Consider the following 72,089-nt stretch of genomic DNA (forward strand, 5'->3'; position numbering starts at 1 on the left):
GTCCCATTCTTCCATAGTGGTTACATTTGACAATGGATTTGTTAAAGAATGCACTTCCCCTACTACTGCTTGTTTAGCTTTGTTGTGTACCTTTTAGTTTCTTATCTTTTTCAAACAAAGAGGATTGAACACTATCAAGAGTAAGATTAGTAAGAGTTGTTACCACCGAAGAAAACTCTTGAGGCATGTTTTTGACTAAGACCACAATTGCATCTTTCTCATCCACCATGGGTGCCTTGATACCTACAAGTTATCATAATGATCTTCATCTTACCTTCATTCTCCACAAATGAGTCTTTGAACTCCATATCAAGTCCATAAAACTTTATTTTCAAATTATTATTATTATTTTACCCTAGCTCATCCCAGGCTTCCTTGGAATGCTCTTTGTTGTTGCTGATGTGGTGAATGATATTATCCCCAAGACTTAACCCAATGATGGCCATGGATTTTCTATCCTTTTTCACCCATGATTTGACTTCAACATGACTCCCTTCCTCAATCTTATCTCCATTTCCTACCTCCCAAAGATCCTTATGCAATGACATTTCTTAGCCATGTATGAAATCCTTCACCACTTAATTTATCTAGTGAGGTTTAAGTGGCCACATCTCAATGAGGAAGTTCTAACCGAGATTTCAACTATATCTCAGTACTGTCTAATCCTATGATTCGAACAAATTCAAATTACGTCTAAGTGCTAATCAAGATTGAGATCACTAATCACTCACTAATCCCAAAGAAAAAATATAGATAACTTTGAGTGATCAATTGAGATAGTTGTACTCACATTTAAGCTAAATGGTTTGAGAGAGTGGAATAGTAATGAGAATAAAGATAAATTTAAGCTATTGAGACTTGGGATTAATAACCTTTTAATCACAGATTAGCGAGCTTAACAAAGCCTTAATGAGAGAAGAGAGGTGCAAGCCTGGATCTCCATTTTTTACTTCACCATTCGCATATCCAATGCCATTAGCATGTTCAACATGATTGAAAACCCCCCGGGCTCAGTGGATTCTGTCCAATTTCATGTGGGCTAGTCGACAAGATGATTTTTTCCCAAAAAATGAAGCCTATGAAAACTATGGATGCTGCCTCAATAATGGAGATGCCATGAAGACCAATGAAGATGGAGCCTATAATGATGATGAAGACCCAATGGTGTACTCCAACATGATGAGGTCTATGCTTTTACTATGCCTATGGATGTTATGCCTCAATTTTATGCTATGTGCAATGGATGCTTTCCAATGAATCCATGGATGAAGAAGCTATTCAATGCTCATATAGTTCAATGATGATGATGATGAAGCAATGTATCTAATGCTCCAATGTATGTTTCCATGAAAGCCTATGTTAAGATGTAGGCCATATCTATGCCTATGTAGATGATGTTATGATGGTGGTACCATGATATGGTAGTATCACAAATGGATGTTGATGTTATGATGATACTATGATGGATGTCAATAATATTTATATCAATTTATGATCAACCATGGCCTTAGGCAACCCTGGCAAAGATGTAGTCTATATATATGTCACAACATGTAGATATGTGAGGTCTAACATGGATGTGTGAGACCCATGTTATGTTTTTCATGATGATGAAATGCCACCTCTAGCCACCAATGAGGTAGGCTAAGTGATGTATGTGTGTGTCTCCATTAAGTGAGGGAAATGACTTGTATATGTCTGTCACATTACCTCCTTGAGATGAGGCCCATTTGGGCACCGATGCCCATCATGTCATGTATGGTGCACATGTATGTGGGAGTAGGGAAGATGAAGCCTAGGATGTTAGCTTAAAATGAATAGGTGCAAGTTAAGGTTATTTGGGCATGTAAATGGATGAATGAAAAAGGGAAAAGGTAGAGTCTAAAGATTCCAATGAGGTCGTGGGTGATGTCAAAGTGTTGACTATTCACATGGAGGAGATGAAGTTCAATGTGTTCATGTTATGTGGTGACACTTGGATGACTAGGAGAAGAAGCTCCATTGATCTATATGTTGATGTATCCACGATCTTGATTATGCATGGAGATTATGTGTTTTCCTGAATTTTATTGCCTTGATTAGAAGTGTATTTAATTAAGTGTTAATTGTCATTCTTGATCGTGAGCCTTATCATGTGCTTTGAGCCTCCATAGTCATGCTTATGGATACATATTTACCATCCAGCCCTTGATCATTATCAGACATCTGAAATCAGACCAAAAGTGAAGATATATTAGTATAAAAAGACATGAGCTATCCAGAACTACCAAGTGGAAAGTTTCCCAAGGTTTCGTTGTGTTTATAACAATGAAATTTTACTACTCAATAGAAAAATAACACTACCCTTGAGCAAAATATCGCTACTCAATAATGAAATTAGCAGTGAAATGCTAAGCAACAAACTTGCAAAGTAGTACTCCCGCCTAAATCTCCACCACCAGGATTCCTTTCTACCTACCCCCTTTGTTGCACATGGCTAGGATGATGGATGCAGTAGCTCTCCATCCCACCCAAATCCTTTGACCTCTCCCTCCATCAAAGCTCTCTCCCTCTCCAAGGTATGTGCTTCTCTCCATCTCCTAATCTTCATTCCTTTCTTCTTTTTTCTCAAGACTTCACGGAAAGCTTCATTCCTCTCCTGTTTTCTGAGATTTCATAGAAAGCTTCAACCATTCTCTCCATGTGATCTTTTTTTTTCCCTTCCTTTCTCTTTCTCCTCTCTTTTTGCATTGCCTTAACCCTAGATTTTACATAGAAGTGCTAATAGAGAGATTTGATGGAGATCTCTCCATCAAATCTCCATATTATGCTTTTTATATAGAAGGTAGGGTTGGGGAAACATAAAACACAAGCTTTCAATCATTTATGCATTAGGGTTAGGTTAAAGAAACTAACCTTGTTTTTCTCCACTTCTCCTTTTCCTCTTTCACTTCTCCTCTTACTTTCTCATATGTTAAAATGAAGTATACTATCTAGCTTTTTGTTTTATTTTCTTGCTATTTTGTAGGCTTATTCAAGTTAATAACCCACAACTCTAGCGAGGTAAGATCTCCCTCCTTTCTATCATGTTTTTAGGGTTTTGTTATTTTTTTGGGTCTCTATGCATGTTGAGAGCTCTCAATGCATGCATGCTTGGGCACACTATAACACATAAGTGAGGGTGGACAAGGATCTTTTAGGTGTTGCTTTCCCATCATGTGTGTACATCCTTTACTGATTTGCATTGCTTCTGCATGGCTTTGGGTTATTGTAGATGGCCCATGGCCACTTGTGTGACCAATGCACACTTCCATAAAAAGGATGCAAGCTTGTTGGAGTCTTGTTATAGTAGATGAAGGTACATGCAATATTGATGCATGTCGATGGATCATGTCATATTGAAATGGGTGCCACCAACCCATGTGCTCACCTTCTTCACTCACACCAGAAGGCCTGAGACTGCTATGATAAGGTGTTCCTTATCATCCTTACTAACCAGATTTCTGACAAATCGTCAACAAATTGGGCTAAAGCCTTCACTACTCTCGGTGAGCTCTAGATATCTTGCTGGCATACAAGGTACATTATGTACATATACTCACAAAGATCCTTTTACATGCCATTGACAAAGAGCTTCACCTTGTTTGCCTTTCCTAACCCATTTTTTGCTCACATTATCATGTCCCACTCACACCCTTCAAGCCCCAACCCCTTCCAAAGAAACAAAAATGGGAGCCATCTTGTATGAATTCATTTATTTCTTCCCCAAGGTCCAGAATAAAGTAACCTTCATCTACTCTGTCAACCCCTATCACAACCTCTTATTACCATCCACATTCTGTAGTCCACTCAAGGGCAAGCTCCTCTTCGCTCTGCTAGTGATATGCTTGATCCTAAAGACTTCTTCGCACTGAACCAAAATCCCAGAGAGAGGTTCATGCAGGGCCAAGCTAAAGATACCGATCCAAGAAGAGGGCCATTCCTAGCAATACAAATACTACAGGATGCCCATGAGAAGAGTGCAAAGCTTGAATCCAAGCTCAAGATAGCTACCTGTGAAATACTTCAGCTTTAGAATGAGCTTGTGGGTACTCAAAGCCACCTAGAAGAAGGAGCTAGACCACGCTCACAAGCAAGATATGGATGCCTCTTCCTTTAATACTCAAAGCCACCTAGAAGAAGGAGCTAGACCATGCTCACAAGCAAGATATGGATGCCTCTTTGTTTAATACTAAGGTCCTCAAAACTGTCAAGGTTCTGATAGCCCAGGCACATTGAAGCCCAAAGAGACTAACTCGTAGTTGAGTTAATACAAGCTAAACTGGAAGAGGCCAAAGTGGTCCATGCAGCTAACCAGTTTGCAAAGGAGTGAAAGACGCCCTCCGCAACACATGAGGTCACCACAATGAGTTCAAACAGGAATAAAATCACAAAGTGAGCAAAATCGACTACCACAGGGAAGCCACCTATGAGGACCTTCTCCTCCATAAAGAAACCCTTATCAATGAGGCATAAGCCAAAATTCATAAAGTGTCTTGGGGGAGAAGGGATAACATGACATGTCCTTTCTTTATTGCCATGGATGGAGGAATGTTGTAATTCACCACTACCACTGGCCATATACTATATGAGGTGCTCTTGATTTCAAAAGGATTAACACCATCCATACCCAATCCAAGTCTCAAATGTCTAGGCTCTTCCTTGAAGCTTGGCAACATTTCCTTGATGTGCTTCCATGCAGGAGTGTTTGCGGGGAATTCTCATCTTTCCATCATTGGATCGATGAAAGGAATTCCATGACATGAGCTCTGCAAATAGATTTGCACTTGAACATGTGTTAGATATGAGGAATGATGGGAAAATGTCGCAACACCTTACGCAGCACATGTAGACCTTTAAGGTCCTCTTGATATCTTGGCTCGCCACCACAAATAGGACACTCTTGAGCCGTCGCATGTAAGTTGAGCAACTCAAGAGTAGCGCGTAGAATGGAATATGTGCATCCCTCAAAAAGTGGGGTCAAAGCCACATTATAAAGGTGATCATTTTTCATGGCTTTTTTATTTTTACGCTCATTGGCAAATAGAGCATGTACCATATCTTCTAAAACCTCTTCCTCCACCATCTCATGTGGAAATGGTGGTGGACTTGTATCTCCATCATTCCAATCCTCCACCACTTCTACGTTTTGTGAAGCCTCTGCCATGTCTCTACAACACTTGGCCTCTTGATGCCACCTATGAGTTTACATAGAAAGGTGCGACACATTATCCTACACACGAGTATTTCAATGTGAGTCTCCATTGAATACTAATTCTTAATTAAATTTTTATAATATAAGAAAAGTATACTTACCATTGACCCCATTCGGTTTCCATTTTCCAGACATTGATTTGTGATTCATTGTAATGCTACGTTGTTGATGCATACATCCTCGACAACAATCACACATACATTTTATTTTTTGTTTTGCAACCAACGATCTCGATTTTGAACACAAAGGGATTCATCATCACTAGAAGAACTGACTGATGAAGACATCTTGCATATTCAAAAAATGAATAAATAATTTTCATCTTTCTATGTGTGTTTAAAAACTGTTTTGTTTCGCATTTATTTGCGCGTCTATAAACGCATCTATACACGCGTCTAAAAGTGCGTCTAAAAGTGCATCTATAAATGCATCTACTCTGTAGAATAGACACACTTTTAGACGCGTGTACAAACGCACAAATAGACGCACACTGGGTGAAAACGACCAAAAATTTAACCCGAGAGTGTTTTGCCAGTCTTTTGGCAAAACACAATTCTTTCAAAAATCATCGAGCCCTATTTCTAATCCTCTCTCACCCTCTCAAGCTTCTAACCCTCTCTCGCACTCTCAAGCTTCATCACCAAGCTACAAATCTGCTTTACAAAGGACTGTGGAGTAAGAGTTTACCTTGGTACATACCTTAAGGTTGTGGTGAGTCTCTTTCTCTTCTTCTTCTTCTTGCTCCTTTTCTTCTTGTTCTTTTTGTTCTTCTTCTTTCTCTTGCTCTTGCTCTTGCTCTTGCTCTTGCTCTTACTCTTGAACTCTATTTTTCTTTTGTAAAAGACAATCAAGTGTTTATGTAGCTCACTTTTTTTTTGCTATTTTACATATTTTTACTTCAAAAATCACAAATAACCAAGGTAGGCCTTCTTCTTGAATCCTATTTTTCTTTTAGATGCATCTGTACACGTGTCTAAAAGCATGTCTATAAGCAAGTCTACTCTACAGAATAGACACATTTATAGACGCGCTTTTAGACGCATGTACAAACGCGCATTATGGCAAAAAAGACTGAAAATTAAACCCGAGAGTGTTTTGCCAATATTTTGGCAAAACACGGTTCTTCCAAAAAGCATCCCGCCCTATTTCTAATTTACCTTGGTACATACCTTAAGGTTGTGGTGAGTCTCTTTCTCTTCTTCTTCTTCTTGCTCCTTTTCTTCTTCTTCTTCTTCTTGCTTGTGATCTTGATCTTTCTCTTACTCTTGCTCTTGCTCTTCTTCTTGAACCCTATTTTTCTTTTGTAAAAGACAATCAAGTGTTTATATAGCTCACTTCTTCTTCTTTTTTGGCTATTTTACAGATTTTTACCTTAAAAATCACAAATAACCAAGATAGGCCTCTTGGTTTGTTTATTATATTTTCTTAATATTTGATTACTAATCTTTTGTATGTATGCATTACTAATCTTCTTAATATTTTCTTGGTTTGTATGTATGCATTACTAATATTTTGCTCACTCTTTTGTCGGTTTTGTAGGTCCTCTAATCCTCTCTTTCAACATCACGAAAAAGAGGTAAGTGTTTTCATATCTTTCCTCTATTATTATTGCACCCTTGGGTGCTGGGGATTTGTTTTGTAGGTTTACGCATAAGCTTTATGCATAATGCTCATGCATACTGAAGGTCTTATGCATAGTGCTTTATGCATAAGGCCTCATGCATAAAACTATGCATAAGGCCTTATGCATAGTACTTTATGCATAAGGCCTCATGCATAAAATTATGCATAAGGCCTCATTCATAGTTTTATACTTAAAGCCTCATGCTTAAGGCCTCATGCATAGCTTTATGCATAAACTTTATGCATAATCCCTCATGCATAGTTTTATGCTTAAGGCCTTATGCATAGTGCTTTATGCATAACCCTCATGCATAAAGCCTCATGCATAGTTTTATGCATCAGCCTCATGCTTAAGGCCTCAGGCCTCATGCGTAGCTTTATGCATAAGGCCTCATGCATAGCTTTAAGGCCTCATGCGTAGCCTTATGCATAAAGTCTCATGCATAGGTTTATGCGTAAGGCCTAATGCATAGTGCTTTATGCATAAGGCCTAATGCTTAAGGTCTTAGCCATAAGCTTTGTGCATAAGGCCTAATGCATAATGCTTTATGTAAGGCTTGCGTAACGGCTTGCATAAGGCTTGCATAACGCATAGTGCTGGGAATGAGATGATTCCTAGCTTGCATAACGGTTTACATGCTTTCTTAATATTTGTTTATTTTTTGTGTTTTGAAGAATGAGATGATTCCCGGGGTCAATTGACTTAAAGAGCCGGGAAGTATTCATTTCATAATATTTTTTTAATATTTTCTTTATTTGCATAGATGTGGCCTGGGTCCTCGTCCTCTTGTTCCATAGACCCACAGGTTGAGGCTCTCATCGAGTCCCGAGGACGGTTTGCTAGGGAGGTAGAGGGCATCGTTGGCTATACTCTCACCCCTGAGCTGTTGGCAGCCTATGCAGTAGGCACCCTTTACCATCAGGTCAACAGAGTCCCTTGCCAGGCACTTTACCCTTGCTAGGCACTTCACCTGCCTTTACATTCACCCCTCATCCATCAATCCCAGTTAGTTCTTATGCATCTCCTACACTTGCACCTTTAGGAGATGTGACACCTCACAGTCATCATGGATCTCATGAGAGTGGCAACCGTTGTCGTAGGGATGGTAGTCGTGTGGCAATCATACCTCATGCCGCACTAGCACTGAGAGTGTAGGTAGAGGAGATAGAGGATGCCTAGGGCAATGCTTTGGGGGTAGGGACAGTTTATCAGAGTCACCACCACATCATGGTGATATATCATATTATGATATCACAGATGTGGGCGGAATAGTTGATGACTCTCGTGAGAAGGAGGTGGTAAACTACTTGCGCCAAGTAGGTTTTGCACACTATAAAGACTGCTTTATACATTTTAAGTAGCAAAGGGAGACCCTAGTGGATGATTGCATTAAAGCTGTCCACAAGAAGTATCCTAATCCTCACAACCAAAGGTTTAACAATAGATGGACGCAACACAAAATCAAAGACATACTTAACAATAGGAGGTCTCTAGTAAGGATACATGCGCAAAGGAAGAGAAAGCCCTAATAGATGCTGGTCAAAATGAACACGGCAAGCCATCTACTGCTCATAAGGGCGAGTGGAATAAATCCAAGAACGAAGTCCTAGAAGGAGTAGTGAACCAGCAACAAAGAGAATCACGCGCGAATACAAATGGAGTGATATGGATCCTCGCACATCGGATCTAGAGGTTGTGCATCATGGGAGGTCGAGTTTGTATGTATAGTGCAACTTCATGTCTTTTCTTTGTATTCTCTCTATTTTAGTTGTGTTATAATGTTTGTCTTATGATGTAGCGTGACATTGTGGGTAGAGATCCTACCCCAGCAGAGACTGGCTACCATCATTGCCAACAATACAATCGAGCAAGGAGAACACCAATGTAGGTAATACTTTTTATTTTTATTTACAAAATATGTTTCAACCTTTATAATACTTTCTATTTTTATTTATATATATCTTCACTTTGTGTAGGCACAAGGTCGACAAGAAGGAGGACAAGTTGACTCGGAGAGTGATGACTCCTCCGAGTAGTTTTCCTTGTAGTTTTTCTTCATGTATAGTTTTGGTTTATGCATCTATGCTTCTTTTTCAAGCCTCATGTGGCTACCATCATGTATGGATAATTTCTTGGATATAAGATAAAATTTTTCATCTTCTTCATGTATCTATATTTTTATTCAAGCCTTCTGTGGCTACGATTATGTATGGAGAAATTTTTGGATATAAAATGTAATTTCTCATCTTCTTTAATCAATATTCGAAGTGTATTCACAAATCTTTTGTGAATATCTATCTTTAATTTAAGCTTTTATGTTGATATCTTTGCTGATCTTGATTCGTTTATGTACGTACGAGTATGCAAAATCTTAAACCAGAGAGCTGCCTGTGCAGAAAATGCAGCTGCATGTGTAGAAAATGGAGCTGTACATCTGCACAGGCAGCTCTCTAGAATTTTTTTAAAATTCTAGAGCACGTCTATAAGCGCATCTATAATAGAGTCTTTAAAGGCGTCTATTTACGCGTCTATATGCATGTCTATAAGCGTGTTTATATCAGTATAGACACGCTTATAGATATGCATATAGACGTGTAAATAGACACGTAAACAGACGCACATATAGATGCATGTCTGTAGACGCGATTATAAACGTGTCGATAACAAATTAATGCACGTTGTCAAAACGCGTCTATAAACATGTCTATGGTCGATTTTCTTGTAGTGTGATCTACCAATTTTATCCACAAAGTTAGCATTACCTGCATAGTACATTATTGGCTACAAGATTTGGTGGGCTTATTGTCAACGTCAAGGTGTGTTAATAGAAGTGTGTTTGAAGAGAGTATAAGTGCATAACTAAAGAAAATGAGAGCTATGGTGGAGGAAGATATACTTAGAGAATAGTATTGACACTAATGAAGATAATCAAGATATGAATTAGGTGTAATCACATACTCACATTTTTTCATTAAGAGAATGAGTTTGTTACATCCATTTGTAGCTCTCATAGAGCTCTCATTCACATGTTCCATGCACCCATGTGCTATCCTCACATGCCTTGTGCCCCCTTGCAGTTTCCATGTGCCTACGTTTTGACCATTGACCACCTTTTACATTCATCCATTCACATCCCCTAATAACCATAGCTTTCATCATCCATTCCAATTTCATATCAACCTAGGCTCCATCTACCTTAATCCCACATATATGTGCCCCATACATGACATGACGGGCACCCCTCCATGGTGCCCAAATAGGTCTCATCAAAACAAGGTAATGTCATAAACATAGAAATGACAATCACCCCACCTTAACGGAGACACACGCATACATTACTGGTGTGGATAGAGGTGATTACATCAACAAGACATGAGATCATGGACATGAAAATAGATAGCATCACATTCACACTCATATGGGAACAGCTTGATCAAGTGTTGCCCAATCCCCAAGTTGACATCACACACACCATCATACCTAGAAAATGTGTTCTTGTCGAGAATCCTCATGAGCTGCTTCCACCATCAAGTTGCTTTGATGCTTATCCTTTGATCAGCAATTCTTCTCAAGGTGGCCTACCTTGCCACATGGATCACATATAAGCTTGGGCTTGTTTTGATGACAACATTGGGCCATTACATGTCCCATTCTTCCAGAATGGTTACCTTTGACAATGGATTTGTTAAAGAATGCAATTTCCCTACTACTTGTTGAGCTTTGCTGTGTACCTTTTAGTTTCTTATCTTCTTCAAACAAAGAGAATTCAACACTGTCAAGAGTAATATTAGTAAGAGTTGTTACCACCGAAGAAAACTCTTGAGGCATGCTTTTGACTAAGACCACAATTGCATCTTTCTCATCCACCATGGGTGCCTTGATACCTACAAGTTGCATCATAATGATCTTCATCTTACCTTCATTCTCCACAAATGAGTCTTTGAAATCCATATCAAGCCCATAAAACTTTATTTTCATATTAAATTATTATTTTTTAACCGTAGTTCCAAGTACTTTCTCTAGCTCATCCTAGGCTTCCTTTTCGCGCTCGTTGTTGTTGCTGATGTGGTGAATGATATTATCCCCAAGACTTAACCCAATGATGGCCATGGATTTTCTATCCTTTTTCACCCATGCTTTGACTTCAACATGTTCCTCAATCTTATCTCTATTTACTACCTCCCAAAGCTCCTTTTGCATGAGTAGGTACATGACTTTTCTTTGCCATGTATGAAATCCTGCACCACTGAATTCATCTAGTGAGGTTTGAGTGGTCATAGCTCAATGAGGAAGTTCTAATCGAGATTTCAACTGTATCTTAGTAGTGTCTAATCCTCAATGATTTGAACAAATTCATCTTAGATCTGAGTGCTAATCAAGATTGAGGTCACTAATCACTCACTAATCCCAAAGAAAAAATATAGATAACTTTGAGTGATCGATTGAGATAGTTGTACTCACATTTAAGCTAAATGGTTTGAGAGAGTGGAATCGTAATGAGAATAAAGAGGAATTTAAGCTATTGAGACTTGGGATTAATGACCTTTTAATCATAGATTAGTGAGCTTAACAAAGCCTTAATGAGAAGAGAGGTGCAAGCTTGGATCTCCATTTTTACTTCACCATTCACAAATCCAATACAATTAGGGTGTTCAACATGATTGGAAACCCCTAGGGCTCAGTGGATTCTTTCCAATTTCATGTGGGCTTGTCGACAAGATAATTTTTCTCAAAACAATGAAGCCTATAAAAACTATGGATGCTGCATCAATAATGGAGATGCCATGAAGACCAATGAAGATGGAGGCTATAATGATGATGAAGACCCAATGTTGTACTCCAACATGATGAGTTCTATGCTTATGGTATGCCTATGGATGTTATGCCTCAATTTTATGCTATGTTCAATGGATGCTTTCCAATGAATCCATGGATGAAGAAGCTATGCAATGCTCATATAGTTCAATGATGATGAATGATAAAGCAATGTATCTAATGCTCCAATGTATGTTTCCATGAAAGCCTATGTTAAGATGTACGCCATATCTACGCCTATGTAGACGATGTTATGATGGTGGTACCATGATATGGTAGTATCACAAATAGATGTTGATGTCATGATGATACTATGATGAATGTCAATAATATTTATATCAATGTATGATCAACCATGGCCTCAGGCAACCCTGGCAAAGATGTAGTCTATATGTATGTCACCACATGATGGATGTCAATAATATTTATATCAATGTATGATCAATGTATGATCAACCATGGCCTCAGGCAACCCTGGCAAAGATGTAGTCTATATGTATGTCACCACATGTAAATATGTGAGGTCTACCATGGATGTGCGAGACCCATGTCATGTTTTTCATGATGATGAAATGCCACCTCTAGCCACCAATGACGTAGGCTAAGTGATGTATGTGTGTGTCTCCATTAAGCGAGGGAAATGCCATGTCTATGTATGTCACATTACCTCCTTGAAATGAGGCCCGTCATGTCATGTATGTGGGAGTAAGGAAGATGAAGCCTAGGATGTTAGATTAAAATGAATAGGTGCAAGCTAAGGTTATTTGGGCATGTAAATGGATGAATGAAAAAGGGAAAATGTAGAGTCTAAAGATTCCAATGAGGTCATGGGTGATGTCAAAGTGTTGACTATTCACATGGAGGAGATGAAGTTCAATGTGTTCATGTTATGTGGTGACACTTGGATGACTAGGAGAAGAAGCTCCATTGGTATATATGTTGATGTATCCAGGAGCTTGATTATGCAAGGAGATTATGTGTTTTCCTTTTGCCTTGATTAGTAGTGTATTTAATTAAGTCTTAATTGTCATTCTTGATCGTAAGCCTTATCATATGCTTTGAGCCTCCATAGCCATGCTTAGATCCATACATGTTTACAATCCTCTCTTACAATTAAGCATGTCACAAAAATCGATCCCAATTTAGGAAAGGAATTATATGCGGCAATGGTGGCCAAAACCATGAAAGCTCTAAACAATACAAGTATGATATTCAGTTTGATTTGATGCATGTGATATCATATCATGATGCATTACACAAGATTAAATGAAAACAAAAAGAAGTGTAAATGGTTGAGCATACACCACTAGCACCTATTGAACAACAAGAACAATAAGAAGAACAAGAAGAAGACATACTAGTTGAGGAAGTAGGTGAGGCTCACACAGGATTAGGATCAGATGAAGGTGTACTCATTGAGCAAATACATCCTGAACGAGAAACAGACACTAGAGATAATCCAAAAGAAGAAGAGATTCAAGCTGAGTATGATCATGATACATCAACAGCTCTCATGCTAGAGCTAGAAGAGGATGACGACATGGATGAATTACCTTCTACTACTACAAGACAACCGGTTCCACAATTGACAACAATGATGGAGTTTGCTATCATTGACTAAAGATATATTGTGCTTCATGACATAACATGTAATCGCGAGCAAAGAAAGAACGAAAGTTTGAATGAAAATACGTAAATTATTTTGATAGTCCATCATCTGGTTCACTGATTTTCGAAATGTCACTTCAATTGATTCTTCAAGGCTCTAGATAAATTTTTTTTGAAAGCCCCTTTTGGGATGCAATGCAAGCATTCCACCATTCACACACACCACAGATGTTGCAATTTAAACCCGGCTCCATTTGTTTCGGTAGGGTAGAATGGCTCCTTTTGGGATGCAATGCAAGCAATCCACCATTCACACACACCACAGATGTTGCAGTTTAAACCCGGCTCCGTTTGTTTCGGTAGGGTAGAATGGCCCGAGCTAGACCACTTAGGCTAGCCCCACTAACGACTCTAGATATTTTTGACAATTAATGTGAATTTAAAATTTAAAAAAGCAGGGGTTTTTTTGTTGAAGTGCAAAATCTAAAAAACCTAGAAACGCGACAAATGTTTCTTGTAACTATCTATGAACACAAATGTACAAATGTTGTTTTCTCAGCAAAGACTTCAAGAAGAAAAGTTTGCAACTACTTTCAACGGAATGAAATACTTTGTTGGCACTACTTATATGTTATGGAATGTAGATGCTAGTTGAATATAGAATGTGCTCAAAACAAAATAATTGGATTAAGATGTGAGCTATAGAAGCTCACATCTGGATGATGAGAGCTACAGAAGCTAAAATGAACAACATAATTAGAGATTCAGACGTGAGCTATAGAAGCTCACTAAAACAAGCTGGATCTCAGTACAAAAGAGCTTATCCGAGACCAGCTGGAGCACAGGGCAGCTAGGTAGCGCTAGTGACGAGGTCTAGCATGGCTTGTTGATGACAGCTCCGCAGAGGCCTGGGTTTCCTGCATAGCTGCAACATCAAGGCTGGGAGTTAGGCAGAGTGCTGACGTCGTCATTGGTGTGTGTGTGTGTGAGAGTGAGTGTTTGTGTGTGTGTGTGTGTGTGAGAGAGAGAGAGAGAGAGAGACAGACAGACAGACAGACAGAGAGACAGAGAGAGCGAGCTACCTGTCACTGGAGAATTTGGAGAAGGCTCCCCCAGTTGGGATGGGCCCAGAAAGCTGGTTGTTGGACAGATTTCTGCAGCGACACAAGGCGATCACAAGCCAGAGGAATGATCACAATAACCGACTCAATGTAGTGACGTATATACATCTCTTTGCAATGTGGCATATATTTATACATCTCTTTGCAATGCAGTATATATATAAATATGTATACATATATGCGGCATATTGAAGGCACAAGGCATTATACAGCTACTTCTACTCACAGGAGCTGCAGGTTGGAGAGCTGTCCGAGCTCGGAGGGGATGGGGCCCGTGAGGGAGTTGTTGAAGAGATGCAAGGCCACCATCGGGGCTATCCCGCCAAGCTCTTTTGGGATGCCACCGGAAAGACTGTTGCGGTACAGCTCCCTGCATGAACGATTCGATGGACAGGCGGCCAGCTACTAGGGTTAGCAGAGGATAATCTTCATTTTGTGCAGAGTGTACGAGTACTTAACATAACATGGGCTACGTCTGGGGCTACTCACAAGTACTGCAAGGACGAGAGATCCGCGAGCCGTGAAGAGATGGTGCCAGTTACGCCGGTGTCACCGAGGTCCCTGCGTTTGTTACAAGCTCAAAGTAATGTATTCATCGACGAGTATTAGAATTAATTATGTGGTGATATGAGCGTGTTGCGGCCAATACATAATAAAACCATAAACAAGCAGTTTATAATAGGGCGCCATACACGCGGATGACTTTGTTGTTGCCGTCGCAGGTGATGCGAAGCCAGGTGCAAGGATCCACGGAGTTGGGGTCCCACGAGTCCATGGCTTGCTGAGGATCCTGCAGACCATTCTTGAAGGCAATCAGAGCGTCCACTGCACATCATCACAATATTGACGCGCGTATTATTGACCTTCTAATCCAATTAAACACATGACTGACGCACAAGGCTGCCTTTATTAACGCAACGTCGCCGACGTACCCTCCGGACTGAACTGCCCAGCGGCGGCTGCGATCAAGCCCAGTACACAAAGGATCAACACCACTTGATCGGTTACCCTTGCCATCGTTTGCACGGGTATATACTGAAGTATGCCTGCCGGGATCCGGATTCCGTCGTTGCTCTTGGTATGCTATGCTAAGGGTAATAAGGGGGGAGCGGAAGACTGAGTATTTATAGACGAGACGATTAGCCGTCCGACAACACCACCAGATGTTGCGTCCCTTCCCGACGTATATACTACATGCGCGCCTCGTGGCGAGCGCCATCGTTTGGAGGGAACCATTATAAGCTCGGCTGGCGTATGCTAGTGTAGGTCGGTTGCCATTTTCAACTCACTTCTTTTTTTTTTACTTGCGACGTGAGTGGGTATATTCGACCTTTCGGGAGAGGCAAGGGCGTTACCGTTGCTTTCAACTACTTTTCCTCTCACCAAAATACTTTTAACACCTAACTTACTACGTGGAGGCCTGATAAGAGCCATGCTCCTATATGCAAGTTCCTTTACAGTCAATGTGACATTACCCTCTCACACATATTCCACGTGATCACTTTTGTAAAAGTTTGAGTTCTAATGTTGACTTGAGGGCAAGAGAGCGACAAGCATGATGGTATAATCATACAACCTTTTGTCCTTCCCAAATCAGCACACGAACAAGCTGACGCTCTTGCACGTCTCTAGATCCATAGTGCTATCACTCTTTGACGTCATCATGAGAAGTACCGACGACAACAATCTTTGTCAATATTAGAGAAACTCCATTCATGACATCATGACCGTCAATCTCGCCACATCTAGAAACGCCATGCCTGAATGGCAAGCGGCTATTTGCTCTTTTGAAAGCTCTTGTCTCATCCTTTCGTCTATTGATTGCATCCTTGTATCTCTCAATCCACTTCTCCATGATGGGACTATTTAGAATGCAGAATGTATTCACCTTTTGGCAGTAATGCTTCATCCAGTCTTCGTTGCCTTCCTTTTGCTTGTGGCACATTAGTGATTAGTCGGTCATCTTCCTCATTTCTCCATAATTGTGGCATGGAAGGATCAATGAGTGAGAGATGTTTTTGTTAAGAAATGTGGTACCAAAGAGCACAAGGAAAGCATGGAGTGAGTGTGAGTAGGCACATCACTAAGTGAGAATTATCCCACATGCAAGAGAAATGCTAAAGTTGTACTCTCCTGGGGTCCCACGAGTCCATGGCTTGCTGAGGATCCTGCAGACCATTCTTGAAGGCAATCAGAGCGTCCACTGCACATCATCACAATATTGACGCGCGTATTATTGACCTTCTAATCCAATTAAACACATGACTGACGCACAAGGCTGCCTTTATTAACGCAACGTCGCCGACGTACCCTCCGGACTGAACTGCCCAGCGGCGGCTGCGATCAAGCCCAGTACACAAAGGATCAACACCACTTGATCGGTTACCCTTGCCATCGTTTGCACGGGTATATACTGAAGTATGCCTGCCGGGATCCGGATTCCGTCGTTGCTCTTGGTATGCTATGCTAAGGGTAATAAGGGGGGAGCGGAAGACTGAGTATTTATAGACGAGACGATTAGCCGTCCGACAACACCACCAGATGTTGCGTCCCTTCCCGACGTATATACTACATGCGCGCCTCGTGGCGAGCGCCATCGTTTGGAGGGAACCATTATAAGCTCGGCTGGCGTATGCTAGTGTAGGTCGGTTGCCATTTTCAACTCACTTCTTTTTTTTTTACTTGCGACGTGAGTGGGTATATTCGACCTTTCGGGAGAGGCAAGGGCGTTACCGTTGCTTTCAACTACTTTTCCTCTCACCAAAATACTTTTAACACCTAACTTACTACGTGGAGGCCTGATAAGAGCCATGCTCCTATATGCAAGTTCCTTTACAGTCAATGTGACATTACCCTCTCACACATATTCCACGTGATCACTTTTGTAAAAGTTTGAGTTCTAATGTTGACTTGAGGGCAAGAGAGCGACAAGCATGATGGTATAATCATACAACCTTTTGTCCTTCCCAAATCAGCACACGAACAAGCTGACGCTCTTGCACGTCTCTAGATCCATAGTGCTATCACTCTTTGACGTCATCATGAGAAGTACCGACGACAACAATCTTTGTCAATATTAGAGAAACTCCATTCATGACATCATGACCGTCAATCTCGCCACATCTAGAAACGCCATGCCTGAATGGCAAGCGGCTATTTGCTCTTTTGAAAGCTCTTGTCTCATCCTTTCGTCTATTGATTGCATCCTTGTATCTCTCAATCCACTTCTCCATGATGGGACTATTTAGAATGCAGAATGTATTCACCTTTTGGCAGTAATGCTTCATCCAGTCTTCGTTGCCTTCCTTTTGCTTGTGGCACATTAGTGATTAGTCGGTCATCTTCCTCATTTCTCCATAATTGTGGCATGGAAGGATCAATGAGTGAGAGATGTTTTTGTTAAGAAATGTGGTACCAAAGAGCACAAGGAAAGCATGGAGTGAGTGTGAGTAGGCACATCACTAAGTGAGAATTATCCCACATGCAAGAGAAATGCTAAAGTTGTACTCTCCTCATATAAAAGGAGGGCATTTCAAGCAATGGAATACAAGCACAACATCTCAAGTCTTTTTATGAGTGCAAGTTTCCATCTTGTAACCTAATTGAACTTGAGTCTAAACTTAATTAGCACACACTCATCACAATGAGTCTCTTTCATTCTTATCCACCTTAGGTTAGCAATGTCAGTAGAGTAGATTAGTGTTATGATTAGTTTATTATTAAATAGATGTTTTTATGTCTTTAGGAGAACTTCATCCATGATTATCAACATGTTATCAGAGCTTGGTTTCGCTCTCCTAACTAAGTTTAGCATTTTTGCACATTATTAGCACTAATCTTTATTATTAAGATTTATTAGTTTGATTAGGGTTTTCCAAATTAGGGTATTTTTTTTCATCATAGCTTTTCCTTTCTTTCTGCCTTTGAGATTAGAAAAAGAGAGAGATAAGGAGACAGTAGATAAGTGCACCTTAAGCAACAGTATAAGCACATTACAAAGCCTTGTGCAACAAAAAGCATTATCATATGCACGCTGTTGTTGTTGGCGGTAAAGTAGCAAATAGTACGAGAAAGATGCATGTCAAGCTGATGATGGGTGAGAATCCACATGGCCCATGCAAAAATTCCTTTCCTCTCACCATATTGCGTTATATCGTTTGTACGAAGATTCAGCAAAAGCATGATATTTAGTATAGTGCATTAAACAAGGTATATAGTAATTGAAGCATGAGAGATAGAGATGAAGAATATACTTACTTGAGGGTCACATTCTCCTACATACTCATGCTCTTCTCTGGTGATCATCTCTCAGGTTTTTGATGCCATCGATATTGCCTTACAAAGCCATTCTATATTGATCACATTTGGTAGAGGTTCTAAGCCAGGCGTGAATGGCAAGCGTCTATTTGCTCTTCTAAAAGCTCTTGTCTCATCCTTTCATCTATTGATTGGATCCTTGTATCTCTGAATCCACTTCTCTATGATGGGACTATTTAGAATGCAGAATGTATTCACCTTTTTGCGTAATGCTTCATTCAGCCTTTATTGCCTTCCTTTTCCTTGTGGCACATTAGTGATTAGTCGGTCATCTTCCTCATTTCTCCACAATTGTGGCATGAAAGGATCTATGACTGAGAGATGTTTTGAGATATATACAAGAGACTCTTGCATCAACCATCCCTATGCCATGCTTTTTCTCCAGCCTTGCTCTTTGTCTTACAAAGTCCTTTAAGATTTTCATGATTCTTTCAAGAAAAAACATCCACCATCGAACATGAACAACCTCACAAAGTGCCACTTCATCAAATAAATGCACCACAAGATGATGAAATCGGCTAATGAGAATTGTTCTAGGAAAGTTTTCATCTATCATACACACTACCTCAACAGCATTGAAACAAGACATCTCAATGGATGTAGGATCTACGTCCTTTAAGGATATGTACATACATATATAGCAATCATGTGTACTATTTATTATACATAACTTGTGATTCCATGAGAATACTAAAATCTAAATATAACTTAGCTAGTGAATTGAATAGAAGATTCATACCTCACCAAGCTTCGCATTTTTTAAATAGCCTCTCTCACCTTCTTGTCTCCACAACCAATTGTAGCTATTGGAAGCATACACTATGCATAGAAAAAAATGGAAGTTAATATATGAGCCTACAAATTATGTACCATAAAGAGAAAATGAATAAGCAAATATTTGAATACATGTACTATCTTGTGCCAATCATGTATCTTGAGGCCATATGATTGTACCTCTTCTTTCTTTTTGGTCTTTGTGAAGGCACCCTTCAATGAATGCATTACTCCCGTTGGTGTACGAAAAGAGACAATCACACTTTTCACCTTATTGTGCTCCTTCTAGATAAATACCCATGGTGACTTTGGTAGGACCATGTTACCACTCCCACCTACAATTGGCCATGCACTTTGAAGGCGTCCAATGTTTTTTAAGTCATCCCTTACACCCTTGCTATCTATTTTACCAATTAAATGATTCCAAATATTTGTTGCCACATTCTTGAAGATACGTATACGATCTAATACATGATTTATCTTCAACTCATACCAATATGAAAGTCGAAAAAAGTTTGAGTGTCTTGACATCCCATCGGGTGGTGGATTTGGGGTGCTTCTCCATACCTCAAACCAATCTCTACCTTAGCCGAGCGTGGACAAGGATCTTTTAGGTGTTGCTTGCCTATCGTGTGTGTTCATCCTTTAGTGATTTACATTGCTTCTGCATGCTTCTGGGTTATTGTAGATGGCCCATGTCCACTTGTGTGACTAATTCACACTTCCATAAAAAGAATGCAAGCTTGTTGGAGGCTTGTTGTAGTAGATGAAGGTGCATGCATTATTGATGCATGTTGATGGATCATATCAATATACTGGAATGGTTGCCACCGGCCCATGGGCTTACCTTTTTCACTCACACCAAAAGGCCTACGACTACTATGATAAGGTATTCGTCATTATCATCCTTACGAAGTAGATTTCTAGACAAATTGGGCTAAAGCCTTCACTGTCGTCTCACTAAGCTCTAGATATCTTGCCGGCATATAAGGTACATTACGTACATATACTCACAAAAAGAGCCTTTTACATGCCATTGACCAAGAGCTTTCACCCCCTTTGCCTTTCCTAACCCATTTTTTGCTTATGTCATCACGTCCCACTCACACCCTCCAAGCCCCAACCCCTTCCAAAGAAACAAAAATGGGAGCCATCTTGTATTAATTCATTTGTTTCTTCCCCAAGGTCCATAATAAAGTAACCTTGATCTACTCTGCCAACCCGTATCTCAACCTCTTACTTCCATCCACATTTTGCAGTCCACTCAAGGACAAGCTCCTCTTCGCTCTGCTAGTGGCATGCTTGATCCTAAGACTTCTTCACACTGAACCCAAATCCCGGCGGAGAAAGGTGCATGGAGGTCCAAGATAAAGATATTGATCCAAGAAGAGGTCCATTCCTAACAACAACTACTTCACGATGCCCATGAGAAGTGTGCCAACAAAGCTTGAGTCCAAGCTTAAGATTGCTACCTGTGAAATACTTCGGCTTCAGAATGAGCTTGTGGGCACTTAAAGAAACCTAGAAGAAGGAGCTAGACCACATTCACAAGAAAGACATGGATGCCCTCCTCCTTTATTCCTAAGGTCCTTAAAATTGTCAAGGTCCCGGTAGCCCAGGCACATTCAAGCCCAAAGAGACTAACTCATAGTTGAGTTCATACAATCTAAACTACAAGAGGTTAAAGTGGTCCATGCGGCTAACCAATTTGGAAAGGAGTGAGAGATGCCCTCCACAACACATGAGGTCACCACAATGAGTTCAAAGAGGAGTAAAATCACACATTGAGCAAGATCGACTACTAGGGAAGCCACCTAGGAGAGCCTCCTCCTCCATAAAGAAACCCTTCATCAATGAGGCATAAGCCAAAATTCATAAAATGGCTCGGGGGGTTCACTACATATAAACCCTCTATATCATGTGCATTCAAGGCCTATTTTTAAAACCCCTTATATGTGAAGTTTTCATGAATAAATCACACCCTTTGTCTATTCAATCTATGAATACACCCTTTAAATGGTACCCTTTTGTATGTAGAAATTGTGTTAAAAATAGAGTTTGAAAACCCCTTATGTTGAACTCATGTGTTGTGCTTACATATTTATGAGAGTGCACCCCCCCTGCAAGCCCCCCTCCCTGCCTGGGAGTAAAATGGAGACCATTGCCTTGGATGATACCCCATTAGAAGGGCGGATGATACCCCATTGAAAGGGCATGACCAAGAAAGCTAGACATGGTTCTCTCATGGGCTACCAACCTTGACACTTTGCCAACCATGAGTCGACATCCTATGGATACCCCTACCCTCATTGCCCAACCATTGGCTGGGCATGGCCAAGAAAACATGCTTCTCTCATGGGCTACTGACCTTGACACTTTTCCAATCATGAGTCGACATCATGTGGATACCCTTACCCTCATTGACCAAACCACAGATCTTTATTTGGTTCAATTACATATCTTTTTATCACACCCTATTTCTACCCCCATATTCCACACCATCTTAGAACACAATTATGATAGAACTATCTGACACATTCAACCAAGCATTGGGTCCAATCATTTACATATGGCTCAATTTACATGAGTAGGTAGGGTGTGAAGTGAATATTGTTGCACTAAGAACTCTGAATTTTTAGCAAGTATAAAATTCAAGTTTCTATGAACATCTATATCTCATCTTTAGGATCCTATATGGTTTTTGAGTATCATAAGAAAACAAAAGACCATCAATGCAGAAATCAAGTTCTAGATTGGCTAAACTCATTGGAATAGATAAAGCACATAGATTCATAGATAATAAAATTACAATTATATGTATATATATATATCAAAGCAATGCCACCCAAATGTATAATTATATGTATATATATCAAAGCAACGCCACCCAAATGTACAATAAGCAATTTTTACATAAAAAATATAGAAAGCAAGACAATGTAGCACCTTCTTTTACCTGGGTAGTAGCAGTAATTGGGAGGGTAAATTCTAGATCTTGCACAGTTTTCTTGTTTTGGTTACTGTGTGACAAGTAGCCACCAAATTAGTGACATTTGTGATCATCAAGTGGTAGTTAGGTAGCCACCAGGTTGGGTGATGGACTTTGTAAAGCTTTTAAGATAATAGAAATTAATTTTTAGACAATGTATTCACTTTTCTTTAATTTTTTGAAGGCATTTCTTAATCAAAATTGTGCTGAGAAAATAATTAAGGAACACTAATTTTATTTGTAAAATAGTGTGATAGTAATTAGAAAACAAAGACGGGTCCATGCGGGGTGGCAAGTATGAGATTAGTTGCATGGATGGCACCTTTCTATGGATGGGTGCACCCAATTAATAGAGTAACTTTCTAACAATTGTGGAAAGAAGGTAGGATTTGTAAGAATAGGAAATGACTCCTTTCCATTCTAAGGATGCTACCATCGGCTTTGACTTGTGAAAAATCAAGGAAAAAAGCATTAGTGCTTGAACTAAAGGATGGCCTTCCCTTTGCGATCTCGTAGTAGCTACTCATTGAGTGTGGTTGAATGCTACGGGAATAGATGGCTTTTAGGAAGACCATGCTAGCATGCAAGATAGAGCTAAATCGAGCTTATACAACTTGTATCCCAGCACTTTGGTGCAAAGTTGGGGTGTTGTTTATCAGAATTCGTAGTAAGGCTTAGTGGACTATGAAATGCATCTCCTCCCTCAAGTCTAGGGAGGGGACCTCACAGCTGGTATCAGAGTAAAAGATTAGTTATGATTTTCTTGGAGAAATCTTCTGTTTCTTTTTTATGGTTGCCTTGGGGTAGGTAGCTACCAAGGTAGTGACCCTTGTATTTTCAATGCGTGGTGATTAGCCACTAGTTGGCGATAGATGATTAGATGTACTGTTGGTATGGGACAATAGTGAACTCAAAAGCTTAGTTAATTTTTGTTAATGCTTTTCAGTTGGCGTGTGCTTGCTTCATTTTTGTGCAAGCCAGTGGCTATTTTGCAATCTCTGGGATTTTGCCAACCTCTAAGCTTATGTATGATATTCCATGCCCTTAAATCCTCTGAGCCATGCTACAAGAACCAAAGTAGAGCCTTTGAGCCTTGTTGGGCCACTGAATGTGTTTCATGTGGTGTGTAACCAATAGATGTGCTATGTTCCTAGATGAACATGGGCCATTGAAAGCGATTTGCAGTGTATATAGCCTCTAAGACATGCTTGGAAAAGGACCTCTGAGTTTTTTGAAAAGATGCAGGGGAGAAGAGAGCTTGAGCTCTTGCAAGAATACACACACTCACAAAACCCTAAAAGAGAACACACAAGGTGAGAGGATGAAAATCTTCTTCTTCTTCACACTACACTCAACACACCATATACAAAGATAAGAGTACACACAATATGAAGAGGTACTCAACCAAATACATACCAGGGTTCTCTATAGTGTGAACCCAGCTAAATGAGCTTGCGCTATAACTATGCCAGTCTCTCGAATGGCTGTCACACAGCCTGTCATCCCACTGGCCGCATATCACCCATGATCTCACCAACCATGCCAGTGGTGTAAGTGTGAGGCCTATCCCCTAGGCGGGTCATCAGTGTCCATCGCCTCACTAGATGAGCTCGATATCTCAACACTCCCCCCCCTCGAGCTCAACTCCATCTCATGTACACCAAGCGAAGCCCTCAATCTGCGGAGCTTCTATGTACCCAATGCTTTGGTGAAGATGTCAGCAACCTGATCCTGTGTGCTGACATAAACAAGGTCAATGTCTCCTTCCAAAACCTTCTCTCTGACAAAATGGTAGTGGACCTCTATATGCTTCGTGCGAGCATGAAAAACTAGGTTCCTGGCCAACTATATACTGCTAATGTTATCAGAGTAAAAATGACAACTTGTCTATCCACTGATAGACCCAAATCTGCAAGTAGCTTTCTCAACCAAGCTACCTTACATGCTGACATAGCAGCACCTGTGTACTCGGCCCTCTGTACTGGATAGTGCAACCGTAGGCTACTACTTGCTGCTCCAAGTCACAACAGCACTCCCCAAAGAAAACATGAAGCCACTAGTAGATCTTCTATCTGAGATACTACCAGCCCAATCAGCATCTATGTACCCATGTACACATATCTCTGTCGTCCCAGTTTTATAAAATAGTCCACAATGCAAAGAAGACCTCACATACCTCAGTATGCATCTCAATGCATCCAAATGCGGCTTCCAAGGAACCTGCATAAATTGACTCACCAATCCAACACCATAGCTCAAATCTGGCCTGGTGATCGTCATGTAGATTAGGCTTCCTACTATGCGCCTATACATAGTAGGATCCTCCAAAATCTCTCCTGAATCTGCACTCAACTTGCCATTCTGATCCAATGGCACTGAGATAGGCTTACAGCCTGTCATACCATACTTAGACAACATGTCCAAGCCATACTGTCTCTGTGGTAATCCAATACCATGTGGTGACCTAATCACCTCAATGCCCAAGAAATATCTGAGCTCCCCCAAATCCTTCATCTCAAACTTCTGTCTAAGCAAGATCTTTACATCAAAGATCTCTGCATCATGGTCCCCTGTAATGATCAGGTCATCTACATAGATGACAACAAGCACAACACCTCTATCACTGTGTCTCACATACAGCGAGAAATCTGCATTAGCTACATGAAAGCCAATAGTGACAAGATATTCAGAAATCTTGTCAGACCATGCTCTTGGTGCTTGTTTTAAGCCATACAAGGCTTTCTTCAACCTGCAAACATGCTCGGGGTGACTCACATCCTCATAACTAGGTGGCTACACTACAAGAGTAGAAGCCTGTAGCGATCCTTACGGGGGTCGCTACAGAAGTCGTTCCAAAGGTCGCTTTTGAACATCGTTTAAACGACCTCTATAGCGACGTTTTTGTGATGCATAAACGACGCTATTTGGGTGGCATAAACCACGTTTTTAGGGTGGCATATGCATCGCATTTGGGTGGCATAAACGACGTTTCGAGGGTGGCATAAACCACGTTGTTTGGTGGCATAAACGACCCTTTTTTGAGTGGCATAAACACCTAAGTTTGGGTGGCATAAGCGACCTTTTTTGAGTGGCATAAACGACCCTTTGAAGGTGGCATAAACGACCCTATTTTGGGTGGCATAAACGACCCTGTTTGGGTGGCATAAACGACCCTACAAAGGTGGCATAAACGACCCTATTTTGGGTGGCATAAACGACCCTGTTTGGGTGGCATAAACGACGTTACGAAGGTGGCATAAGCGACCCTATTTGTATTATTTTTTTAGCCGTTGGGGTCGCTTAAAAGACCTTTGTTCTGAACGTTTTTTTTTAGCCGATGCGCATTCTCTCTCGCTCTCTCTCTCATACACATTATCTCCACTTGTGTCTCTTGCACACACATTCTCTCTCTCTTTCTCCCTCTCTCTCTCTCTCTCACACACACACACACTTCACATAAACATTAGTCTCTCTCTCTCTCTCTCTTTCTCCGTCTCTCTCTCTCTCACACACACACACACTTCACATAAACATTGGTCTCTCTCTCTCTCTCTCTCTCTCTCTCTCTCTCTCTCATACACACTTGCCTCTTTATCACACACACATCGTACGTATACAAACATCATAAAAAATCTCTCTTTCTCTCTCTCTCTCTCTCTCACACACACACATACGCACGCGCATTCGTGTACGACAAAAGACCCAAGAATCGACATACATCGACTTTTGAAAAAGCAATGGCCGACATCGATTACGGTAAGTATAAATTAATTTCTGCAATCAATTAACATTTAACTCTGTAGATTTGGAAGGTAGACACTTCAAGAAACTCTTGATAGATATAACACATGTGCATCATGGCCAAAAACACACATACATAAAGAAAATGTTAATGAAAGAGTGCCATCATTCTGAATGAGTGACTATATGTATCAAAAAATTATGTCTACAAACTCAGCACTAAATGGCTCTATCATTAATCTGAGTCATCGGAGGAAGAGTCCTCCTCTTGTACATTCTTGGGTGGTTGCGATGATAACCCTGCTGCTACCTGTCGAGCAACCTCGTCCATGTCGTTCTCACCATGTTGCTCCTGCAATTAAAAATGTCTATTGGCTATTTGAGTATAAAAAAAACCATATAACATATAACACATGCAGATCTTGATTGGCATAAAATAATATTTGATAGAATTACTTACAAAAGCATCTGGTGTCGGCATCTCCTTCTGTAGCGCTCTGTAGCCGTAAATTGTGGCTCTCCGTATCTCGTCTGCAGATGGTGCTCGACCATAATCCTTTCTCTGTCATTTAAACATTGCATATATATAAGTAAGAAGTGAATTGAATGCATATGAGATCATAGATACATGGATACATATATATATATATGTATGTATATACAAATACCTATAGATAGTCGAACAAAAAATTTATGCACTTACAAAGAGTGCTCGAAAGCCATTAGAGCCCATCCGGCCAAGCCGAGAGGTGTGCCCTGACTGGACACGAGCCTGTGCTGCCTCCTGCAAATTAAATGCGCTTTTATATGAATATATAATTAATGCTATTCGAGAAGTACCTATCATATGCATTGAGTGAATTAACTTTGTGTACCTTCTGTTGAGGCCATGTCACTCTCAAGCGAATCTCTTTCCTGAAGTGCCGCCAAGAATCTTTGCACATCGCAGGTGGGCGTGTATGCTCAGGGACGACCGCAAATTTCCTAAGCATTTAACAACAGTGTGTTATTACAAGGTTTCACAATTTACGATCAATAAACATATAGATGGATATATAAACACATATACATAAGTAGGTGGATAGATAAATAGATAAATGTAGCGGTCAGTATGCGCTATGGATGCTCAATTGGGTGCATTTGGAGAGCGTACTAGCTCTCCGAATGGACCAATTGCACATCCATAGTGCATACGAACCGGCTGACGGTCCGTATATGCTATGCTAACGCATTTGGGTGCATGTCAATTACACCTTGAAGAACTATTTTGTGCAAGGTTACTGTAAGCCTCTAATATGGACATAAGTACAGTAAGAAGGTATGATTACTCTAAGCCTCTAATATAGACATAAGTACAGTAAGAAGGTATGATTACAAATTAACTAGTTTTTGCTGAGGGAAGAACATTATGCCTAACCTGGGGATAAGCAAATATGCATTGTGCGCTACCATAGCATTTACAAACACTTCTAGGATGATTTTGTATGTGTATTATTTTTGTTCAAGTTTTCTTTGATTTTTAATGATATTAATATGACATTAATATTTTATGAATGCAGATTCCGGATCATCCTCTGGGACACCGCCTCCTCCCACTCTTCCTGTGCGTCCATCTGTAGTTGCGAGAGGAGATGGTTCCTCTTCTTCCACATCATCTACGACACTAGGCGACTCACAAACATATTACGTTGAAAGAATCCCATGTTGGTGTGCAGCATGCCATGGCACTCATCGACGAATGCGACGCATATGTTTTGCCCATATGGAGCAGTATGGTCCATGTCCTGATATGCCACCACAAGAGGAACGGGAGCATCCCATGGTAAGTGATGTCATTTTAGAACTATGTATAAATTCATATCCAAGTTTACTCCGCACTATTAATCGTGTTCCATGTGTGTCTCACCCTTCATATAATCAACAATGATGCATTATTCAGCACCTACCAATTCTACATCCTCGATTTCATGAGGATTGTGAAGACCATGGAATTGATCCTTCATTCCTTCCACGCACACGATATGGTCAAGCCGTTTTTCAGTTGCAAATGGAGGCATCATCAACTTCTTTGCCCCTCGGTGCCCAATCAGAGACATTGGGTGATCATCCATTGCCTGATCGTCTTTTTTCTCTCATTCAAACGTACGATCGTAGACGCTATGGAGGATGGTTGGGAGCAGCCCTTCCAGCAGACGGAGAGGTTTTCAGCTTTTGGGGTGCTCGATATGTGATTGCACCATCTACCATTCCCAATGGTGGACGAGGTCTCTTTATTGCACAAGATTTACGCGTGCCCGCAAACTCAGAGGTGACTCTTATGTCATTTTGTGGGCCCATTTATGGTTGGGGCGCATGGCATGCACTTGTTTGCTTTATCAGAAGTATGACAACATATGGGCTTTGTGCTAATGCGGCCTCACTCACCGAAATAAACATTAGATATAATTGTGGATCGCGGCTTTATATTGATGGAAGACCCTATGCTCAAGGAAATATAGCAGGGCTAATCAATAGTAGTAGAGGGAGAAATGAGAGAACAAATTGTAACTTTATGGAGTGTGAGAATAGTCACGAGCCATGTTATATGATTAGAGATGTACCCATATATATAGTAGTGTGTGCTACAAGATCATTACAAGCTGGCGAGGAATTATTTGTAAATTATGGATGGCATCGGCCATCACCAGCCCCTCTTTGAGAATGAAATTTGAGATAAAGCGTCGGCCTCTTAAATTATGTATGTTTCAAATAATGTATCCAGCTTTGTAGCCCAATCAGCATTTAATTTTGACAAATATTTGATGATATATTTCATTGTCTCGTCAGTAATACAACTAAGGGTATTTTAGTGTCTTGTCTAAGGTTATCTTGAGTATAGATTTTTGCTGCTAATATGCTTGAATTGTGTTGTAAAAAGGGTTTTAATGTTATGATTATATCACTTAATAATTCGATTGTTGTTACTTTAAATCATTTCTTCATGTAGACTATGTTTATACATGCAGTGTCCAGATGTTGAGGGTGTATCTAGCTCTCACCGAAGTCACCATATCTTGCCAGAGGAGTACATGAGGCTTTTACGTACACAAGATCCAAGTACATATCAACGACTTAGAGATGAGTACAATGCAAAATGCACAGACACAAAATTCATCCATATGGTATACGTTGGAGTATTGGAAAGATCTAAAAATAACTCATTTGCTTGATCCCATGCACATATTTAAAAATTTTGCACACTCGCTTTGGAATCATCTTATGGGCTTCAAGGATACAGAGGCTGCAAGGGCAGACCTAAAGATTTGCAACTGCGAACGATCACTATGGCCTATAATCAATGAGGAGACAGGAAATATTACTTATTCACAGGCACCATGGGTACTCACAAAGCAAGAGATAAGCGTCATCAATGAGCGGATACGATGCATACGTACTCCTACGGGCTATGGTGCTTCATTGCAAAACATGTTTACCATGGATGATAACTCTCTTTCGGGTCTAAAGACACACGACTGGCATAACTTCATTAAGGTATGGTGCCTCTCTAACATGTATCGTCAATTTCTAATGAAGGTGCCATTACATTATCATTTGTTAACACTAGAGCTAATCTGTATGCAGCACGTCTTGCCACTTGTTATCGACGGTTGTTTGACTAAGGGTATTAGGGATGTTATATATCGATTGGGATCATTGACAAGGTATTGACAGTGGAACATCATATTGTTCTTACTTCTTTGTCACAAAAATCTTATGCTAATCACATTGTTTCTCTTTATAGATGGATTACATCCAAAGAGATCGACTCACGTGATATCCCGCAACGAAAGCTAGAGTGTATTGAGCTCCTTTGTCTGATGGAGAAGGAGTTACCTACCTACTTTTTTGACATTCACGTCCATGTTATGATCCATCTCGTTGAAGAGATAGAGATTGCTGGGACCGTGAGTACACGATGGATGTTCTGGGTTGAAAGGTACATGGGGGTATTGAAAGGATTTGTGCGCCAGCGAGAGAGACCCGAGGGATCCATGGCAGAGGGATGGTTGCTTCACGAGTGCATATATTATCTATCTGAGTACTTGCAACATGTGGATAACGAAGCTCCTCCTGGTTGGAGAGAAGAACAATCAGACAACGAAACCACAGAGATGTTATGTGGGCAAGGGGTCCCACTAAAGATAAGTGCTGAGGAGAGGGAAGCGCTTAGTACTTTTGTGGTGTATAACTCAGATTGTATGCAAAAATGGATTGACAAGCATGACAAAGAATGCAAAGAGAGAAACAGGAGAAGTAGGACATCCAAAAAGGGTCGGAGTGCACCTCCAACGATGAGCCTAGAATGGTTGAATACACATATCAGAGAGATGCGAGGGCAGGGGTTTGAAATCTCACGAGAAGAGTTTGAGCTTAGCCTAGGATGCGACACCATGGTAAGCCACTCCAATGTTATATTTTAATTTGAATAATACTACATGTTTTTCTGGATTCTAACCATACATGTTCATGTGGTTCCCATGTGGTTTTAGGTCCGAGCTCACAGTAACATGTGGGTGTGTGGTCAGCATCTCCGCGTCAAGAGGATTGATGATCTTCGTGTTACTCAGGACTCTTGCATCGTTGCGTCCTTTCATCAACTCTCTCGTGCAAGTGCTTGTGACACAAATTTGATTGAGGATGAGCTCGGCTACGTAGGGGATCTGGAGGGCATATATGAAATTAACTATCGTGTTATGAAACAGGTACGCATGATTCATTTCAAAATATTATGCAAACCAAATGATTGAAATATTCAGCATCTTTGAGTAACAAGTTTATATACATTATAATATTGCAGGTAATTTTGAAGGTGCGTTGGTTTCGAGCGGAGTACAAAGGAAAAAGGGCCACCTTGAGGCACGAACAAAGCGGCTTCTGGTCCGTTGACTCATCGAAGCTCCTACGAGCAACCAAAGAGCCCTATCTCTTCCCGATGCATGTGCAACAAGCTTTCTTTTACAAAAATCCAAATGGCAATCCATGGTGGCAAATTGTTCATGTGAACCCTAGAAGCCGAAGATTGTTTGATACCACCTTTTCTACTGAGCGTGAAAATACACCACACACAGCAATGACCTCTACAGAGCCCGACAATACACCAGACACAACAATGACCTCTATATCACATGGGCAAGGAGATACAATTCTTCGCATTAGAGAAGCAAATTTGATTTCACAAACAAATGTCACACCACCCTCAACGGATGATGAAGGGGATGATCTGGGTAAAGATTTATCGGATGATCTAGGAGAAGATCTACTAGAGGCTGACATTGAGCAAATCTCAGAATCCACCTCGAACAATGCTCCACTCCCTGATGGACTCGGCATATGCCTAACAGAGATGGAACTTCAAGAGGCTATGGCTGACAACGACGAGGTGTTCTTAGAGATTGATATCTTTGGCAAGGCATAGTTTCCAATTGTTCATAAACAGCTTGGCTCATCAATTCAAAAGAAAATGGTAATGTGTTTCTACCTCGATATCCTTTTTTCTCATCGCTTGTTTTGATTGTACATGATACTAACTATAGGGTGGGGTGGTAGGGGGAGCCTCTTGGACTTAGAGTGGCCTTATGCTGCTACTTAGGGGTTCGATTCCCCTTAGGCTCGTGTTCTACATGAAAGAATTGGACTTACCGCCAGTGGATGTGTATCTTGGGCATGTATGTGTGCACGAGCTCTCTCAAGCGGTGACGGAAAAGTGCCCCACCGTCTACATACTGCACTCGCCCACTCTGATCCACCTGAATGCTAATGGGCATCGTGCCCGATAGCATGCGAAGCTCCGAGGTGGCAGGTGGAGGTGCAGAAGGAGGCACACATGGTGAAGAGACTGGTGATGGTGATGGCTGACTACTACTACTGCACAAAAAACACATAATTTTTAAGATTCATTTTGGATGGTTTCATGAAAATTACACCTAGACATGGAGTAGATTAATGCATACCTCAAACAGCGGCGCCTCTGTGCCAAGGGAGTGCCCTCGGCCTGTGTCAAAACACTGGGGCCCGGCGTCTGCTGCACCTGCGTCTGCACCAAAAGCGTATGCACGGGTTGGGGTGTGCCGCTACCTCCGGGAATAGGATCCCTCGAAGAGCCCTCCCCAAAGGCTACTGGCCGTACTAGTGTCGAGAGGTGAGTGATGATTAACTCAAGCTGGGGTACAGTCATGGCAGCGTACTCAATCATATCCTCCTGGATGGACTCTCTGTCTACCGCCATTTGTCTCAAGATCCTCTTGATGACCATCAAGAGGGGAGCCTTTTCTTGCTCAGCCATAGCTATTTCAAGGAAAAAAAATTGTAGTCAACTCATGAGAAAGAGAGAGCCAATAGAGATCATGCGTAAAGGACAACACAGTTATGTGCTTGGGCAAGAACTAAGGAAGTGCTAAAAAAGCAAGCAAGTACACCACACATTTTTCTCGGAGGAAAAGTCGTGAAACCAAGGTGCACATAGGCCAGCCAAAAGCTACTCTGCCCCCAGGTTATGCTCAAGTGATGCGTGGACTGCCCCTTTTATGTTCCCCTGCTACTCTCGCTTTTGTTTACAATATGCTCTAAAAATAACAAGCATGTATTCTTAAAAAAACGCAACTCTTTAGATCCCCAGCTGCCATGGTTGAGCCTGATGCTCATCATGTACATGATGTACATAGACTTCATGTTTACCATGTCCAAGAAGTACATGGTCTTCTTCCTCGCGCTCCAGCACTATAGTTGCTCTAGGTTCCAATTGTGCAAGATGCACCATGTGTACATGCTCTCTCTCAGTTCCATGTGTGCTGGCCCTTCATCCTGTATAAAAGATGTCACCAACCTGTATCAATCAAATTTAATACATACATTAAGGACAATTACCAGAAGAACCATGGATGGACACCAGAAGCTCCTAATGTGACATGTAAAGGTCTTCGACCGTAGTAATCACAACCTTAGTCTAACTAAATTATACTTAATGATGTTTAAGAGATAGACAAATATGTGTCAATGCAATGCAGCTATATTATATGATGAATGCGGTTACAATGAGATCCAAATGGATCTATACTGTCGAATATGCTGCCTATATGCTGAATATTCTGATATGATGAATGAACTGTTGTCCACTATCTTTCCCTTGTCTCCTGGGAAGGAAATGCTGAAGGGATGCTTTGGAACAGATGCTATGCTGACCTGATGATGAAACGCAGATGTGCTCCTGTTACCTGGGAAGGAAACGCTGAGGAGAATAGATGCATTTGCTGAAGATGAAGTATTGAATGCTGATGATGATGCGTTGCTGAATGTGCTGATGCGTTGGTTGGATATGCTGCTCCCAAAGCTTCCTGGAGGAGATGCGTTGGAGAACACCCTGCTGAATGCTGCTATCTGAGATGCGTTGAGATGCGCTGATGACAGATGATGATGATGTGCTGAACTGAATGCTGAGGTCTCTATATATATGGGTGAGGGGGGCTGGTCGGCCAGCCTGGCTGCAATCGGCCAGATGCAAAAGCCCACGACTGAATATATTATGCCAAAAATAGCATAAATGCTGGTCGACTGAAGTAGCATCCTGTCGGCTGATGTAAACAAGCTGTCGGCTGCCTCCACAAGCCCTAAATGCTGGTCTATATGGCTAATGTGATGCTACCATGCTGAATCTAGCTCATACCATGTGGTACATGCTGAAAACATTCATTTAAATGCCTGAATAATGCCTGATAAATCCTGATGATACTTATGATGCTAAAATGATGCCATGTCACTGTACACCTGAATGGTGTGCACGTGACATTCCCCGCTGCTAAACTGTTGCTGGGTGATATACCTAGCAACCTTCGACTCCTCTGTGATCCTTCTCCTCCGAACCACTGCCCCCTTCTGTCTTCTGCTACCCGGACTGAGGTCGTCTGCAGGAGTGAAATCCTTCGAGCCAAGACTCTATGTGCTGCGGGAACTGAATGGCAAATGCTGCTAAACTACCTGGAAATACCTGAGTCACCGCTGACCTGTCTCTGGAAACCTTTCATCTACCATCTCTGTCGTTCCTGAAGCTCTGAACCTCCTAAGGCAATGTTGGAGCAAACTTCCGTCTTCTATGGAAGAGAAACCCCCTGCATCAAGTTGAAGCCCAAAACTTATGTCCTCCTTTGATGATGGATGTCATTCTTTCCCAGAGAGTTCATGGGCAACATGTATGCCTTGCAAATGCAAGATGGACTGCTAAGATGACTGCTAAGATATCTGATATCTGATAAATCCTGATGATACTTATGATGCTAAAATGATGCCATGTCACTGTACACCTGAATGGTGTCCACGTGACACCTAAGCTATTTAGTGAGAGGTAGTCCTAAAGATATTGTAAGGCTCTGATATGAGCACAAGTGCAGCGAGATGGTATGGCTACAAGTAGCTAGTGAAGGATAGATAAGTTTAATACCAGCCAGCTGTGGATTGCTGTGGATTAACTCCTCGCAGCTTTCTGTGGATTAACTCTTCTACAATTTCCTAAGTATGGAAACCTAAAGGCCACTAGGGCAGCCCATGTCCCTAAGGCATATGATAGAGATAGAGAGAGAGAGAGAGCATAAGGGCTGGGGGTGCGTGTTAGAGCTAGATCTAGCCTACAAAGGAAATCGCACACCAAAACTGGCTAAGGTCATTTATATCAGCAGAAAGGCATATGCCAAAAGTGAATCGCAGCTCTAAAAGTGAGGAGAAAGGCTCCTTTTGCTCAGCGCAAAAGGAAGGAGGCCAGCCAAGCTGAGAATCACCTTTAGACACCCCCCCCGGCCGGCCCCCCAGAGCCGTGCCCAAACACCCTCCCCGGCCGTTCCCCCGGAGCCGTGCCCGAACACCCCCCGGCCGGCCCCCCGGAGCCGTGCCCTCATGCCCCTCGGCCCCCGCGGTGCCGTGACCGAACACCCTCCCTCGGCCCCCGCGGTGCCGTGCCGTGAACACCCTCCCCCGGCCCCCACGGGGAGCCGTGCCGTGCCGTCACCCCGGTGAGCCCGAACACCCTCCCCGGCCCCCGCGGTGCCGTGCCCGACCACCCTCCCCGGCCCCCGCGGTGCCGTGCCCGCCCGAACACCCCCCGGAGCCGTGCCCTCACGCCCCCCCTCGGCCGGCCCCCCTGGAGCCGTGCCCTCGCACCCCGGTGCTGTGCCCTCACGCCCCCCCGACCGGCCCCCCCCGAGCCGTGCCCTCACGCCCCCGGCCCCCGCGGTGCCGTGCCTGAACACCCTCCCCGGCCCTCGCCGGAGCCATGCCCTCATGCCTCCGGCCCCGCGGTGCCGTGCCTGAACACCCTCTCCGGCCACCGCGGTGCCATGCTTTAAAGGCTGGTCGGCTGACTTGAATGCTGTCTGCTGCCTCCACAATCTATGGTACAAAAAGGTACATGTCTGCAGCCCTTGGCTGCCTTCTTGAAAAGGTGATAACACCCCAAAATTCAGTCCCAAACTAGGACTCCTACTGACTCAAACCCCTAGTGGGCTGAATGATTAAAAACAAGGAGCACTTGGGCTATTTATAGCCCCTTTAAATGCATGGGGAACTGGCCGACTGCTGGTCGGCCCGTTCATAAATTTTTTAATGCTCTTTTAAACACAGTCGACTGGATCACTCCTGCGCATGCTGCTGCCCGACTGCTTTCCAGTCCACACACACCCTAGCACCTGCTGTGCTGCCTCTATGTACTGGTTCAGCCGACCATGGCTATGGGCAGCCGACACCTTCTGCAACCAGCCTACTCATCTCTTGTCCTGCTGATGTCAACCGACAGTCCTTTCTGGAACCAGCCGACTGCTTCTTGCTCCAAGTCCTGCTCCATGTCCACCTGAAGCTCCTACACTCTGGTTCTACCTATCTTCTAGATGTTACACCTGAAGCTCCTACACTCTGGTTCTACCTATCTTCTACTGGTTCATACTCTTTATCTGGTTGCCTTTTCTAGATCTAGCCCTAAGAATGTCCATGGCATCTATGATGCACATGACAAGTGGTAGTAGCAGGGGGTGCAAACAGTTTCTGAGAATAAGAAAAGCATTCATGTTGGAGCTCTGAGAAAGACGGAGTCCATTCACCATCCAGTTTACGGACTCTGAGGCAAGAGGTCTTCCTCCTGTAAGCATGTAACCCTTGAAAGAAAGATTTTGAAGAGCAGCCTTTATCCATGAATTGAGTCATCCTTGCCCGAACCTGCCACTTGGCCAATTTCCGTCGGTCAATAGCTTGCAAGAGAGCTGTTGACTGAGAGAGAGTGTCCATTTGTTGAGAGGAGAGGGGCTGCAATTGGGAATGTGCAGTCAAGGACTGAACTACTACTTTGGCATGCTGAACTTTAGCTCTCCAGTCAGGCATGAAATTACTCCCATATTCCTGAATAGCATGCTGAAGCCTGTCCACAAGGCGTTGCCATGCAAAATTACAGTCATAATGGACATGGGCTGCAAGAGGAATTATGGCATATCAGATCAATTGTTGAAATTGTGCATGCTGCAGGTATCCTTTATTGATATGTTTCACCCTATATGCTGTGCAAGAATGCAGATGGATGGGTTACTAATGCATCCCTAAGGGAAAATCCCTAAGGGTGGCCTGCAAGATTTTGAGAACTAGGTTTAACTGTGCGGAAGCAATTAACATGATGTCTGACTGAATGACTGATGGAATGAACATGATCTAAGGCTGGTTACCCTGTAACGCTCTGATACCAATGTGGCATGTGAGGCTTCGACCGTAGTAATCACAACCTTAGTCTAACTAAACTACACTTAATGATGTTTAAGAGATAGACAAATATGTGTCAATGCAATGCAGCTATATTAGATGATGAATGCGGTTACAATGAGATCCAAAGGGATGTATGCTGTCCTAGATGATGTCTACCCCTGGAAGAGAGGTAAACATGCTAAATAATGATGAAGGATGGCTGAAAGATGGCTGCCCTGACTCCAATGCTGAGTTCCACCACTTGTATGCTGGTATCCCTCTATGTAGGAGTTGGGAAGATGGCTGAATATGCTGATGCGTGGATGCACTGTTGTTCCCAGCCCTCTTGGTGTAGAAACGCTGAAGGAACACACTAATGGATGCTGAATTGTATCCCCCTTTGCTCCTAGGAAGGAAAACGCTGAAGAGATCCAGATGTCTATGCTGAAATGATGCGTTTCTTTATATATGGGGAATTGGTGCTGGTCGTCCAGCTTGGCTGCAGTCGGCCAGCTCTGAATATGCTCACGACTGCCATTTAAATGCCATAAATGCTTTAAAGGCTGGTCGGCTAACTTGAATGCCGTCGGCTGCCTCCACAAGCCCCAATGCTTTTGTCTAGATGGTTAATATGATGCTACAATGCTGAATCCAACCCATACCATGTGGTACATGCTGAAAACATTCATTTAAATGTCCATAAAATGCCTGATAAATCCTGATTAAATGCCTGATGATGCCATGCCATAAAATAATGCCATGTCACTGTACACCTGAATGGTGTGCACGTGACAGCAATGGCATGCCACATGGAAGCTCTGGAAGTAGAAGTTTGCGAGGCATAAACAGAGGCAAACTCCCAAATATCACCATTGACATCACATTGAATCACCATCCATCTGCCATCATAATCATTGAAGGCAAGCTGGGGCCGGAGGCATGAGGGCATGACTCCGGCGAGGGCCGGGGAGGGTGTTCGGGCACGGCACCGCGGGGGCCGGGGGTGTGAGGGCACGGCTCGGGGGGGGGCGGTCGGGGGGGCGTGAGGACACGGCACCGGGGTGCGAGGGCACGGCTCCGGGGGGGCCGGCCGAGGGGGGGCGTGAGGGCACGGCTCCGGGGGGTGTTCGGGCGGGCACGGCACCGCGGGGGCCGGGGAGGGTGGTCGGGCACAGCACCGCGGGGGCCGGGGAGGGTGTTCGGGCACAGCACCGCGGGGGCCGGGGAGGGTGTTCGGGCTCACCGGGGTGACGGCACGGCACGGCTCCGTGGGGGCCGGGGGAGGGTGTTCAGGGCACGGCACCGCGGGGGCCGAGGGAGGGTGTTCGGTCACGGCACCGCGGGGGCCGGGGGCGTGAGGGCACGGCTCCGGGGGGCTGGTCGGGGGGTGTTCAGGCACGGCTCCGGGGGAACGGCCGCCGGGGGGGTCTTTGGGCACGGCTCCGGGGGGCTGGCTGGGGGGTGTTCGGGCACGTTATCTTCAGCTTTTTCATCCTCTGAACCCACATTCTCATCAAGGCTTTCCTGACTGGTTGAATTTCCTGTATTGATCATCCTGCTCATAAGAAGCCTATTTTCAAGGGTTGTTAAAACTCCATCTCCATTCTCTTTGCCAGCTAATGCAACTTGCACAAGTGTTGGTTTGGCATCCCCCTAGTTGAAATTCTCACAGCTTTTACTTTCATAAGATACAGTTTGATGATTGTTCTCAGAGCAGTCCACAACTGTGTTTCTAGATTCCCCATGCGTGTCGAGAATATCTGCAAAAGATAGCATTGCATCGTAGTATTGCCCATCTTGCATGGTTAAGCCAACATCATCCTCGTTCAAACCTTCTAGTGATAATGGGGTTGAACCCCCATTGACATTAACCTTCCCTGTTGTCTTAGAGGCTGGTGCCTTACGCTCAGGGTAGTCCATATCTCTTATCTTTGATATGCCAAGTTTTGAACACCCTGGCTGCACTCTCCAGACTCCCACATTTCGTATACATATTGATAAGGGCAATCCCAACCACTGCATCTAACTCAAAGCCACTAGCCATCAAGCGAGCATGGACTAGCTTGCCTTGGGAAAGGGCAGCTATACTTGAACATGCATTCAAGGCACTGATAAGAGTAACATTATTGGGCATTTGCCTCTCCTATTGCATTTTGTTCAAAAAGTCCTGCTTGTCCATGTCCATGTTGAGAATATCCTGCAATCATAGTAGTCCATGGCACCACACCTTCTTGTCCTAAACTGTCAAACACTCTCTGAGCTTCCTCAAGAGACCCAAGTTTTGCAAGCATATCAATTAGCATACTACTGACGCATGCATCCAAATCATAACCACTTTCGACAACATATCCATGAATGAAATTACCCCTATGATCAGCTGATGTACTGGCGCAAGCTTTCAAAGCACTAACAAAAATGGTATCCTTTGGCTCCATCCCTTCCCGCAACATTTGCTCAAAAAGATGGAGAGCCTCCTCACCCCGCCCATGCTGAACATACCCTGTAACCATTGCACTCCATGTCACCCGGTCATGTTTTGGTAGCTTTTCAAACACACTCTGTACATCTGCAGGCCTTCCACATCTGGCATACATGCCAATAAGGATACTCCCTACAAATACATCAGTTTTAAACCCACTCTCAGCTACATAGGCATGAGTAAGCTTGCCCTGCCCTAAACTTGCCATATAGGAACATGCTTTCAAAACACACACGAACGTAATTGCGTTGGCTTCATGCCATGTTGTTGCATTTCCTGAAAGAGAAGGAGAGCCTGGTGACCATGCCCATGCTGAGCGTAACCTCCAATTATTGCATTCCATGTCACCGCACTTGAAATGGGCAATCTCTTAAACACTTTATATGCATCATACAGGCTACGACATATGGCATACATGCTAATAAGGGTATTGAAAACAGTAATGTTTGAGTCATGACCACTCTCAAGTAAGTGTCCATGGACCAGCTTACCCTCATGAAGAGTTTCCATACTTGAACATGCTTTTAAAACAGCAACATACATGTAATTCCCTGGAATTACACTTGTCTGTTGCAATTTGCTGAACAAATGAATCACATTTCCACCATATCCAAGCTTTGCATGTGCTAGAATCACAGCAGTTCATGCTAAGACATTCGGATTCGAAAGCTTAGAGAACACATCATTTGCTTCCGGTAAACTACCACACAACGCATACATTCTAATGAGATTCTAATCAAGTGGCTTCCCAAGAAAGTGTTGAGCTCATATCTTCTTCTCCTTATAAGAGAATGCACTGTTCTGCCAGTACCCAGGTCCCTTTTGTCAATGCACCCTTGTAAGAGATAGTAAAACATAGTGGTAGAAACATGAGAGCTGTGCCCGTCCACTGTCAGGTTGTCCACAGTCCGTATGGCTTCATGAAGGCTACCCTGATTACAAAGCTTTTTCAATCCTTCAACAAATTGCTGTGGGTTATCATGCTTTGCCATCCTGCATCACATATGAAGCCTAGCCTGCCTTCCCCTTCCACCGATGCCCTGTACTGCTTCAAATCACCATGAGCTTCTTTTCAAAGACTCTAACTGGTTGCAGCCATTAACTGGCACATAGTTTATTCATGTATTACAAATGAGCATTCCATGTGTACATATAATGCCATCATATATGGCTTTCCTGAACAACGAGTAGAGCTTTAATCTCCATGTTCATACACTCAATTCTACAGCATTCTGCATTAGCATTCCTTTTATCCTTCTGATGTTTTGGGCTTTCTCTATGTCGAACCATTCATTCAGATTATCATTGCATACATTTAGCCCTGTTTTTCAAGAGTTTCTTTCAGATATTCCGATAATTAGAGTACAAAGAAGTGTCCACCTTTCCGGCATTCATAAGTTCTTGAGCATTCTAACTGTTTTGCAACTTGTAGGGAAGACCTCAAGTCAATACAAGCTCCTCACCTTCCTCAGCTATCAAAAAGGTCGAGTGTCGTAAGCCCTTGAGACAAAGGTTTAGCTTCAAGTCACTACAAGCTCCTCTCTATCCTTGGTTATTGGAATAGATGAGTGTCATAGGCCCTTGAAGTGGCAGGAATGGATCAAGTCATTGCAAGCTCCTCTCCTTCCTCAGCTGTCGAGAAGGATGAGTGTCACAAGCCCTTGTTGCCCATTCTACAGTCCTAAGAGAGAACTACAAGTCTATACAAGCTCCTTGTTACCCCCTTCTCTTGAGGTGAACAAGTGTCATAAGCCCTTGTAATCCTTCTTCTTCCCTAATCCACCTGGGTCAAATGGTACCAACAAATCATACAGGCTCTGCTGCCTGTACCCTTAAGGAATACCCTCTAGATCATAGGCCATCAAGGTTTTCTACCTCATACATATGCTGAAATCATCACATACATAGTTCACGGGGATTTCACCACACTCTCACCCCAGCAATTTCACGTCGGGTTCACCAAAGAATGTCGTGATGTGGCGGTGTCGCTGGGACTTCTGGCTGTGAGAGTAGCTTCCAAAATCCCAGGAAGGAAACAGAATAGATAGCTCCTCAAGGAGCATAAGACATTAACATTTTTGTTGACATGTACAAATGCCAATTCACTTCAATTCTCGAAGGTTTGAGATTAGTATCATTCTCCCTTTCTCTTCCTTGGTTACAAGTTCATCATCACACATGCACTCCCAAAATCACACATACAATTACCATCATAATCATAGCACACATACTAGCAGAGAATATCCGAGCTCCGGATCAAGAGGTAGAAATCAGCTCAACAACAAATGCACAGCCTATTGGAGCATACCCCAAAGAAGAGGCTAATCAAAGAGTAGTAGAAAATCTATGAATTGGTTTCACTGCTGAGAAAGATCTTAGATGCTGCATACGATACTGAAGCAGTGCTATGATGATTTAGTTTAAGAAAAAAAAGAAAAGAGGATGGCAACAACTCGAACAGATATCTTGGAAATAACCACTTGACCTGCATGTTCCTTTCATCAGATCACAAGCCTCTAGAAGCATTTTGCCAAACCTTAAGTCCTCATCTGTGAGATTGATACCATTGGCTTAGAGAGCTTGGAGTGTAACCCAGCAGCAGTTAAGTGCACAATGCTAATTTCTCAAGTGGTGGCATGATCGTCAAGCTTGTAGCCAAGACAGCAGACGACAAAGCTGATTGGGTTTTCTTAGAACATGTCTGAAGACAGCAAAAACTTTGGGGATACTATCTTCTCATGAGTGATGCAGTGTCCAAGAAAAGCAGATTCATACCCACAAAAATCGATTCGTTGTCTATGTTGACGGTTGACTCCTCTGGCCTTCGCTTCCACGCTTATTTTCCTTCGCTGTCAGCCCGACCTGCCTCAGCTGCAGTTCACCACACGTCAAAAGGCACCCCTTCGTCTTCCGCTCCCGAGGCCCCTTCCCCGAGGCCCCCCCCCATCCACACACAACTACTCTCTGTACATTCTACAGAGAGCCCCCGGTTCCCTCCGAGAAAAGCTCCCTGCTTATTCTTCCATACCCTTTCGAAGCGCCCCCCCAACTCTGGTTATTTCTAGATCCTGCCGGCAAATCGGGCCTCTCCACACCTTTTTCAGCTGAAAACACGTTTATTCCGTTTTGAAATTCCACACTGCCCTCATTTTTCTCCCATTTTTCTTGGATTGATAAGCATCACATTCTTTATGGCTCCTTTACACCATATCTTTGCTTAGGGGCTGTTCCCATGCATAACATCAAAAAGACTCATTTGGCCTCATTTAACATTTGCTATCCCCGCATTATTTTCACTGCCATCAATACTCATTTAGTCAGGACCATGGCCATGACCTTGACTAATCATACTGCCTTCATGCCCATGCATCTGAGTTCATATGGGATGGTCTGTGAGCTTCTTTCACTACATGGATGTGCCACAGCACGACAGCGGTAAGATGATCCAAGTATCTGAGAAGTGGGTGAGTGGCAATGGCATATAAGAGGGCACTGATGAGTGGACACCCTTGTCTGACCGAACAACCCAAGGACCAAGATTGAGAAAGATGATTACCAAGGATGCATTGGGCTGTAGAGTCAGCATACAAGCAGTAGATGACATTAGCCATTTTTGGCCCGAATCCCATCTGAGCCATTGTCTGTGAGATAAAATCCCAGTTGACCGTGTCAAAAGCTTTAGCAAAGTCCACTTGCATAATAAAAGCATCTTGGTCAGAATATTTTGCATATTCAATAGCCATGAGAGCATTGCATATTCAATAGCCATGAGAGCATAATAAAAGCATCTTGGTCAGAATATTTTGCATATTCAATAGCCATGAGAGCATTGCCAATATTATCATGGATCTGCCGCCTAGGAACAAAGCCATATTGCAAGGGATGCAGACCCTCATAAAGCACTTGCAAAACAGGCATCAATGTGATGGGCCTCCAATCCATGAGATGCTCACACAAATTCCGCTTGGGGATGAGTTTACCTATGCCATGCTTCCATGATTGGGGGAGTACTCCTATATGCCAAGCCTCATTAATCATTTGCAGGATAACACCTTTAAGGTCTTCCCCAAAGTGTAAGAAAAATTCCACCGTGAGGCCATCATATCCTGGTGCCTTACCAGTGCTGAGATGGGACAAGGCATCATCAAGCTCCACATCAGTGAAAGGCATATCAAGTTTGAGAGCTTCCTGTGGGTTGAGAATGGGAAGAACATGCTGTAAAAGAGTATCCCGAGCTTGTAATTCGTGCAAAGAAGTGGTAGCAGGGGGTGCAAACAGTTTCTGAAAATAAGAAAAGCATTCATGTTGGAGCTCTGAGAAAGACCGAGTCCATTCACCATCCAGTTTACGGACTCTAAGGCAAGAGGTCTTCCTCCTGGAAGCATGTAACCCTTGAAAGAAAGATTTTGAAGAGCAGCCTTTATCCAAGAATCGAGTCATCCTTGCCCGATCCTGCCACTTGACCAATTTCCATCGGTCATTAGCTTGCAAGAGAGCTGTTGTGACTGAGAGAGAGTGTCCATTTGTTGAGAGGAGAGGGGCTGCAATTGGGAATGTGCAGTCAAGGACTGAACTACTGCTTTGGCATGCTGAACTTTAGCTCTCCAGTCAGGCATGAAATTACTCCCATATTCATGAATAGCATGCTGAAGCCTGTCCACAAGGCGTTGCCATGCAAAATTACAGTCATAATGGACATGGGCTGTAAGAGGAATTATGGCATATCGGATCAATTGTTGAAATTGTGCATGCTGCAGGTATTCTTTATTGTTATGTTTCATTCGAATGGAATGTAAAGGCATGTCATCCCAGGGCTGCCAAACTGAATATTCAGCCATAAAGGAGCATGGTCAGAGAGACCAAGAGAGTGATCAACCTCAATATGAAGATTGAAATGTGTATATTGTTGAGCATACAGTAAATACCATCTATCCAAGCGAGCCCAGTAGTTAGTAAAGGCATTATGATGATAGGTGTAGCCCACTATTCCAGTGTGCATGGTTGTCCATAAATCTTGTGCATGTGTCGTGGTAAGTAACTCCTCCCATGATCGCTTTTCAGAAGGGATCATATGAGATCTATGAGTAGTGTTGTCTGATGGCATGGGAGAGTTATTAAAGTCTCCGCCAAGAAGAGCACAAGATCGCCATGGGTAAGAAGCAATGGCATGCCACATGGAAGCTCTGGAAGCAGAAGTTTGCAAGGCATAAATAGAGGCAAATTCCCAAATATCACCATTGACATCACATTGAATCACCATCCATCTGCCATCACAATCATTGAAGGCAAGCTGGGGCTGCAGTTCATGTCTGACCAATATGCAAAGACCTGAGAAATGCTTAGTACCTGCATAGTGGATATCATAGCCCCCAAAATAGCCAGCCTGGCCAGCCATAGAATGTTGGTTATGTTCTTGCAAACAGAGAATGTCCGGCTGCCTAGTTAAAACATAATTCCACACTAGCCTCCACTTTAGAAGGATTGCAGAGGCCCTGTACATTAAGAGTGACACAATGGAGTTTGTCAAGCATGAGGATATATACAAAGGAGGAGACCAAGAATATACAACCAAAGAGTGCTTAAGCATCAGCCATCATGGGCTGCAGCCCTTCCTTCCCTGGGTCAAAGGATAGCCCTTCCTCAGACTCACAAACAGGAATGTGTTTTTTGAGAACTCCAACCCAATTGAGAAGAACCAGGGGAGTGGCTAAGGTAGAGGCTTGGCCTGGAGTAGGAGTAGATGCATCCTAGTGGCGAGATTGAAGGGGTCTTTGCCTCAACACCCTCTTGGGCTGTAAAAAACCATCATTATCAGGGGCCTTCTCTTTCTCTTTACCTTTGTCCTTGCCTTTATCTATGGCTAGCATTTGCGAAGCCACTTTCCCAACTTTGGAGGCATTTTTATCCAAATTCTTGGACCTAGTAGTCTCTTGCTTATGAGTGGGCTGAACCAGGGGAGAAGGTATAGCAGTGGCTGGAGGGGGATGCAAGACAGTAGGGCATGCAGAGGCCAGATGCCCGTACTTATGGCATGAAAAACAAGCACCTGCAAAAATGTCCCATTTCAATGCAAAGTACTTTTGGCCCATTGGCAAACCTTCAACCTCGACTGCAATGGAGGGGAGGGTAGGGGTATCTGTGTCCCACAAAACAAAATCTGTTACGATTCCCAGCAGGGCGAGGGGGGCAGATAACTTGGCCCAGTGCAGCGGCCAATCCTGGCAATTCTTCTCGCATATAGTCTGGGAAATTAACCACCTCCACCCAGACAGGACAATGATGTCGTATGAGACTTTGATAGTCCTTATTGGGGAACCATGGCATAGCATGTACCATTTTCCTGCCATAAAATAAAGGAGAAAATTCAAGCACACGCTGCTTCTGCAAGGCATTGGTGAGGTGAACTTCATAAAACCCACGGGAGGCAAAGTACACCCCCTCCACAAAAGAGCCACCAAGGATAGACTGGTTGTACCAAAGATGGTAGCTGCAATTTACAAGTAACCTGAGGAATAGGCTTGCTCCAATCCTGGCGAGATTGATGGAAGTCCTCTTTCAGAGTATCAAAAACATATTGAGCCTCTTATGGTGCGACATTGTATAACCTATGAGAGAGGGTTGAATCCATCTTGAGACAATGGAATCTCCCTTGAATCAAATAATAGGGTGGGCATCTGAACATATAATGCTTCTCAATCTGCACCTCCCTAACTGTGTACCTTGCATAACTATGCCTCTCAAGTAATGCCCTTTGCTCTACCAAACTCAATCTGATTCAATCTACACATAGTGGGATGATACTCTTTATTGGCCGATGATAATATGGCATGTGATCTTCCGATGAGGGTATCTAGGGCTGACAATGAATCCATCCTCAAAAACTTGCAGGAAGTGCTCTTTATAAAATTAGAGTTTTATAGGGAGATATAGTGGTAAAAGGAATCAAAAGATATTGATATCTAGATTACCTATCATCTTCTTGGAGATTTCAATTGTGTGCCTCAAGGCCACGTGATCTACTTGCAAGGCTGCCAGAATGTGAGGAAGGGAGCTGGTCGGCCAGTCCAGAAGGCTGCTGGCTGGAGAACACCTTGAGATATTTAAAGAAGATGAAGAACTCCTTAAGCTTAGGGTTCCCAATACAATAGAGGATGAAATGATGGGCTCTTAAAGCGAATGTTGAAATATAGTGTTGCATGGATGATGACCTATAGGAAGCCTAATCAATGCATAACCAGCTAGATTCATCTCATTCATAGATGTACAAGCCATTGGAAATCCTAAAGCTTCATTCCATTGTCAGTGGTCACCTACTTTATCTAGCTCAGAATCCTAATTCTAATGGTCACTTCATAGAGAGGGACATGTTAGCTACCCACAAATAATAGTGGAAGAGGAACTCATTGGAGGACCTATCTAATTAGAAAGTCACATCATGTGTGGCCTAAAGAATGGGATATGATAGATGCACAAATTGTGTTGACCACACTGACTGTCCCACCATAAACTTTGCATTCATTATTTTACTTGCAAATAAATAAGGATGTTGAGGATCTTCAAAGGTAGTTGCTGCTAGAGAATATAGATTACATTAACATATTTCACAGATGCAAGGCAGTGGTGGTACATCATCTTGAAGATAATATCTTTGACAGCCTAGAATCTTGGGAATATGACTTCATCACATGAGGCAAGATCCATCAAAGGCCAGATCTTTTGTATAGGGTTGTAAGCGCATATAAATAAGTGTGACAGGTTCATTCTTGACTAATACAATGCTTATTATTGAAGCAGTGCTGAGACTGATACAGTGCTTATTAAAGCAATGTTGATAGGAGGGAGAGTTAGGCTCAGTACTGTCTAAATCGGATCATATTGGAGGAAGAAGAGTCCAGATAGGAGTCGACAAATTTAAAGCTAGTCAGGAGCTATCAGATTTGAGTCTACTTGAGTCAGATATAGATTTGAGTCTGTTTGAGTCAAATACAGATTTGAGTCTGTTTGAGTCAAATACATATAATTTGGGAGCTAGTTAAGATTTAAGTGTCTTGATCTGTGCTGCTAATTGAAACGATGCTGACTGAATCAATGTTGTCTAAACCACAACTGAATGGAGAAAGAAAAGGAACGAAGCTAACAGGTTGAGAGCTGTGTTTGATTGAGAAACTGTCTCAATAAGAGCTGATAGAAATAAGTGCTGACAAACCTGGCCGCCGTGAGTGTGGATTGAGAGATGAACTACGCGCAGCGTGGAAAAATTTGCAGATGCTACAAATCGCGCGAAACGGGGAAGAAAATGAACACTTTTAGTTTTTTTAAAAAATTGCGATGCATAAACGACTCCAAAAAAAAAGGTGGCTTATGCATCGCAAATCCGATGCATAAACCACTCAATTCGTCATTTAGAAGGAAGCTCCGACTAATGGTTCGAGAGGTATGCCGCCGCAGAGTCCCATGCATTCGCAGCAATGTCGACCAGCTTCTGGTCCTCATACCCAGTCGATGCGCGCGGAGTACCCAGTCGAGTATTCACATTTTATTTTTTTAAAAATTTCGGGTGGCATAAACGACCCAAAAACAAAAGGTGGCTTATGCATCGCAAATCCGATGCATAAACCACTCAATTCCAGTTTGCAAGGGTCGCTACAATGGTGGCATAAACAACTGCAATTTAAATGTCGCATAAGCATCCACAAAAGCGACCCCCGCCGCTATTTTCTTCATATTTATATGAGGGTCGCTATGTATAGACCATTCTTGTAGTGCTACAACATATACACCTCGTCCTGCAAATCCCCATGCAAGAATACATTCTTTACATCCATCTGATGTAAAGACCATTGCTTTGACGCAGCCACTGCTATCACAACTCTCACTATTGCCATCTTGGCAACTGGGCTGAAAGTTTCCTCATAATCAATGCCATATCTCTGCACATATCCTTTGGCTACCAATCTAGCCTTGTACCTACTTATGCTTCCATCACTGTTATGTTTTACTTTGTACACCCACTTGCATCCAATGGCTTTTTTGCCTTCAGGCAATTGCACTGAATCCCAAATCTCATTTCCATATAGTGCATCCATCTCCTCATCCATAGCTTTCTCCCAACACACATTTTCAACAGCCTCATCAATGCATGTGGGCTCTACAACTTGTACAACTTTTGCGATGTATGCATAGTGACGTTCCACATAACCATCATAGGAAAACCTCTGCACAGGATTCTTCACTCTCCCAAATCTTTGCAGCTTTGCATTCATGGCTTCCATAGCCTTCTTTACACCAGGTGTTCTCATAGCTGGTATCCCAAGATCCTCATCAAGGCTCATCTCTGAGCCACTAGACTCTCCATCAACATGAGAATGCCTTGCAGAAATGTGAGGCATACTAAGGGGCTCAATCAATTTCTCTTTGCCTTTATGTGATGTACTAATCACATTTGTAGGACTTGTATTATGATGCAGCCTGCCACTCCATGGTCTACTGAACCACTAGATGAGGACTCTCTTGGTCTACTGAACCACTAGATGAGGACTCTCTTGGTCTACTCAAAGAATGTGATTGCTGACTTGCATTCTGTGCAACCACATTTCCACTCACATCAGCCCCAACAGCTTCTTTTTTCGCAGCATACCAGCTGCTTATCTCATCAAAAACCACAATCCTGCCTACCCTCAACTCACGTGTAGATGGGTTATAACACCTCTATCCCTTTTGCTCAAGGGAATACCCAATAAACACACATTTTTCAGCTTTTGGATCCAATTTAGTTCTCAGCTCATTTGGCACATGCACATATGCAATGCATCCAAAGACTTTCAGATGAAACAAATCAGGTTTTCTGCCCCAGTAAACCTCTCCTCTGAAGTTACATCATGTATGGCTGCAATTGGTCCTGTTCATGATGTAAACTGCTCTAAAAATAGCCTCAGGCCAATAGCTATGCGGCATATTCTTCTCTCCCATCAATGCTCGCGCATCAATGCTCGCACAATCTCTGCAAATGTGCATGTTTTTTTACTCAGCAACTCCATTTTGCTGCGGAGTGTATCTGCATGTAAACTATCTCTGAATACCATTCTTCTTCAAAAATTCAGAGAACTCATTGGAGAAGTACTCTCCCCCTCTATTTGACCTTAGGCACTTTACATATTTCCCTGTTTGCTTTTCAACCATAACTCTGAAATTTTGAAAATAAGTGAACACCTCGCCCTTCTTCATGAAGTATAGCCACACTTTCCTTGTGTGGTCATCAATAAATGTCACATAATACTTGCAGCCTCCCATAGACATGGTCTTCATAGGACCCCATACATCTGAATGCACAACATCTAGTGCATACTGCTCACATTTCTATCACGTGGAAATGCATGCTTTGTTTACTTTCCAAATTGGCATGCTTCACATATTTTCTGCATACCTTGAACTTTAAACTTTGGCAGCCCTGTCATAATTCCTTTAGTCTGCATAGACTTCATTCTTTGCACATTCACATGTCCAATTCTTTTATGCTAAATGTCTGTGTCTGTAACAATTCCTAAACCATTTGGAAACATCGCAACACTCACTTCAGGCATGTTTACATTCAATGTAAACATTCTGCCCACTTTGTTGCCTTTTGCAACCAACCTGCACTTGTCTTTAAAGTCTTCAACATAATAACCATCAGGGTTAAACCAAACCTGCAAACCCTGCTCAATCATTTGGCCAACTGAAACTAGATTCTTTGTTATGTTCGGAACATGAAGTACATCTACAAGGTACTTCACTTTGCCATCCTGCATAGACAATGGCACATCTCCAACATGGGCAATTGGATGAGCAATGTCATCCCCTGTTTCCACAAAACCTTGTCTTTCAAGGTTTTTCATCTCTTTGAACCACTCCCCATGACTTGTCATGTGGTTCGAAGCACTTGAATCAACATACCATACATCATCTTTATGTGCTGCTTCAACATTTTTAGACATGGCATTAACGACATGCTGCATAACAAACAACCTTTCATTATCCTCATTGTTTCTGCTCAAGGATGCATAGTTGTTTTGCTGTAATATCCCATTTTGCATATGAATGTGATGCTATCTATTTTCATGTCCATGATCTCATGTCTTGTTGATGTAATCACCTCTATCCACCAATGATGTAGGCTAAGTGATGTATGTGTGTGTCTCCATTAAGGTGGGGTGATTGTCATTTCTATGTTTATGACATTACCTTCTTTTGATGAGACTTATTTGGGCACCATGGAGGGGTGCCCGTCATGTCATGTATGGGCCACATATATGTGGGATTAAGGTAGATGGAGCCTAGGATGATATGAAATTGGAATGGATGATGAAAGCTATGGTTATTAGGGGATGTGAATGGATGAATGTAAAAGGTGGTCAATGGTCAAAAAGTAGGCACATGGAAAGTGCAAGGGGGCACAAGGCATGTGAGGATAGCACATTGGTGCATGGAACATGTGAATGAGAGCTCTATGAGAGCTACAAATGGATGTAACAAATTCATTCTCTTAATGAAAAAATGTGAGTTATGTGATTACACCTAATTCATATCTTGATTATCTTCATTAGTGTCAATACTATTCTCTAAGTATATCTTCCTCCACCATAGCTCTCATTTTCTTTAGTTATGAACTCATACTCTCTTCAAACACACTTCTATTAACACACCTTGACGTTGACAATAAGCCCACAAAATAATGTACTATGCAGGCAATGCTAACTGAAATAGAGACCTGTGGTCTTGGAGGAGAAGAAAACTTTGTGGATAAAATTGGTAGATCACACTACAAGGAAAAGCGACCATAGGCGTGTTTATAGACACATTTTGACAACGTGCTTTAAAATGTTACCGGCGCGTTTATAATCCCATCTACAGACACTCATCTATATGAGCGTCTATATACGTGTCTATATCCGCATCTATAAGCATGTCTATACTGATATAAATGCACTTATAGACACGTATATAGACGCGTAAATAGACGCCTTTAAAGCCTTTATTATAGGCGCACTTATAGACGTGCTCTAGAATTTTTTAAAAAAACCTATAGAGCTGCCTGTGCAGATGTACAACTGCATTTTCTACACATGCAGCTGCATTTTCTACACATGAAGCTCTCGGGTTTAAGATTTGGCTTACTCGTACATAGAAGAATCAAGATCAGCAAAGATATCAACATAAAAGCTTAAATTAAAGATATATATGCACAAAAGATTTGTGAACACAATTTGAATATTGATTAAAGAAGATGAGAAATTACATTTTATATCCAAAAATTTCTCCATACATGATCGTAGCCACATAAGGCTTGAATAAAAACATAGATACATGAAGAAGATGAAAATTTTTATCTTATATCCAAGAAATTATCCATACATGATGGTAGCCACATGAGGCTTGAAAAAAAAACATAGTTGCATAAACCAAAACTATACATGAAGAAAAACTACAAAGAAAGCTACTCGGTGGAGTCATCACTCTCCGAGTCATCTTGTCCTCCTTCTTGTCGACCTTGTGCCTACACAAAGTGAAGATATATATAAATAAAAATAGAAAGTATTATAAAGGTTGAAACATATTTTGTAAATAAAAATAAAAAGCATTACCTACATTGGTGTTCTCCTTGCTCGATTGTATTGTTCGTCGTCCTCGCGGAGATGATCCCTCGTGAAGGTAATCGCATGTATCTCCTGGTGATGATGGTAGCCAGTCTCTGCTGGGGTAGGATCTCTACCCACAATGTCACGCTACATCATAAGACAAACATTATAACACAACTCAAATAGAGAGAATACAAAGAAAAGACATGAAGTTGTACTATACATACAAACTTGACCTCCCATGATGCACGCACGACCTCTAGATCCAAAGTGCGCTCCATTTGTATTCGCCGTGATTCTCTTTGTTGCTGGTTCACTACTCCTTCTAGGACCTTATTCTTGGATTTCTTCCACTCGCCCTTATGAGCAGTAGATGGCTTGCCGTGTCCATTTTGATCGGCATCTATTCGGGCTTTCTCTTCCTTTGCATGTCTCCTTACTAGAGACCTCCTATTGTTAAGTATGTCTTTGATTTTGTGTATTGTTAAACCTTTGGTTGTGAGGATTAGGATACTTCTTGTGGACAGCTTTAATGCAATCATCCACTAGGCTCTCCCTTTGCTACTTAAAATGTATAAAGCAGTCTTTATAGTGTGCAAAAACTACTTGGCACAAGTAGTTTACCACCTCCTTCTCACGAGAGTCATCAACTATGCCGCCCACATCTGTGATATCATAATATGATATATCACCATGATGTGGTGGTGACTCTGATAAACTATCCCTACACCCAAAGCATTGCCTTAGGCATCCTCTATCTCCTCTACCTCCTCTAGAAGTTCAACAAGAAGATTAAAAGCAAGGGAATTATGAAGGATGACTTGGTATTACGTTATAATAGCAAGCTGGATAATTCCTTTCATAAGAAGTTTCAAATTAAGTGGGAGGGACCTTTCTTGGTGATGCAAGGATTTGCAAATGGTACCTATCAATTGGCAGATTTAGATGGGACTTTACATGCTTCCAGGGTAAATGGATACAGGTTGAAGAAGTATTATGCACGTTTGATGGTGATTATATAGGATGCAGTGTCTAAAGATGTGATTTCAGATAAAGGGCAGTTTTTGAATATGGATTTAGGTCTTGAAATGCTTTTTACTGCTGATCATGAATGATTCAGCAGGCTGGGGGTTGGGCAAAGTATGTCAGGCATTTTTCTGTAGTAAAGGTGTTTTGAGTCCGTGTACATATGGGATGCGTGGTGTGCAATAAAACTTTGCCCTGAATGCCCTGGCAAGTGTATAGGCCGGGTGGTTTTGTAGTAAGCTGGTGTATGCACGCGTTTTTTTTAAGGGAACAAACGCTGGAGATCTGGAAGTTTATTGCAACATATGGTGAGCGGGTGGTTACTAAATGCAAGGCACCGAGACTGAATGGCAACTCATGATTGGTAAGTTGATGTAGCTGATAACGAGGCTGTGGGCAGATCTTGCATAATTTTGGAAAGTCATGGACGCTGCACGTGAACTTGAGGCAAGGTGATGAAAGAGCATTGTATGGCTATCTTTGAAGCTTTAAAAATAATAAAAAATATAATACAAGGTGGCCACCCTATTAAGGGACCACGTGGAGGCCTTATGGGCTGCCAGCTCGAAGGTCTGGAAGCTGGCGAAGATGTGAGAGAAGGTGATGGCCGCTTCGAAGGTAGAGAAGAGGGGGTCGCCGAATAGAGAAAGAGAGTCGCCCTTGCAGAGGCGTGTGTGCAGGCGAAGACCATGTCGTACTTGAAGGTGTTGGAGAGCTGCACGCACACGGGTGCTAGCGCTAATGGGAGCCGGGGATACGCAGGCAGTGAGGAAGGAGAGGCTGGCGCAGCTACTGGTCACAAATTGGAGTTAGTACTGACTAGGGCCCTAGAGTGGGGGGCTCTCTGGCATAGCTGCAGGACTAGAGCCAAAGGAAGGCTGGCGCAAGGTGAGGTCCCTTGGTGACTGGTTGGCGTAGAGGCTGGCGCAGAAGATGGAGGGCTGTTCGAAGAGACAAGGAGAACCGCCTTGGTGAGGGAAGCCATTTGGGCTGGTGAGCATGGAGCGCAGCTGAAGAGAGAAGCCAGAGAAGCTGCTGATGTTAAAGGCCGCCAGGGCATTGAGGTGCAAGCCAAGCATGGTGTGGCCGTCGTGTAGAACAGCTGGGCGACTGGAGTTGCTGTAGAGGTGAGACAAGGTGAAGAGACGCCTTGTGAGAGGCTTGTAGCGAAGGCAGCGTAAGGTGAAGTGGGCGCCGGCTGGGAAAGCTGAAGGCTGCTGAAGTCAAGAGCCTTGGCACTGGTGGCAGCGAGGACAGTGGAATCGCCTTCTGGGGTGTTGTTACTGCAGAGAGAGGGTTGCCTTAACTGTGGTTTGGTAGAGGCTGGGCTGGCAGGTGATGCTGTATGAGCTATGAGAGGGAGTGTGTGATGTGTTAATAACGGAAGTGGTGGCAGTTGTGATCTTGTCTTTGTGTGATTGCTCGCCTGCTGATGTGATCAGGCTGGAGCTCAACAAGCTTCTATCACTATTTTCTGTGTTTGTGTTTGGACAATTTTAAGTTCCCCTCTGTACTCGGCCGATTGAGTTGCAGATTAAGCAATAGAGGTGTCTTGCTTTTCTGATTTTGAGCCTGTGGTGTGTGATGGTGGTGGATGGATGAGGGTAAAGGAGTAAGGATATGAGGAAAGGTGTGGTCTGTTTGCTGATTTTCTTTCCAGCTAGAGAAGCTGGTGGTGCCCCTTGTACTTTTGAGTGTTCCGAAGGTGGTGAGTCCGCGAGCTATAGCGGCCTTCTTGTGTTCCTGAGCTGCCTCACAATGCGAGTATAGATGCCCCCGTAACTTGCACATCTATGCAGCGCATCTATGCTTGCTTTATGTTGTAGTGTCACAACTAAACTTAGTGTGATAGAAGGGTAAATATGCCAAAAGTGCAATGTGAGGTGAAATCTAGGCTTTTTCTATGATACCATGTAATCATACATGGATCTAGGCATGGCTATGGAGGCTCGAAGCAAATGATAAGGCTAATGATTAAGAATATGACAATTAATACTTAATTAAAGACACTACTAATAAAGGAAATAGACTCAAGGCAGACATATAATCGCCTTGCAGAATCAAGCTTGTAGATACATCAATATATATCTCAATGGAGCTTATCATCATCTTCTCCTAGTCATCCAAGTGGCACCATGTAAGGTGAAAACATATCTTCACCTCCTCCACATGAATAGTCAAAACTTTGACATCACCCATGACCTCATTGGAATCCTCTAGACTCTACCTGTTTCATTCATCCATTTACATTCCCAAATAACTTTACCTTCTTCATTTTTGCCTAGGATTCATCTTCCTTACTTCTACATACATGTGCCCCATACATGACATGACGGTGGGCAACATATTTCAACAAGGATTCCTTTTCCACGTCACACCCATGTGCTTTCTCAAAGCTAGTGTGTATCATGTTGGTTATGTTGTAAATTTTTGTAGTTCTTGCAAACTAGCATCAAATCCAAAGTGGAGCATCTTGAGATGGTATGTCGATATTCATATGATATTGCCATCAAGATTGGATTATCTCAATGTAGATGTATATGTTGATCAAAGCCACTGATGATGTAGGCTTGGCAAAATGATATCATGTTATGATCCTATGTCTATGTCGTCATGCCTACGTATGAAGGCCATTCCTTAGGATGATGAGGCCTATCATGTGGGCACAAAGGGTGGTTGTAACGTTTCTTATGTCATGTCATGTCATGTATGTGCATTAATCTCTTGGGATGGGACCCCATATGAGATTGCCATCAAGATTGGATTATCTCAATGTAGATGTATATGTTGATGACCAAAGCCACTGATGATGTAGGCTTGGCAACGATGTCATGTTATGATCCTATGTCTATGTCATGCCTATGTATGAGCACCATTCCTTAGGATGAGACCTAGCATGTGGGCACTAAGGGTGGTTGCAATGTTTCTTATGTCATGTCTTGTATGTGCATTAATCTCTTGGGATGGGACCTCATTAGGGCACCAAGGGGGGGTGTTGTAATAAATATGGTGCCAAGGTGCACAAAGGGATTAAGAGTAGTGGAGAGAAATCCTAGCAAGGGAAATTTGAATGGTTGTAGAGGGGTCCAATAGTGTTGAGTCGAAGTGAAGGTGATCCAATAAGAGGAAGATGCAATTGTGAAAGCCAATGGGGAAAAGGTCATGGCCAAGTGGAACCAATCACTGTAAAGGGGAGGCTTTGCACTTCTCCTATAGAAGAGGCATGAAGCACGTAATTTATGTGTGTGCAATTAAGCAATCTTATGAATCACATTGATGTCAATTTGCCTTCTTTGATTGAGCTCATTTAAGTATCATTTACATTTTTAAGTTGATTTTAGCATAATGTTAATTATCTATTTTGAACCACCTTAGCCTAGATAGATCCACATGCTTTCCACGACAGCTTGGCATCTCTGGTAAGATGGAACATGCCTAACGTGGACTAATTTCTAGCTGTAGTACCAATAGTTGTGAAATAGTCATCCATTGCTTCGATTCAAATTTTGGCATCACACTCAACATTCTTTCCCCTTGAATGAGGGAGGTTTCATCCAAACTTTGGCATCGGACTCAAAATCCTTTCCGTCCCCCTTGAATGACAGAGGTTGCATTTGCTTGAGGAATAGCTTCTTCTCCTAAGTATCTGTGTAAAGGGCAGGTGTAACAACATTGTAGTTTGGGTGAATTTCCCACTATACTCTCCTTAGGATAGGATTCTTCACTTAACCATATCAAAATATAAGACTTGCAAAAAGAAGATAGATGGAAACAATAAAGATCAAGACTCAATTTATTCCATTATTCAATATATACAAGAGTTTCGAGCATAACTCTTTGGTCAATTTCAATAACTATGGTAGTTTCTACTCTTGCCTCCTAGAGCTACAGCCATGGAAATTTGAAGCTTCTATTTCTACAAAATGAGGTGGTTTTGCTAAAGTCTATTGTCCCATATCAATAGTACATCTAATCATCTATTGCCAACTGGTGGCTAACCACCACACATTGAAAATACAAGGGTCACTACCATGGCAACTACCTACCCCAAGGCAACCATAGAAAAGAAACAGGGGATTTCTCTAAGGAATCCATACAACCTTTTTGCTCTCATACCAGTCGTGAGGTCCCCTCCCTAGCGTTGAGGGAGGAGATGCATTTCATAGTCCACTAAGCCTTACTACGAATTCCGATGAACAACACCCCGACATTGCACCAAGGTGCTGGGATACGAGTTTTTGGAGCCCGATTTAGCTCTATCTTGCATGTTGGCATGGTCTTCCTGAAACCCATCTATTCCCTTAGCATTCAACCTTGCTCAATGAGAAGCTACTATGAGATTGCAAAGGAAAGGCCATCCTTAGTTCAAGAACTATCGCTTTTTTCCTTGATTTTTCACAAGGCAAAGCCGATGGTAGCATCCTTAGAATGGAAAGGAGTTGTTTCCTATTCTTAAAAATCCTGCCTTCTTTCCATAAGTTGTTAGAAAGTTACTCGATTAGTTGGGTCCACCCATCCACAAAAAGGTGCCATCCACGCAAGTGATCTCACACTTTCCACCTTGCATGCACCCGCCGTCTTTGTTTCCTAATTACTACCACATTTTTTTACAAATAAAAATAGTGTTTCTTTATTATTTTCTTAGCACATTTTTTCATTAAGAAATCCCTTTAGACAATTAAAGACGAATACATTTTCTAAAAATTAATTTCTATTATCTTAAAAACTTTACAAATTCCATCACGCAACCTGCCACTCGACGATCACAAATGTCACTAATCTGGTGGCTACTTGTTGCCACCACACAGTGACCAAAACAAAAAAATTTATCACAAGATCTAGAATTCACCCTCCCAATTACACACTACCCAGGCAAAAGAAGGTGCCACAATGTCTCACTTTCTATATTCTTTATGTAAAAATTGCTTATTGTACATTTGGGTGGGATTTCTTGAATATATATACATATAATTATAATTTTATTATCTATGAATCTATGTGCTTTATCTATTCCAATGAGTTTATAGCCAATATATAACTTGATTTCCGCATTGAAGGTCTTTTGTTTTCTTATGATGCTCAAAATCTCTACAAATATAGGATCCTAAAGATGAGATATAGATGTTCATAGAAACTTGAATTTTATACTAAGTTGCTAAACATCAAGAGTTTCTAGTGCAACAATTATCACTTCACACCCTACATACTTGTGTAAATTGAGCCATATGTAAATGATTAGATCAATGCTTGGTTAAATGTGTCACATAGTTCTATCATAATTGTGTTCTAAGATGGTGTGGAATATGGGGGTAGAAATAGAGTGTCATAGAACATCATACACACCATCACACCTAGAAAATGTGTTCTTGTGGAGAATCCTCATGAGTTGCTTACACCATCAAGTTGCTTTGATGCTTATCCTTGATCAGCAATTCTTCTCAAGGTGTCCTACCTTGCCACATGGATCACATACAAGCTTGGCCTTGTTTTGATGACAACATTGGGCCATTACATGTCCCATTCTTCCATAATGGTTACCTTTGACAATGGATTTGTTAAAGAATGCAATTTTCCTATTGCTTGTTGTTGAGTTTTGTTGTGTACCTTTTAGTCTCTTATCTTCTTCAAACAAAGATAATTCAACACTCTCAAGAGTAATATTAGTAATAGTTGTTATCACGGAAGAAAACTCTTGAGGCCTGCTTTTGACTAAGACCACAATTGCATCTTTCTCATCCACCATGGGTGCCTTGATACCTGCAAGTTGCATCATAATGATCTTCATCTTACCTTCATTCTCCACCAATGAGTCTTTGAAATCCATATCAAGCCCATAAAATTTTATTTTCAGATTAAATTATTATTTTTTAACCATAGTTCCAAGTACTTTCTCTAGCTCATCCCAGGCTTCCTTGGCACGCTCGCTGTTGTTGGTTGATGTGGTGAATGATATTATCCCCAAGACTTAACCCAATGATGGCCATGGATTTTCTATCCTTTTTCACCCATGTTTTGACTTCAACATGACTCCCTTCCTTAATCTTATCTCCATTTACTACCTCCCAAAGCTCCTTTTAAATGAGTAGGTACATGACTTTTCTTTGCCATGTATGAAATCGTGCACCACTGAATTTATCTAGTGAGGTTTGAGTGGCCATAGCTCAATGAGGAAGTTCTAACGGAGATTTCAACTGTATCTTAGTAGTATCTAATCCTCTTACAATGATTTGAACAAATTCATCTTAGATCTGAGTGCTAATCAAGATTGAGGTCACTAATCACTCACTAATCCCAAAGAAAAAATATAGATAACTTTGAGCGATCAATTGAGATAGTTGTACTCACATTTAAGCTAAATGGTTTGAGAGAGTGGAATAGTAATGAGAATAAAGAGGAATTTAAGCTATTGAGACTTGGGATTAATGACCTTTTAATCATAGATTAGTGAGCTTAACAAAGCCTTAATGAGAAGAGAGGTGCAAGCCTGGATCTCCATTTTTACTTCACCATTCACAAATCCAATACTATTAGGGTGTTCAACATGATTGGAAACCCCTAGGGCTCAGTGGATTCTTTCCAACATTGGTGGCTAGAGGAGGCATTTCATCATCATGAAAAACATGACATGGGTCTCGCACATCCATGGTAGACCTCCATGCCTGAGGCCATGGTTGATCATACATTAATCATACATTGATATAAATATTATTGACATCCATCATGTGGTGACATACATATAGACTACATCTTTGCCAGGGTTGCCTGAGGCCATGGTTGATCATACATTGATATAAATATTATTGACATCCATCATAGTATCATCACGACATCAACATCTATTTGTGATACTACCATATCATGGTACCACCATCATAACATCGTCTACATAGGCGTAGATATGGCGTACATCTTAACATAGGCTTTCATGGAAACATACATTGGAGCATTAAATACATTGCTTCATCATTCATCATCATTGAACTATATGAGCATTGCATAGCTTCTTCATCCATGGATTCATTTGAAAGCATCCATTGAACATAGCATAAAATTGAGGCATAACATCCATAGGCATACCAAAGCATAGAGCTCATCATGTTGCAGTACAACATTGGGTCTTCATCATCATTATAGCCTCCATCTTCATTGGTCTTCATGGCATCTCCATTATTGAGGCAGCATCCATAGTTTTTATAGGCTTCATTGTTTTGGGAAAAATTATCCTGTCAACGAGCCCATAAGGCTAAGTGATGTATGTGTGTGTCTCCATTAAGCGAGGGAAATGCCATGTCTATGTATGTCACATTATCTCCTTGAAATGAGGCCCGTCATGTCATGTATGTGGAAGTAAGGAAGATGAAGCCTAGGATGTTAGATTAAAATGAATAGGTGCAAGCTAAGGTTATTTGGGCATGTAAATGGATGAATGAAAAAGGGAAAATGTAGAGTCTAAAGATTCCAATGAGGTCATGGGTGATGTCAAAGTGTGACTATTCACATGGAGGAGATGAAGTTCAATGTGTTCATGTTATGTGGTGACACTTGGATGACTAGGAGAAGAAGCTCCATTGGTCTATATGTTGATGTATCCAGGAGCTTGATTATGCAAGGAGATTATGTGTTTTCCTTTTGCCTTGATTAGTAGTGTATTTAATTAAGTCTTAATTGTCATTCTTGATCGTAAGCCTTATCATATGCTTTGAGCCTCCATAGCCATGCTTAGATCCATACATGTTTTACAATCCTCTCTTACAATTAAGCATGTCACAAAAATCGATCCAAATTTAGGAAAGGAATTATATGCGGCAGTGGTGGCCAAAACCATGAAAGCTCTAAACAATACAAGTATGATATTCAGTTTGATTTGATGCATGTGATATCATATCATGATGCATTACACAAGATTAAATGAAAACAAAAAGAAGTGTAAAATATGATCACAATTTTAAACGGTGAGGAAGAGGATAAAACATTCAACCATCCACAAAGACAATGGGTCTAACAATACATATTTACTACATTCGTTGTGTTCATTTGCTATCATTGACTAAAGATATATTGTGCTTCATGACATAACATGTAATCGCGAGCAAAGAAAGAAAGAAAGTTTGAATGAAAATACGTAAATTATTTTGATAGTCCATCATCTGGTTCACTGATTTTCAAAATGTCACTTCAATTGATTCTTCAAGGCTCTAGATAAATTTTTTTCGAAAGCCCCTTTTGGGATGCAATGCAAGCATTCCACCATTCACACACACCGCAGATGTTGCAATTTAAACCCGGCTCCATTTGTTTCGGTAGGGTAGAATGGCTCCTTTTGGGATGCAATGCAAGCATTCCACCATTCACACACACCACAGATGTTGCACTTTAAACCCGGCTCCCTTTGTTTCGGTAGGGTAGAATGGCCCGGGCTAGACCACTTAGGCTAGAGCCCCCACTAAAGACTCTAGATATTTTTGACAATTAATGTGAATTTAAATTTTTAAAAAAGCAGGGGTTTTTTTGGTTGAAGTGCAAAATCTAAAAAACCTAGAAACGTGACAAATGTTTCTTGTAACTATCTATGAACACAAATGTACAAATGTTGTTTTCTCAGCAAAGACTTCAACAAGAAAAGTTTGCAACTACTTTCAACGGAATGAAATACTTTGTTGGCACTACTTATATGTTATGGAATGTAGATGCTAGTTAAATATAGAATGTGCTCAAAACAAAATAATTGGATTAAGATGTGAGCTATAGAAGCTCACATCTGGATGATGAGAGCTACAGAAGCTAAAATGAACAACATGATTAGAGATTCAGACGTGAGCTATAGAAGCTCACCAAAACAAGCTGGATCTCAGTACAAAAGAGCTTATCCGAGACCAGCTGGAGCACAGGGCAGCTAGGTAGCGCTAGTGACGAGGTCTAGCATGGCTTGTTGATGACAGCTCCGCAGAGGCCTGGGTTTCCTGCATAGCTGCAACATCAAGGCTGGGAGTTAGGCAGAGTGCTGACGTCGTCATTGGTGTGTGTGTGTGTGAGAGTGAGTGTTTGTGTGTGTGTGTGTGTGTGAGAGAGAGAGAGAGAGACAGACAGACAGACAGACAGACAGAGAGACAGAGAGAGCGAGCTACCTGTCACTGGAGAATTTGGAGAAGGCTCCCCCAGTTGGGATGGGCCCAGAAAGCTGGTTGTTGGACAGATTTCTGCAGCGACACAAGGCGATCACAAGCCAGAGGAATGATCACAATAACCGACTCAATGTAGTGACGTATATACATCTCTTTGCAATGTGGCATATATTTATACATCTCTTTGCAATGCAGTATATATATAAATATGTATACATATATGCGGCATATTGAAGGCACAAGGCATTATACAGCTACTTCTACTCACAGGAGCTGCAGGTTGGAGAGCTGTCCGAGCTCGGAGGGGATGGGGCCCGTGAGGGAGTTGTTGAAGAGATGCAAGGCCACCATCGGGGCTATCCCGCCAAGCTCTTTTGGGATGCCACCGGAAAGACTGTTGCGGTACAGCTCCCTGCATGAACGATTCGATGGACAGGCGGCCAGCTACTAGGGTTAGCAGAGGATAATCTTCATTTTGTGCAGAGTGTACGAGTACTTAACATAACATGGGCTACGTCTGGGGCTACTCACAAGTACTGCAAGGACGAGAGATCCGCGAGCCGTGAAGAGATGGTGCCAGTTACGCCGGTGTCACCGAGGTCCCTGCGTTTGTTACAAGCTCAAAGTAATGTATTCATCGACGAGTATTAGAATTAATTATGTGGTGATATGAGCGTGTTGCGGCCAATACATAATAAAACCATAAACAAGCAGTTTATAATAGGGCGCCATACACGCGGATGACTTTGTTGTTGCCGTCGCAGGTGATGCGAAGCCAGGTGCAAGGATCCACGGAGTTGGGGTCCCACGAGTCCATGGCTTGCTGAGGATCCTGCAGACCATTCTTGAAGGCAATCAGAGCGTCCACTGCACATCATCACAATATTGACGCGCGTATTATTGACCTTCTAATCCAATTAAACACATGACTGACGCACAAGGCTGCCTTTATTAACGCAACGTCGCCGACGTACCCTCCGGACTGAACTGCCCAGCGGCGGCTGCGATCAAGCCCAGTACACAAAGGATCAACACCACTTGATCGGTTACCCTTGCCATCGTTTGCACGGGTATATACTGAAGTATGCCTGCCGGGATCCGGATTCCGTCGTTGCTCTTGGTATGCTATGCTAAGGGTAATAAGGGGGGAGCGGAAGACTGAGTATTTATAGACGAGACGATTAGCCGTCCGACAACACCACCAGATGTTGCGTCCCTTCCCGACGTATATACTACATGCGCGCCTCGTGGCGAGCGCCATCGTTTGGAGGGAACCATTATAAGCTCGGCTGGCGTATGCTAGTGTAGGTCGGTTGCCATTTTCAACTCACTTCTTTTTTTTTTACTTGCGACGTGAGTGGGTATATTCGACCTTTCGGGAGAGGCAAGGGCGTTACCGTTGCTTTCAACTACTTTTCCTCTCACCAAAATACTTTTAACACCTAACTTACTACGTGGAGGCCTGATAAGAGCCATGCTCCTATATGCAAGTTCCTTTACAGTCAATGTGACATTACCCTCTCACACATATTCCACGTGATCACTTTTGTAAAAGTTTGAGTTCTAATGTTGACTTGAGGGCAAGAGAGCGACAAGCATGATGGTATAATCATACAACCTTTTGTCCTTCCCAAATCAGCACACGAACAAGCTGACGCTCTTGCACGTCTCTAGATCCATAGTGCTATCACTCTTTGACGTCATCATGAGAAGTACCGACGACAACAATCTTTGTCAATATTAGAGAAACTCCATTCATGACATCATGACCGTCAATCTCGCCACATCTAGAAACGCCATGCCTGAATGGCAAGCGGCTATTTGCTCTTTTGAAAGCTCTTGTCTCATCCTTTCGTCTATTGATTGCATCCTTGTATCTCTCAATCCACTTCTCCATGATGGGACTATTTAGAATGCAGAATGTATTCACCTTTTGGCAGTAATGCTTCATCCAGTCTTCGTTGCCTTCCTTTTGCTTGTGGCACATTAGTGATTAGTCGGTCATCTTCCTCATTTCTCCATAATTGTGGCATGGAAGGATCAATGAGTGAGAGATGTTTTTGTTAAGAAATGTGGTACCAAAGAGCACAAGGAAAGCATGGAGTGAGTGTGAGTAGGCACATCACTAAGTGAGAATTATCCCACATGCAAGAGAAATGCTAAAGTTGTACTCTCCTCATATAAAAGGAGGGCATTTCAAGCAATGGAATACAAGCACAACATCTCAAGTCTTTTTATGAGTGCAAGTTTCCATCTTGTAACCTAATTGAACTTGAGTCTAAACTTAATTAGCACACACTCATCACAATGAGTCTCTTTCATTCTTATCCACCTTAGGTTAGCAATGTCAGTAGAGTAGATTAGTGTTATGATTAGTTTATTATTAAATAGATGTTTTTATGTCTTTAGGAGAACTTCATCCATGATTATCAACATGTTATCAGAGCTTGGTTTCGCTCTCCTAACTAAGTTTAGCATTTTTGCACATTATTAGCACTAATCTTTATTATTAAGATTTATTAGTTTGATTAGGGTTTTCCAAATTAGGGTATTTTTTTTTCATCATAGCTTTTCCTTTCTTTCTGCCTTTGAGATTAGAAAAAGAGAGAGATAAGGAGACAGTAGATAAGTGCACCTTAAGCAACAGTATAAGCACATTACAAAGCCTTGTGCAACAAAAAGCATTATCATATGCACGCTGTTGTTGTTGGCGGTAAAGTAGCAAATAGTACGAGAAAGTATAAGCACATTACAAAGCCTTGTGCAACAAAAAGCATTATCATATGCACGCTGTTGTTGTTGGCGGTAAAGTAGCAAATAGTACGAGAAAGAGGCATGTCAAGCTGATGATGGGTGAGAATCCACATGGCCCATGCAAAAATTCCTTTCCTCTCACCATATTGCGTTATATGGTTTGTACTAAGATTCAGCAAAAGCATGATATTTAGTATAGTGCATTAAACAAGGTATATAGTAATTGAAGCATGAGAGATAGAGATGAAGAATATACTTACTTGAGGGTCACATTCTCCTACATACTCATGCTCTTCTTTGGTGATCATCTCTCAGGTTTTTGATGCCATCGATATTGCCTTACAAAGCCATTCCATATTGATCACATTTGGTGGAGGTTCTAAGCCAGGCGTGAATGGTAAGCATCTATTTGCTCTTCTAAAAGCTCTTGTCTCATCCTTTCATCTATTGATTATATCCTTGTATCTCTGAATCCACTTCTCCATGATGGGACTATTTAGAATGCAGAATGTATTCACCTTTTTGCGTAATGCTTCATTCAGTCTTTATTGCCTTCCTTTTCCTTGTGGCACATTAGTGATTAGTCGGTCATCTTCCTCATTTCTCCACAATTGTGGCATGAAAGGATCTATGACTGAGAGATGTTTTGAGATATATACAAGAGACTCTTGCATCAACCATCCCTATGCCATGCTTTTTCTCCAGCCTTGCTCTTTGTTGTCTTACAAAGTCCTTTAAGGTTTTCATGATTCTTTCAAGAAAAAACATCCACCATCGAACATGAACAACCTCACAAAGTGCCACTTCATCAAATAAATGCACCACAAGATGATGCAATCGGCTAATGAGAATTGTTCTAGGAAAGTTTTCATCGATCATACACACTACCTCAATAGCATTGAAACAAGACATCTCAATGGATGTAGGATCTACGTCCTTTAAGGATATGTACATACATATATAGCAATCATGTGTACTATTTATTATACATAACTTGTAATTCCATGAGAATACTAAAATCTAAATATAACTTAGCTAGTGAATTGAATAGAAGATTCATACCTCACCAAGCTTCGCATTTTTTAAATAGCCTCTCTCACCTTCTTGTCTCCACAACCAATTGTAGCTATTGGAAGCATACACTATGCATAGAAAAAAATGGAAGTTAATATATGAGCCTACAAATTATGTACCATAAAGAGAAAATGAATAAGCAAATATTTGAATACATGTACTATCTTGTGCCAATCATGTATCTTGAGGCCATATGATTGTACCTCTTCTTTCTTTTTGGTCTTTGTGAAGGCACCCTTCAATGAATGCATTACTCCCGTTGGTGTACGAAAAGAGACAATCACACTTTTCACCTTATTGTGCTCCTTCTAGATAAATACCCATGGTGACTTTGGTAGGACCATGTTACCACTCCCGCCTACAATTGGCCATGCACTTTGAAGGTGTCCAATGTTTTTTAAGTCATCCCTTACACCCTTGCTTTCTCTTTTACCTATTAAATGATTCCAAATATTTGTTGCCACATTCTTGAAGATACATATACGATCTAATACATGATTTATCTTCAACTCATACCAATATGAAAGTCGAAAAAAGTTTGAGTGTCTTGATATCCCATCGGGTGGTGGATTTGGGGTGCTTCTCCATACCTCAAACCAATCTCTACCTTAGCCGAGCGTGGACAAGGATCTTTTAGGTGTTGCTTGCCCATCGTGTGTGTTCATCCTTTAGTGATTTGCATTGCTTCTGCATGCTTCTCGGTTATCGTAGATGGCCCATGTCCACTTGTGTGACTAATTCACACTTCCATAAAAAGAATGCAAGCTTGTTGGAGGCTTGTTGTAGTAGATGAAGGTGCATGCATTATTGATGCATGTTGATGGATCATATCAATATACTGGAATGGTTACCACCGGCCCATGGGCTTACCTTTTTCACTCACACCAAAAGGCCTGCGATTGCTATGATAAGGTATTCATCATCATCATTCTTACGAAGTAGATTTCTAGACGAATTGGGCTAAAGCCTTCACTGTCGTCTCACTAAGCTCTAGATATCTTGCCGGCATATAAGGTACATTACGTACATATACTCACAAAAAGAGCCTTTTACATGCCATTGACCAAGAGCTTTCACCCCCTTTGCCTTTCCTAACCCATTTTTTGCTTATGTCATCACGTCCCACTCACACCCTCCAAGCCCCAACCCCTTCCAAAGAAACAAAAATGGGAGCCATCTTGTATTAATTCATTTGTTTCTTCCCTAAGGTCTATAATAAAGTAACCTTGATCTACTCTGCCAACCCCTATCTCAACCTCTTACTTCCATCCACATTTTGCAGTCCACTCAAGGACAAGATCCTCTTCGCTCTACTAGTGGCATGCTTGATCCTAAGACTTCTTCACACTGAACCCAAATCCCGGCGGAGAGAGGTGCATGGAGGTCCAAGATAAAGATATTGATCCAAGAAGAGGTCCATTCCTAACAACAACTACTTCACGATGCCCATGAGAAGTGTGCCAAGCTTGAGTCCAAGCTTAAGATTGCTACCTGTGAAATACTTTGGCTTCAGAATGAGCTTGTGGGCACTTAAAGAAACCTAGAAGAAGGAGCTAGACCACATTCACAAGAAAGATATGGATGCCCTCCTCCTTTATTCCTAAGGTCCTTAAAATTGTCAAGGTCCCGGTAGCCCAGGCACATTCAAGCCCAAAGAGACTAACTCATAGTTGAGTTCATACAATCTAAACTACAAGAGGTTAAAATGGTCCATGCGGCTAACCAATTTGGAAAGGAGTGAGAGATGCCCTCCGCAACACATGAGGTCACCACAATGAGTTCAAAGAGGAGTAAAATCACACATTGAGCAAGATTGACTACTAGGGAAGCCACCTAGGAGAGCCTCCTCCTCCTCCATAAAGAAACCCTTCATCAATGAGGCATAAGCCAAAATTCATAAAATGGCTCGCGGGGTTCACTACATATAAACCCTCTATATCATGTGCATTCAAGGCCTATTTTTAAAACCCCTTATATGTGAAGTTTTCATGAATAAATCACACCCTTTGTCTATTGAATCTATGAATAGACCCTTTAAATGGTACCCTTTTGTATGTAGAAATTGTGTTAAAAATAGAGTTTGAAAACCCCTTATGTTGAACTCATGTGCTGTGCTTACATATTTATGAGAGTGCACCCCCCCCGCAAGCCCCCCTCCCTGCCCGGGAGTAAAATGGAGACCATTGCCTTGGATGATACCCCATTAGAAGGGCGGATGATACCCCATTGAAAGGGCATGACCAAGAAAGCTAGACATGATTCTCTCATGGGCTACCAACCTTGACACTTTGCCAACCACCATGAGTCGACATCCTATGGATACCCCTACCCTCATTGCCCAACCATTGGCTAGGCATGGCCAAGAAAACATGCTTCTCTCATGGGCTACTGACCTTGACACTTTTCCAATCATGAGTCAACATCATGTGGATACCCTTACCCTCATTGACCAAACCACAGATCTTTATTTGGTTCAATTACATATCTTTTTATCACACCCTATTTCTACCCCCATATTCCACACCATCTTAGAACACAATTATGATAGAACTATCTGACACATTCAACCAAGCATTGGGTCTAATCATTTACATATGGCTCAATTTACATGAGTAGGTAGGGTGTGAAGTGAATATTGTTGCACTAAGAACTCTGGATTTTTAGCAAGTATATAATTCAAGTTTCTATGAACATCTATACCTCATCTTTAGGATCCTATATGCTTTTTGAGTATCATAAGAAAACAAAAGACCATCAATGCAGAAATCAAGTTCTAGATTGGCTAAACTGATTGGAATAGATAAAGCACATAGATTCATAGATAATAAAATTACAATTATATGTATATATATATATCAAAGCGACGCCACCCAAATGTATAATTATATGTATATATATCAAAGCAACGCCACCCAAATGTACAATAAGCAATTTTTACATTAAAAAATATAGAAAGCAAGACAATGTAGCACCTTCTTTTACCTGGATAGTAGCAGCAATTGGGAGGGTAAATTCTAGATCTTGCACAGTTTTCTTGTTTTGGTTACTGTGTGACAAGTAGCCACCAAATTAGTGACATTTGTGATCATAGTTACGTAGCCACCAGGTTGGGGTGATGGACTTTGTAAAGCTTTTAAGATAATAGAAATTAATTTTTAGACATTGTAGTCACTTTTCTTTAATTTTTTGAAGGCATTTCTTAATCAAAATTGTGCTGAGAAAATAATTAAGGAACACTAATTTTATTTGTAAAATAGTGTGGTAGTAATTAGAAAACAAAGACGGGTCCATGCGGGGTGGCAAGTATGAGATTAGTTGCATGGATGGCACCTTTCTATGGATGGGTGCACCCAATTAATAGAGTAGCTTTCTAACAATTGTGGAAAGAAGGTAGGATTTGTAAGAATAGGAAATGACTCCTTTCCATTCTAAGGATGCTACCATCGGCTTTGACTTGTGAAAAATCAAGGAAAAAAGCATTAGTGCTTGAACTAAAGGATGGCCTTCCCTTTGCGATCTCGTAGTAGCTACTCATTGAGTGTGGTTGAATGCTAAGGGAATAGATGGCTTTTAGGAAGACCATGCTAGCATGCAAGATAGAGCTAAATCAAGCTTATACAACTTGTATCCCAGCACTTTGGTGCAAAGTTGGGGTGTTGTTTATTAGAATTCGTAGTAAGGCTTACTGGACTATGAAATGCATCTCCTCCCTCAAGTCTAGGGAGGGGACCTCACAGCTGGTATCAGAGTAAAAGGTTAGTTATGATTTCCTTGGAGAAATCTCCTGTTTCTTTTTTATGGTTGCCTTGGGGTAGGTAGCTACCAAGGTAGTGACCCTTGTATTTTCAATGCGTGGTGATTAGCCACTAGTTGGCGATAGATGATTAGATGTACTGTTGGTATGGGACAATAGTGAACTCAAAAGCTTAGTTAATTTTTGTTAATGCTTTTCAATTGGCGTGTGCTTGCTTCATTTTTGTGCAAGCCAGTGGCTATTTTGCAATCTCTGGGATTTTGCCAACCTCTAAGCTTGTGTGTGATATTCCATGCCCTTAAATCCTCTGAGCCATGCTACAAGAACCAAAGTAGAGCCTTTGAGCCTTGTTGGGCCACTGAATGTGTTTCATGTGGTGTGTAACCAATATATGTGCTATGTTCCTAGATGAACATGGGCCATTGAAAGCGATTTGCAGTGTATATAGCCTCTAAGACATGCTTGGAAAAGGACCTCTGAGTTTATTGAAAAGATGCAGGGGAGAAGAGAGCTTGAGCTCTTGCAAGCACACACACACTCACAAAACCCTAAAAGAGAACACACAAGGTGAGAGGATGAAAATCTTCTTCTTCTTCACACTACACTCAACACACCATATACAAAGATAAGAGTACACACAATATGAAGAGGTACTCAACCAAATACATACTAGGGTTCTCTATAGTGTGAACCCAGCTAAATGAGCTTGCGCTATAACTATGCCAGTCTCTCGAATGGCTGTCACACAGCCTGTCATCCCACTGGCCGCATATCACCCATGATCTCACCAACCATGCCAGTGGTGTAAGTGTGAGGCCTATCCCCTAGGCGGGTCATCAGTGTCCATCGCCTCACTAGATGAGCTCGATATCTCAACACTCCCCCCCCTCGAGCTCAACTCCATCTCATGTACACCAAGCGAAGCCCTCAATCTGCGGAGCTTCTCTGTACCCAATGCTTTGGTGAAGATGTCAGCAACCTGATCCTGTGTGCTGACATAAACAAGGTCAACGTCTCCTTCCAAAACCTTCTCTCTGACAAAATGGTAGTGGACCTCTATATGCTTCGTGCGAGCATGAAAAACTAGGTTCCTGGCCAACTGTATACTGCTAATGTTATCACAGTAAAAATGACAACTTGTCTATCCACTGATAGACCCAAATCTGCAAGTAGCTTTCTCAACCAAGCTACCTTACATGCTGACATAGCAGCACCTATGTACTCGGCCCTCTGTACTGGATAGTGCAACCGTAGGCTACTACTTGCTGCTCCAAGTCACAGCAGCACTCCCCAAAGAAAGCATGAAGCCACTAGTAGATCTTCTATCTGAGATACTACCAGCCCAATCAGCATCTATGTACCCATGTACACATATCTCTGTCGTCCCAGTTTTATAAAATAGTCCACAATGCAAAGAAGACCTCACATACCTCAGTATGCGTCTCAATGCATCCAAATGCAGCATCCAAGGAACCTGCATAAACTGACTCACCAACCCAACAGCATAGCTCAAATCTGGCCTGGTGATCGTCATGTAGATTAGGCTTCCTACTATGCACCTATACATAGTAGGATCCTCCAAAATCTCTCCTGAATCTGCACTCAACTTGCCATTCTGATCCAATGGCACTGAGACAGGCTTACAGCCTGTCATACCATACTTAGACAACATGTCCAAGCCATACTGTCTCTGTAGTAATCCAATACCATGTGGTGACCTAATCACCTCAATGCCCAAGAAATATCTAAGCTCCCCCAAATCCTTCATCTCAAACTTCTGTCTAAGCAAGATCTTTACATCAAAGATCTCTGCATCATGGTCCCCTATAATGATCAGGTCATCTACATAGATGACAACAAGTACAACACCTCTATCACTGTGTCTCACATACAGCGAGAAATCTGCATTAGCTACATGAAAGCCAATAGTGACAAGATATTCAGAAATCTTGTCAGACCATGCTCTTGGTGCTTGTTTTAAGCCATACAAGGCTTTCTTCAACCTGCAAACATGCTCGGGGTGACTCACATCCTCATAACTAGGTGGCTACAACATATACACCTCGTCCTGGAAATCCCCATGCAAGAATACATTCTTTACATCCATCTGATGTAAAGACCATTGCTTTGATGCAGCCACTGCTATCACAACTCTCACTATTGCCATCTTGGCAACTGGGCTGAAAGTTTCCTCATAATCAATGCCATATGTCTGCGCATATCCTTTGGCTACCAATCTAGCCTTGTACCTACTTATGCTTCCATCACTGTTATGTTTTACTTTGTACACCCACTTGCATC

At 42.0% G+C, this 72,089-nt stretch overlaps 3 protein-coding genes across 5 annotated transcripts; all 3 read right to left on the reverse strand.

Annotated features, from left to right (window-relative positions):
- Positions 1 to 13,885: 13,885 nt before the first annotated feature.
- LOC147625917 (protein CLAVATA3 INSENSITIVE RECEPTOR KINASE 2-like) lies at positions 13,886 to 15,562 on the reverse strand. Of its 2 annotated transcripts, none has more exons than XM_086817870.1 (6): positions 15,334 to 15,562; positions 15,094 to 15,226; positions 14,891 to 14,962; positions 14,628 to 14,771; positions 14,363 to 14,434; positions 13,886 to 14,205 (listed from the first exon to the last, which is right to left on the reverse strand). In XM_086817870.1, the coding sequence occupies exons 1-6, from the start codon at positions 15,416 to 15,418 to the stop codon at positions 14,154 to 14,156; spliced, it is 558 nt and encodes a 185-aa protein (XP_086673996.1). In that variant the 5' UTR covers positions 15,419 to 15,562; the 3' UTR covers positions 13,886 to 14,153. The 2 variants fall into 2 exon arrangements, with proteins under 2 accessions (XP_086673996.1, XP_086673998.1); XM_086817872.1 differs by having other exon boundaries at positions 15,094 to 15,191; positions 15,298 to 15,414.
- A 23,526-nt stretch (positions 15,563 to 39,088) lies between these two features.
- Positions 39,089 to 39,787, reverse strand: LOC147625918 (putative pentatricopeptide repeat-containing protein At3g23330). Its single transcript, XM_086817758.1, has one exon. It carries the CDS (start codon positions 39,785 to 39,787, stop codon positions 39,089 to 39,091), a length of 699 nt encoding a protein of 232 aa, XP_086673884.1.
- A 21,915-nt stretch (positions 39,788 to 61,702) lies between these two features.
- On the reverse strand, positions 61,703 to 63,409 carry LOC147625919 (protein CLAVATA3 INSENSITIVE RECEPTOR KINASE 2-like). 2 transcript variants are annotated; one of them, XM_086817874.1, is made up of 6 exons: positions 63,145 to 63,261; positions 62,941 to 63,038; positions 62,738 to 62,809; positions 62,475 to 62,618; positions 62,210 to 62,281; positions 61,703 to 62,052 (listed from the first exon to the last, which is right to left on the reverse strand). In XM_086817874.1, the coding sequence occupies exons 2-6, from the start codon at positions 63,021 to 63,023 to the stop codon at positions 62,001 to 62,003; spliced, it is 423 nt and encodes a 140-aa protein (XP_086674000.1). In that variant the 5' UTR covers positions 63,024 to 63,038; positions 63,145 to 63,261; the 3' UTR covers positions 61,703 to 62,000. The 2 variants fall into 2 exon arrangements, with proteins under 2 accessions (XP_086674000.1, XP_086673999.1); XM_086817873.1 differs by having other exon boundaries at positions 61,707 to 62,052; positions 62,941 to 63,073; positions 63,181 to 63,409.
- Between the last annotated feature and the right edge of the window lie 8,680 nt (positions 63,410 to 72,089).

The sequence above is a fragment of the Cibotium barometz genome, chromosome 23 (assembly GCF_041138505.1).
Source record: "Cibotium barometz isolate CiBa-2024 chromosome 23, ASM4113850v1, whole genome shotgun sequence".
Lineage (NCBI taxonomy): Eukaryota > Viridiplantae > Streptophyta > Polypodiopsida > Cyatheales > Cibotiaceae > Cibotium > Cibotium barometz.

Bases quoted from the DNA above. Each gene is read 5' to 3' on its own strand.
- LOC147625918 (XM_086817758.1), bottom strand. From the start codon at position 39,787: ATGGAATGCAATAATTGGAGGTTACGCTCAGCATGGGCATGGTCACCA.
- LOC147625919 (XM_086817873.1), bottom strand. From the start codon at position 63,265: ATGGCAAGGGTAACCGATCAAGTGGTGTTGATCCTTTGTGTACTGGGC. The intron at 63,074-63,180 runs GTACGTCGGCGA...GATGATGTGCAG, and splicing joins TGGGCAGTTCAGTCCGGAGG to TGGACGCTCTGATTGCCTTC. The intron at 62,053-62,209 runs GTAGCTCGCTCT...TTGATGTTGCAG, and splicing joins TCCAAATTCTCCAGTGACAG to CTATGCAGGAAACCCAGGCC.
- LOC147625917 (XM_086817870.1), bottom strand. From the start codon at position 15,418: ATGGCAAGGGTAACCGATCAAGTGGTGTTGATCCTTTGTGTACTGGGC. The intron at 15,227-15,333 runs GTACGTCGGCGA...GATGATGTGCAG, and splicing joins TGGGCAGTTCAGTCCGGAGG to TGGACGCTCTGATTGCCTTC. The intron at 14,206-14,362 runs GTAGCTCGCTCT...TTGATGTTGCAG, and splicing joins TCCAAATTCTCCAGTGACAG to CTATGCAGGAAACCCAGGCC.